At 39.0% G+C, this 72,089-nt stretch overlaps 1 protein-coding gene across 3 annotated transcripts; it reads right to left on the bottom strand.

Moving 5' to 3' along the window:
• Positions 1–13,426: 13,426 nt before the first annotated feature.
• LOC107771362 (villin-4) lies at positions 13,427–53,372 on the bottom strand. 3 transcript variants are annotated; one of them, XM_016590712.2, is made up of 24 exons: positions 53,027–53,372; positions 48,142–48,189; positions 47,884–47,969; positions 47,640–47,739; positions 46,515–46,583; positions 46,202–46,438; positions 45,930–46,107; positions 45,715–45,847; positions 41,712–41,874; positions 41,474–41,621; positions 41,247–41,347; positions 40,911–41,066; positions 39,503–39,571; positions 39,342–39,410; positions 39,102–39,239; positions 36,813–36,941; positions 35,942–36,089; positions 35,767–35,777; positions 35,321–35,461; positions 15,418–15,543; positions 15,283–15,348; positions 14,472–14,799; positions 14,155–14,396; positions 13,427–14,064 (listed from the first exon to the last, which is right to left on the bottom strand). In XM_016590712.2, the coding sequence occupies exons 3-24, from the start codon at positions 47,937–47,939 to the stop codon at positions 13,951–13,953; spliced, it is 2,922 nt and encodes a 973-aa protein (XP_016446198.1). In that variant the 5' UTR covers positions 47,940–47,969; positions 48,142–48,189; positions 53,027–53,372; the 3' UTR covers positions 13,427–13,950. The 3 variants fall into 3 exon arrangements, with proteins under 3 accessions (XP_016446198.1, XP_016446197.1, XP_075103011.1); XM_016590711.2 differs by lacking the exon at positions 48,142–48,189 and having other exon boundaries at positions 53,027–53,367; XM_075246910.1 differs by lacking the exon at positions 48,142–48,189 and having other exon boundaries at positions 47,884–48,141; positions 53,027–53,268.
• Between the last annotated feature and the right edge of the window lie 18,717 nt (positions 53,373–72,089).

Below are 72,089 nucleotides of genomic sequence, written 5' to 3'. Positions count from 1 at the left end.
TAATTCCCAATGCATCCATGCTTGTAGCCATTGATCATTTTACTTGCTTTCTAGGTTAGGTTACATTTTCTCAATTAGTTATAAATATTTTCTCAATCATCTTTTAAGTGTTTGGCTTGGCATAATAAGTGATAATTCTCTTACACGCCTAATCGCCTAGATATTGTTCTCTGTGGGATTCGACCCCGACTCATAGTTGGGTAAATTATATTGCATGCGACCATGTCCATTTACATTCTAGTAGTGGATTTGGACGTCATCAAAATTGGCATTATTGCCGGGGAATAATTTGGCGTATTTACGTTGTTTGAGAAGTAAGCGTACGTACTTTTGTCCAAACTTGTGAATAAAATGTCGGGCTTCTACACAAGATTGGTAGAAAGCAGGTGGATTTGATTTCCCCTCAAGCAAATGATGCCAACTACACAGTGGTGTTAGAATTCCGTGCAAATGCCTTGTGGACCGACTTCCAAGGAGCCTTAGTTACTACTGTGCGGGGTGTGCAAATCAACTTCAACCTTGAGATAATCGACAAAATTTATGGCCTTCCCAATACCGATAATGAGGTTTACAGAGACAGAGCAAAAGAAGGAGGAAACCAATGGTTGGTGGACAAATTGCATGACGGGGTGACCCCTAAGTGGTTGAGATTACACAAGGGAGTTGATTCTCATGACTTCACTGTGGAGGCAAAGACTTGGCTCTCCATTATCTGTGTGAGGATCTTGCCTTCTACAAATGACATTGTTGTGACACCAGAGAGGGCACTGATAATTGCTACTATCATGGATGGACTACCCGTGAACGTGGGGGAACACATTGTCAGAGAAATCAAGGAAGTCACCCATGGGAGGTCCAAGAGCCTATTCTTCCCATCATTGATTACTCGGATATGCTATGATGTTGGGGTGTTAAAACGCCCAAATGATGAAGAGAAAAATCCGGGAAAGCCGATGATCCACCCATTGCTGAAAAGGGGACCCACTGACAAGCAGAAAAAGAGGAGGATTGATGTTTCATCCTCTCCATTTGGGCAGTTCTCTGAGGCCACCACTGATCCCGTCGGACCCTTTGCACCTGCACCAGGGTCATTTGACCTCATGGTACCACTCCAGTCAGGCCCTCACATTATGCGTCACCTATCCAGTCAGATACATGGAGTAGATGCACACATTAGGCAGCTTATAGTTGGCCTTCCTACTGGCCCATCTAAGGCTCGCACATCTACTGGCACTGCTGCCCCACCATCCTTGGATGATGTGGTCAAAGAGCAAAAGGCAATAACGGGCAAGATGGAGACCATGAACAACAGGTTGGAAAATATGAGCCGCCGGCAAGGGAAGATTGAAAAGTGGCAGAGAAAGTTCAGGGAGCACGAAAAGAAAAATAGCAAACGCCCGAACAAAATGATGGATAAGTTGAGGTCGTTCTGCAGTTCAAATGACTCTGATGATGATGAGGAGGAGCTCAAATTTCCTTCCACCTCCAGCTCTGACTGAGGCCGATTCAGGGAGCCCCTCTAACTATTATGCTTTTTGTTTTGATATTGTGCAGTGAGGACACTGCAATGATTTTAGCTGGGAGGTGGCACACTTTATTTATATATTTATGCTTCACTTATGCCCTTGTCCAGCTTATGAATTTGTATGGATATTGTGTGCCCTTGTCGGGCTTGTGTTGTGATTAATATAGTTGTGGATTAGTTGCTTTTATTATTTTATTTTATTTAGTAGTTTTTAGTTATTTTATTTTTATTCCTTTAGTAGTTTTTAGTTTATATTATATTTATCTCTTTAGTAGCAATATAATTTTCAATAGATCTCCTTGGGTTTTCTTTATGCTACGGTTCTTTCTCGAGGAATATTTTTATGTTGAACCGGGTGACTTTTCCCTATGATGGATGTCGTGACAACTTTCTTAAGGGATTAGTCTTATTTAGTTTTTCTTTTTTTTAGTTAAATTTTTTGTTAGTTAGTTTAGTAGCTAGTAGTGAATAAATTGGTTATTGGGTGTGATCTTTTTGTCCATAAACAAAGTTGTGGCTTGCTTGATACCAACATGATTTAAACTTTGGCATATGAATTTTTGATCTTTGAAAAAGAAAAATGATTGAAGTAAGGATCATTGTCATGACTTTTAGACTCAATTTTTAGCTCTTTGATTCATTAAATAGTCTCTTTAGGCTATGATTGATTTGTTTTGAGTTCATTTGTTTTAATTGGGTTTTGGATACATATTTCACTCGAATTCGCATGTGCCGTATGTGGTGAGGGTTGTTGTGAGTTATTTTGCATGATTTGTAGTCTAAAACTTGCCCGGAATGTGCTTCAAGGTAAAATCCTAGACTAACTTGGTTTGAAAAATGATGTTAGGCCTTCCTTGGACCGTTTTCTGCCTTAAATTTCCTACCCTTAAATACTTTCCCTAGTCAACCTCTTCTGAGCCTTTAACTTTTTTTTTGCAACCATGTTACAAGCTTTGACCTTTTGCTATTTATTGATCTATCTTTTGGAATCCCACCTCCCTAAGTGCTTTGAATATGTGAACATAGGCTAAAAGCCTAAGTTTGGGGGTGACGGTTGGAAAAGTTGTGATGTGGAAGTAGTTTATAAGGTGAAAGGATAAAATGAAATATATATATATATATATATATATATATATACACACACACACACACACATAGCCACTTCATTATCTTTTGAAGAAACAAAAGATACAAGAAAGAAGAAAAAGGAAGGGAAAATAAGGAATTATGAATAAATGGAAGACTAGGTGATGAAATGAAAAATGAAGTAAGGGTGGAAAAGTTATCGAAGGAAGTGTACTTTGATTGTTGAAAACTTATAGTGCTTAGGGAGGTTTTGAGTCACTCTAACCAAAAGTGTGCCCTACCTTAACCAAAAGCCTACACTACAACCCTTTAAGTCCTAATTGATTTTGAATTAAGTGTGTCTATATTAATGGAGAAATACATGATGGGAAAGCCTATGGTACTACTTGGGTGCATTTGAACATCTTTGTGAGAAAGAGTTAATTCTTTCCATTTGATATTCCATTTATGTTTTGATTATAATTTATGAGTGTGGGATTCTCTCTTGCTTGTGAGGGCACATTGAGATTTGAGTTGTTAATTTGTTCCATTTTCCAATTGAAAAGAATGAACAAAAGAAAATTTATTTTATGACGAAGAGACAAATTTTGAAGCTTTAGTGCCATGACTTGATTGCTACTTTGACTAACTTGGCGTTTGAGCACTTGAAATGAAATGATATTCTTAAGACGTTATTGGTGATTCATATGCATTGGATTAATTGTTGGTACCAATTAAAGTTATGTGTTTGTTCTTAAAGTAGACTTTTTGACTTGGTATGATATTGACGCACTATTGAGTTAAATACTTGGAAGGAGATTTTGTGCTTTTATTGCTTGAGGACAAGCAATATTTTAAGTTTGGGAGTTTGATAAGTGGGTATTTTACCAACTTATCTCGTCTTTAATCTTAGATTTATGCTATGTTTGGTTGATAAAATCATGTGTTTAATGTCATTTACTTCTATTTTACAGGTTTTATGTGATTTAGAAGTGATCATGAAGAAACCAAGTGAAAACGAGTCAAAAAGGAGCTAAAATGAACAATGGAAATCTGCCCAGTGAATTACCCTTGGCGAACGCGAAGGTGTAATGTGAACGCGAAGCAGCAGGAAGCCAACCCTTCGCGAACGCGAAGGAGAAATCGCAAACACGAGTTGCAGAAAACAAACCTTCGCGAACGCGAAGGTATGATCGCGAACGTGAAGAAGAAATGGGCGGAAATATTGGGCAGTTCTGGAATTTTACGTCTTTGACCCCCAAACCATTTAATACACGTGCTAACTTATTGGAAAGATATCTTTCGCATCTTTGGCAAGTCTCTGCACATCTTTAATATCTCTTGACTAGAGAAGACAAGTTTTGGAGCTAGGGTTCTTGCACACGCACTTAGTTCTTGAAGATTTGGAGCTTTTGGTTGAGAATTTCTTACCCATTTATGTTCATTTCTTCATTTCCTTGCTTTGTATTGTATATCTAAGTGTGTAGTATTTTTTTCAACACTTGAATCTTGTTTATGGGAATATTCATATTTAAAGTGTGGATTAAATATCTTGTTGTGCTTATGTATTGAACGATTTTTATTTATTATGAAGTGAGTTATTATTTCTTTAATTATTCTTGTTCTTTAATATTTCCAAAGGGATTAGATAACCCTAGGACTCGCCCATTAACTTCGAATTGATTTTGGAAAGATTATTTGCGGCTGGAAAAGATTAATTAACAAGAACTTGAGGCGTTAACCCTCACTTTGTAGATTCTACCTAAGGATAGGATTGAACTATTTGTAGCCATATTCGGGTGTGCTTAATCTCTTAATTGTTTTAGGAATAATTCAATAAGGAAGTCTTGTTAGTCTTCGGAAGAAGCTAATATATAATTATTACCCGAGGCTAATTAACATAAACTCGCTCATATTTGTAAACTCGTGAAATCCATTGGATTGTTACTTGAGTGTAATTCCAAATGCACCCATGCTTGTAGCCATTGATCATTACTTGCTTTCTAGGTTAGTTTACATTTTCGCAATTAGTTATAAATATTTTCTCAATCACCTTCTAAGTGTTTGGCTTGGCATAATAAGTGATAATTCTCTTATACGCCTAATTGCGTACATATTATTCTCTGTAGGATTCGACCCCGACTCATAGTTGGGTAAATTATATTGCATGCGACCGTGTCCATTTACTTTTTAGTAGTGGATTTGGACGTCATCAATTTGTGATCTATGTATTAGAGAGTAAGATTTGGGGATTTGAGATTCGATTTGTGTTCGGAATTATATGATTTTGGTATGGTTAGACTCGTTATTGAATGGGTGTTCAGAATTCGTAAATTTTGTCGGGTTTCGAGGCGTGGGCCCGGGTTGACTTTTTGAATTCGGTTAAAGAACTTAGCTTTAATGTATGTAATTGATTCCTATAGCTTGTATTGATTTTATTAAGTTGTGTGTGACTAGATTTGAGTCATTCGAAGGCCGATTTGCGAGGCAAGGGTTTGTTGGAGCATTGAGTTGCACCCTTTGAGGTAAGTAACACTTCTAAACTTGGTGCTGAGGGCATGAATTCCCAAACTACGTGTTATGTGGTTGGTGTTGAGATGACGCACATGCTAGGTGATGGGCGTGTGGGCGTGCACCATAGTAATTGTGACTCAGTTGATTATGTGGATCTGTGTAGTTATCTAATCTTGTTAATATTCATGTATTCTCCATGTATTAGATGCTCTGGTAATATTACTTAATGTTTTAGATTTCAAAATTAAACGTGTGTTGGTTGATCCAGGTAGTTCAGCATATATCATCCAACTGAGAGTTTTGTAACAAGCAAAGTTAACTAAAAACATAGTTCCGTCAACAAAGCTTTTGGTCGGGTTCAACCTAACGAGTGTAATAACTCGAGGGGAGATTTTATTGCCCACATATGTCAAAGGCGTAATGAAGACTACTTTGTTCGAGGTAGTGTATGGCGATATGGGCTACAACATGATCCTTAGTAGGCCATGGATTCATCAAATGAAGGTTGTTCCATCGACTTATCATCAATTGCTGAAGTTCCCTGTGCCGGATGGGATCAAGAAGATTAGAGGTGATCAACCTGCTGTGAGAGAAATGAATGTAGTCACCTTATCCAGCAGCAAGGCGGGAGGAACGAGAAAATAGCAACTACAGGAACCGATGTTTATTGTCCTTCCAGATTCGGTCGCAAGTGTTGGAGAGGAGGAGACATCGGATTATTATGCGGTGCCTAGATCCTTTTAGGTATCAAAAGAAACTGATGCCACAAAGTCGACTACAGAGGAACTAGAACAAATTGCTTTATTCACAAAGTTCCAAAATAAAAAGGTTTACCTGGGAATGGGGTTGAGTCCCGAACTCAGGCTTAAAATTATTGAGCTTTTAAAAGTTAACTTTGATCGCTCCGCATGGTCTCATTATGATATGACAGGTATTCCACTAGATGTGGCTATCCACAAGTTAAGTTTGGACCCGAATTTCCTGCGGATGAAGCAAAAGAAACGGCCAATAGCGGAAGTCATGAACAGGTTTGCTAAATAAGTAAATTATCCTGATTGGTTAGCTAAGGTAGTGGTTTTTCCTAAAAATAATAATAAGTTTATAATGTGTATAGATTATAAAGATTTAAATAAGGCATGTCCTAAAGATTCTTTCCCATTGAGAACATTGATCAAATGATCGATGCTACGGCCGGGCATGAATTGATGAGTTTTCTTGATGCAAATTCTGGGTATAATAAAATTAGGATGCACCCCGAAGATCAATAAAAAACCTCATTTATCACAAATTTTGGCACTTAATGCTATAATGTGATGCATTTTGGGCTTAAGAATGTCGGGGCCACTTATCAGAGGCTCGTTAATAAGATATTTGAATGTCAAATTGGTAAAACCATTATATTGATGACATGTTGGTTAAGTCTCTTAGTGCAAAAAATCATTAGACTCATCTACAAGAGACATCTGATGTTTTGAGAAAATACAACATGAAGCTCAACACAGAAAAATGAGCTTTTGGAGTTGGGTTAGGAAAGTTTCTTGGATTCTCGGTTTGTCAAAGAGGAATTGAAGTGAATCTCGACAAGATTAAGGCCATTGAAGATATCCCCAACCAACTGAAAAGGGTGAAAGAAGTGGCAAGGTTTACCGGCAGGCTAGCGGCCCTTAGCTGATTCATATAAAGGTCATCGGAAAAATGTCATTATTTTAATTCACTTTTGTAAAAGAAGAATGATTTTTCGTGGAAACTGAAATGTAAGTAAGCATTGAGAGACCTGAAAAAGTACTTGTCTAGTCCTCCATTAATATCTAAACCGAAGGAGGGGGAACAATTATTAATTTATTTAGCGGTCTCAAAAGTTGGGGTGAGTGCAGTCCTGGTCCGGGAGGAAGGAGGTATGTAGTTTCCTATTTATTATGTTAGTAAAATACTATCGGGAGTGGAGACACGTTATCCGCACCTGGGAAAGGTTGGCTCTAGCTCTCGTAGTTGCCTCTTGAAAGCTTAGACCCTACTTTCAATGTCACCCAATAGTCGTTGTGATGACTTTTCCCTTGAGGAATGTCCTTCATAAGCCTGAATAATCGGGTCGATTGGCTAAATGGGAAGTTGAAATTAGTGAATTTGTTATAGAATATAAAACTCGGACTGTGATTAAGTCTCAAGTTTTGGCCGACTTTGTGGCTGATTTTAGTCTGGGAAAGATGCCTTTAGTTGCTAAATAAGTAGTTCTAGTATTAGGAACCATCTCTGATTTGTGGACCTTGTTTACGGACGGAGCTTCCAATTTAAAAGGGTTTAGTCTTGGGATAGTACTAATCACTCCATCGGGAGAGACCCTAAGACAGGCAATTAGAACTATTCCTTTTACTAACAATGAAGCCGAGTATGAGGCTTTGGTTGCAGGACTTGAATTAGCCTGGGGACTAGGCTCTAAGGTGATTGAATAAAGTGTGACTCCCAGATGGTAGTGAATTAGATAAATGGAGTCTTTGACACAAAAGAAGAGTGCATGTAGCAGTACTTGAATAAAGTTTAAGTTTTACTTTTTCGGTTCAGGGAGTGGTTGGTAATTCACATCCCAACGGAAGAGAACGTGGAGGCGGACGCGTTGGCCAATTTAGGGTCGTCCACGGAAATAAAAGGAGTTGATTCCGCTACAGTTGTTCAGCTGTTGCATTCAATCCTGGACGTGGATGGGTATTGCGAAGTTTACTCAACTAATATAATCTAGGATTGGAGAAACAAGTTTATAGAATATTTAAGGCATTGAAAATTTCCTGAAGATTCTAAAGTCAGAGATATAGTTTTGCAGAAAATGACTCAAAGTACCCCGAGAAGTTAATTCTTGAAAGCTAGGACCAACATGGGAAGGACCTTACCAAATTTTAGCTGTAACCGGTAAAGGTTCATATCAGTTGAAAAATCAAGATGGAGTAAAATTGCCAAGCAATTAGAATGTGACTCGCCTTAAAAGGTATTACTGTTGAAGATCCATGATGATACTGAAATAATGTTCCGCACTCTTTTTTCCTTCATCCAATTTTTGTCCCAATTGGATTTTTCTGGCAAGGTTTGTAATGAGACAGCAACGTGAAGCATACTACGAAGAAGGATCATCGACAACATCAAGAACTCCAGTGTTCGAATTCTCATACTTAGCATCTGAACACTGGGGAAACTATTATATATCAGAGCACTAAAAGTTTCATTAAGACTGGGGACTATTAGAACTGGAAGCTATATCTTATCAGGATCGGGGACTGCATGATCTACCCCGTAGAAATAAGTAGTACAAGTTAGCCATAGGTATTGCCAAATTTATTTGCTTAAGCGAATTTTTGCTCATGTAAATGTACTTTTAGAAATGGAAGGAATAAATTAACTTTCAAATGCTTGTGCCAGAATGAACATGAGACGTCCTCTTTAAGAGCACCATAAACATAAGGGCCCTCTCTTATGTAACCCTCATAGTTAAAGGGTAGAAAACGGAAGTATGAATGCCTGAAATTAAAGTTATCGGATGTAAAAATATTTTCGAACTTTATCCAACGGAAAACTATATTTTTGCACAGAAATTAAGCAAAAAATCTCTTTTATTTCTTAAAATGCCAAACTCAATAGAAGTTTCGGCATAGTCACAACAACAAAAAATTACATCAGTTGGTTTTATCAGCAAAGTCTGAAGGATGATAAGTCTATGTTGCATCTTTTGAAGATAAAGGATGGTCCACATCCAGTTCAATACCTTCATCCTTATCTTTATCCTCTTCTTCAGCTTGCTCCTCGGTTTTCGAGGATCAGAACAAGTGCTCGAGGAGCTTGAAGCAGTGGGCCGAGCAGGAATATTCTCGAAGGCAGTTGTCTCCAATTCAAGAGCCTTAACAATGCAGTCGTCCATATTTGAAATGCCTTCCTTGGCTTCCTTCAAAGTTTTCCTCCTCATGTGATAAATCGCATGAGTTTTGTTAAGGAGGAAATAATCTTCTTGGTCCAGGAGTTTAGCTTTGATATTTTTGATTTTGGACTGCATCTAGTCATTTTCAGATCTCACGATGTCATAGGTCCGGCAAAGGTCAGTATTTGTCATCGCGTGTTCGCTATTTTGCTCCATGGCCCTTTTGAACCTTTCCTCCATCCTAGATCTCTTCTCCTCGGCCACAAAAGCCTCGTCAGTTTTGGAATGTATGTTTGCTTACAGGTTATTGATTTGTTTCATGGAAGCAGATTCACGTTCGGCTGCCGCAGTTACAGCATCCTGCAGCTCAACCCACTTGACTTTCAACTCAGCAAGTTGTGTATGCAACTGAGTTGCCTCTTGGCTATGAATCGCTTTTTGTTACTAAGATTGCTCCAATTGGGCTTCGAGTTTACCCATTTGAGCAAGTCTAGCTTCTACAACCAGTAGGCGCTAAGCAAGTTAATCTCGTTCGGTAGCAATTTGATCCCGCTCGGCAACAAGTTCTTCTTTAACTTGGATCATCTTTTGCAAGCCCTCAGAGGCAATGAGGTTAGCCTGAAAAGTCAAAGATTAAAATTATTGAGGTTAATTTTTAGCAAAAGGAAAGGGAAGAAAGAAGAGTAATATGATACCTGAGCAGCAAAGTACATGTTGTTATTGATCAGACACTCCGCAGAAAGAGCCTCCATCTTCCTTCGGTCTTTGTTCGAAGCTAAAGACTTCAAGTAGTTTTCAACTCCCATTGTCTTGGAGAGTAAGTGGCACTCATTCAAAAATGAAAGAGTGACACTACGTTTACCATTGGGTTTCGGATGGATGCCGAGAAAGTGTTCTTAATGTTCCCATGATCAAATGATTGAGGGGAACGAACATCTTCCATTTGTTCAATTGGGGTCGGTGGTGATGCAGGAGTTGATGGTGTTGAAGTTGTAGTTGAAGTAGGAGGTGGAGGAATATCAGAGGTGGAACTCCTCTCATCAGAAGCAACAACTGGAGCCTGGAAATGAGATTCTGCATTTTCAACTATTTCCATTTCAGTAAAGAGTCCTCGAATTTCTTCTAGTTGAGCAAGGAAAGTTTTTCTTCTTCTTTTTTTAGAGAAATCATTTCATCATCATCCTCGGTTTCGTGTTTATCAAGGACCACTGTGGTTGGTCCAGTTGGGTTTCTTTTGTTGGAGGCTTCTCCTGAGTCTCAACATTCGAGGTACGTCTTATTTTTTATTTTTTCTCCTTGGGCTGGGGACTGGGCAAAGATGGGCCTTCACCTGAAGCAAGAGTAGCATCGCAAGCCCTCTTCCGGTCAATGGCTGCTCGAATTTGTTGATGAGCCACTATTGGGTCATGGGAAACCTCAAAAGCAGGGCAGACAGAAGATTACCCTTCGGAATGAAAGGGAGTCAATAAATTTGTACTATGTCATGATGGAGATTGAAAAGGAAAAAGAGATGTTTTACTTACCATGGTTCTTGGCCTTCCAACTGAATTTGGGTGAAATTTCTTTCTATTTACTGGAGTCCGTTGTGGAAACATCCAAGATTTGTTGTACCCATTGGGTTAGGCTGTGAACCGTTAGAGGAACCCAACGTATAGCTGAAATGGAAGAATGGAAAATTAGCAAAGGAGAGAATTTTCTTTAATGCATTAGAAGAAGGATATTTGAAAAAACTTAGGAGTAAAGTTTGAGGATTCATGGATAGGATGTGTTGTTGCCGATAGAATATCCCCGGTAGCAATGATAACGAACCTCTTCATCCAACCACAGTCATTATTATCATCTACACTGGTGACGATGGCATGGTGACCGCATTTACTAAGTTTGATCATACCTTCTCGGAAAATATTTGGGGAGTAGAGGTTGATCAGATGAGCAAGAGTGAGGGTTTCACCGTCCCGGGAGCACAGTACCCGAAGGCAAGCTACAGTTTGCCATATTGACGTACCTACCTGAGCCAAATAGACTTGGTAGTTATGGCAAAACTCTAAAATAAGAGGATCAATTTCTCGGCACATTCTTAAAGTGAAAAGGTATGTGTAAATGTACATGAACCCTGGTTTGCTGAAGGTGACCCTTTCCACTTCATTAGGGGCTAAAACTTTAATATTTTTCTAGTCGTACTCTTCCTTCACAAAAGGGATACTAACAGGACGAATAGAAGAAAGATATCTACTGATTGGCCAATTTCTGCCATTTTTAGGGTTAGGTGGTTCTTTTTGTACTTGAAGATCCGTCTTAGAATTTAATTGAGAGGGGATGATTATGTTGGTAGTAGGAAGACCAGCATCGGCTTCCTTGGTTTTGTTCTTCTTATAAGGGCCACCACCGATGTAAATACCTGAGTTACCGGGGGAAGAGGTAGTAGAAGACATGACGATGGAAAATCTAAGTAAGAAAATTTTACTGAGAAAGATAGGTCTGCAGAAAAGCTTTAAGAAAATTCGAAGAAGAAGAGTTTGTAAAAGTGAAAGGTAAAAATGTTGAGAAGTGAAGAAGTTTATAGGCGGTAGAATTCATGGTCATCATTACCTAGGAAACTGGCAAAATTATTTACCGAATTACGGGATAACACGTGTTCGGCTCATTAAATGTAACGAGACATGCGTCCTTTCAGGTGTCAGAAACGTTCAGGAATTTTCCCACCAAGAAAAGAGGTCTTATCTACTTCCCAGTAACATAAAGTTTAGTCACCGGAAAGTAGGGGGACTATGTGTATGGGTAAAATTGATAAATGACAAGTTAGATGCTCGTCAAGTTGACACGTGACAGTGAAGACAAATAAGATATGAGTTAGCAAATAGCTGGCACCGGTTACGAACATGTGACCGGTGCTGAGTGAGTTCCGAAGACGTTGGAACCGGGGGTGAAAGTCTGAAAGGAAGATATCGGTTAGAAAGGGCAGCATTCAATGAGCAGCCGTTACCAAGAATCGTTGTATTTATACTCAACCGTTATGCAGTCATCAAGAGGGGTTTTATTCATATTAAAGAAGAGCTTGATTTGGGGATCTTATCTCGTTGAATTGAGCTATAAATAGAAGAACTTGTATTCATTATAGGACACGAAACATCTGTACGCAAAAAAACTAAAATTGCTCTTATTTTATTAACAATATTCTCTCTTTTTTGTTCTACATATTGTCTTTATTCTTGCTTCTGGGGAAGCTCGTCTCACAGTCAGGCTTGTATTTTCTTCAAGTTCCTTTATTCAATTTATTTCTGTTCTTAGTTATTTTATATTCTTGGATCAAATTAATTCACGTGTCTATAAACGACGTTACAAATTCAATTGTACCGTTTTACGAGTAAACAACGCCATGGTCTATAGCTTCTACTGTGGAAGATATTCACATGAATATGCAACTATGTCAGCTGCAGCATATTCATTGTTATAGGGAAGGTAATGCATTGGCAGATTTCTTGGCTAATCATGCATTTGAAGTTGATGGACTGGTGCAATTCCATTCTTTTGCAGGACTTCCATCCCAAGCTCGCAAAATCTTGAACCTGGACAAGGCTCAGGTCCCAAACTTCATAATCAAAACAAGAAGGATTATTGCAGGATGAGCTCTATACTGTTTTATGTCATGACAGTTTACTATAGCACTTGTTACAATTCTATCGTCAGATACGGAAGGAAGCTTATTCATGAGTGGATTACTATGGATAGGTTGGGGACGTCCAGTGCAAATGGCAAAGGAGTACCAGTTTTGAGTTTCTGCAGATTTATGTTTTCAAAGTTAGTTAAGCTTAGATAGCTGTAATGTCAAGTTTGAGTTACGTAGTAGCTCGAAATTGATACTAGCCTTAGTTATTTTCGCAAGTTCTATTTATTTTTTATAAAGTGTAAGACATTATTTGGATTTTGATGTTATTAATAATATTAGCCACTAGGCAGTGTCTAGTGGTATATTTGATATATAAAAAAGAAAGACATTTTTTGTTCTTTTATAAGCACAAGAGGAATATTATCAGATACAAATAATGCAGGTGAATAGCCACGGAGAAAAACTTGGAGAAGCTGTTGTGCTCCTCACAAGCTGCTGTGAACCTAGCTGAGATTCTTATGATTGATTTAATGTAGCCTTTTGCCTTGTGTAAAATTTAAAAATGAATAGCAAGCGAAAAGATATGCTTTTGAAGAACTTAGTTTAACATTAAATTTTTCTGTTTCCTTCAGCTGGTTGTCCTTGTTTTTTCTCTGTCAATTTGAGACAGTTCGCATCTACCACTATTATATACTTATTGATGAAATTCACAAAATTTTAACAGAGTGAAGATTTGATTGTTATTAAATGGGAAAAAGAATCAACAGCCAGACTTGCAGAAATTAAAGAAGTCCAACACTGCAGAGAAACTAGGAAATAGGGAAAACCAATCAAGACTTCCATTTACTAAACAAATAACAAGTGGAGTGGTTACACACTGTACACAACCTCGCGTCACAGCCTAATGAGTTTTCATTTGCAAACCTCCAGGTTTTCTATTAAATCAATGATGGCTAAAACCAACACAAAAAAAAAATTGAAAAAGAAATAGGATGCGTGAAAAAATGTAAACTCACAACAAAAAAAAAAAGAATCAAGCAACTAACTTGTAATAAATTAGCAGGAAGAAACCCCCAAAAATATCACTGGAAGTAAAGAAGGGATCCTCAGTCCTGTTCATTTCCGAAACATAGGACCAGTAGCAGCTAAAAGTACACTGGCGCTGTCCCTCAACACTGTTGAAATTGGTCCCTTGTTGCTGTATGAGTCAATTATAGAAAACTGGAAGCAATTGGAATGGGCGAAAATTGATAGAGAAGGGTTGTAAAATTCTCTAAGTATGTTTTCTTCTATCCGCAGTCTATGCTGCAGCAACCTGGGAGAGAGTAGGCCTGGATGCACTCAGAACAACTGGAGTGCCATTTTTAGCTTATTCTGTTTCCACTTGGGTAACTTGTAGAAAGCATCCTTAGCCATCCCAAATTTCTCTCTGAACTCTTCTGAAGACAAGTAAGTCTGCAGGGAAGGAAAAAAAAAAGGGGATCATAGTAAAATCAAAAAAAGCATCATGTACTATCCTCCAAATGGAGCTTTCTGAAGACGCACCTCTCGCTTAGTTACATCAATTTCAGTAACAGGATCTGCTGCTGTTGTTTTAAGCCGGTCATAAGGATAGATCGGAAGTCCTTCCTCATCTTCAGTTTCACCCTCTTTCACATCTTCCTGAATTGTTTCTGGTTTAGGTTTAGGAGCCTCCTCTATTGTACTATTAACTGAGTTCTCCTTTGAGTTGGCCTGAGGACTTGATTTGAGGGTTTCAGTGTTCAATTTTGGTGCCTCAGGGATCCCTTCATCATTTGAAGAGTTTTAGTTTTCTCATATGGAGAACCGAAGCTGTTAGTTCCAAGATGAAGAGACTGTACCTTTGATGGAGCGAGGTATTATGACGTCCTTGGCGGGTAAAGGTTTATCAAAACTTGCTGTTAATGCTGCAATAGCTGCTGATCTGGGTGCCAATTTTGCTGAATCTGGAGTCACAGATTTTGGATAAAGCTTTCTCACCATTGGTGGAGGCGTAGATAGATTTCTAGCATTTGGGTTCTCAAAAGTAGCTGCCAGTGCGTTAAAAGCAGGAGACCTGCCCCTAACACGAACTCGGTCAGGGCTGAAAGATACGCTCCTCGATCGCTGTGACTTCTCAGGGGCAGCAGACCTTCCACCATATGACACAGGTGTTCTCCTTTTAGGTTTCTGATAAAGCAATGCATGCAAAGTTAGAAAAATCAGTACGAAGATAGAGGAGTCATTACATGAAGGGCAACAACAACTCAAAGAACTCACCCAAAAGCTAAAAGTTAGAAAGGGACAGCAGTCTATACAGGGAAGAAACAAGACACCAAAATCACATGGAAGCGCCTAAGAGCAAGATGATTCTATTTCCAGAAATATATGTATATAAAGGGAAAAGGCCATCTCTTCAAGTAGACTTTGAAATAAAGTTTGTATTCTATAAGTCGTATCTTATAAGAATGATAAAACAGCTTTGACTTTTGCAATCCCAACAACAAATTTGAAAGGATAAATCAACGAACAAAGTGTCATATTGAACGAACAAAGTGCCAGATGGTAAAAGAAGAAAATAAAACAAACATGGACAATCAAACGTATAGTAATCCATTACCTCTGTAGTTCCAGGAAATGAAAGACAGCAAGTACATATAGGAAGAAACTTACATCCATTGGTGGAGGGCCCCCATTCTTCACTAGTGTGAGCTTTCTTTGGAATGAGTTCCCATGCATCTGCCAAGTGTTCTCTATTAGTAAAAATTAGTGTCAGAAATCATATGCAAACATCATGAAGGCACTTACAGCAGATTTAATGGAGTCCCAACTGAAATGACGAGTGAAGAAAGACGGTTCACTCCCTTCCATAACAATATATATTGGAGCTTGGTGAGATAGTTTCTCCATAAGAAAATCATATTCCAGGAATTTCTGATGGAATTGATCAAAGATAATGTCATATTAGAAAAAAAAATTAACAAACCATGAGATCACAACTTCAATTTTGGTTTTGTTAAACTGTGCAGCTATAAACTTTATGCTTTAGCACTTCATAGTGTTTAGGTTTCTGAAGAATTGGTATCTTATACTTCCCAGGGAAACGGCATTATCCAGTTAATCTTGTATTCACAGAGGAATTCAAGAAAAAGAAGACTACATGTCTTGAAAGATTGGAACTTGGGTGCTGAGGCAAGAGGGAGTCCACAAAAGTAAGAGATAATTAACTCTTTTGGTGTAGAAAGAAAGCATAGATGAAGAATGCTGGCGATGATGGGGGTTTTGTGAGTTATTTAGTGAATCACTCTGCTGTTTAAATGTCAAGGAATTTCAGTAACAAGGGTTAGCTATCAAAACAAAAAAAAACCTATTCTTGAACATGGGTTACATGTTCTAAACGAAATAGCTAAGCATGTAACTTCACTTTACACATCTCTATCAAGGAGAATGGAAAGGGGTTCATCCTTAATATTTAAAAATATAAAATCTGACCCTATACATGAGAAAAATGCCTATAGCAACTACTGGAAAAATATGTTGAACAGGTGATGATGTCACAATTACATTGGAATATCAGTACATCCTTTGTTTTGTATACTAATAAGCTACTTACATAAGAAGAGTAAAGAACAACCTAGGATCCAGATTACCAAAATTTAAGATGGGCGTTTGGTTCTTACTAAAATCCTACACGAATGCTCGTGTGACACTACTTGGACACTCGAACATGTTTTAGACATCCACCTAGTTTTGGCCTTTCCGCAAAAGTCTTTTGAGCTTTGATATTTCTCTTACCCTTTTGGGACCATCATGTCACCCTGCTAGACACTAAGGGCTCACTTGATTGCACTATAAAAAGTAATCTACGTATAAAACTCAGCATTATGCATTGTTTGATTTCTGGTATAAACTTTGGATTACTAGCACACTGCATTAATAATTTAGTGCTTGATCTCCTGTATAACGTATACGGGAATCTATGTTTTACTTTATACTCGATAGACATGGAATAAGACGTGTATCAGCAATACTGTGACAGTTAATTCTTGACTTCGGTAGTACAACTGCACAACAGTCCTTGTAAATATTTCATCACATAACAATCTCAAAATTATCATTAACCAAACAACCAGTTCCGTATTTCAATCCCTAAATACCTAGTCCTTGAACCAAATGGTCCCAAACTAGAAACTATGTTCCAGTTCTCTATTTGGAAGTCCTCACGTCGGGGCTCCCTGCAATCATTCAAGGAAGTAGCTCTTGACACGACTCTCTTTCCTGCTCTTTTCTTAATCAATGTTTAAATTGTAAAGCACACATTTAAAGGAACAGATAACACTTAGTTATCACACATGAAATTTCTTTGACAAGTTTTATTTAAACGATACATGAGACTGAACAGCCAGTCTTCTTTCTTTTCTTTCCACGATGTACTTTTTTGGCAATAAGTACCCAAGGGTATGCTAAAAGATTAGTGTGGACTTGACCTGTCTTATAGATTGAAAGAATCTAAGGAGTCCATAATATGTGCTATATCATTTACCTCATTCATCCTAAAGCAAAAGCCTAAAATTTCAAAGACATCTAAACTGCACAAAAGAAATGTAGTCCTTTTTCCCCTCAAAACACTTGCTATTTCTTTTCTATCCAAATTTTCCAAATGATACATAACAAAATCATTTCCAGATTTGTCTCTAAATCATAGCTAATTCTTCTCCCAACCACTTGTTGAGTACATCAAGTCTTCTGACATCACCAACTGAACTCCAAACATATGAAAAATGTTATTCAAATTTACCAATTCTGCATGCAATATAATAGGAGGTGGCCGATTGATCCAGTGGAATCTTCACAAAGAAAACATCAACTGCAGATTTTGAGGCCTAATCTTTTTCTTTTCTCTTTTTTCTTCTCTTTTTGGCTTTTTTTCCACATACTATCTTGTTTCAGACAAGCAGCATGTGCTGCAGTCCAACCAAAACAAGCTACTTTGGAAGCGCTCGGTCCTCCGGATCATTTAACCATTCAGAGTGTGGGTAGCAGTCTGCCATAGTGTATTTTTTATAAAAGACAAGGCTGAACAAATCTGGGAAGAGCTCTTTCAATGTCACATTCTCCAGCTATTTCTCAATTCACATTCTATCTTCTTCAAGATGCCCAACTTTATACTTGTAAAGGCCTTATTTCTTCCACTCAATCAAATTGAAGCTTCAAGGTGGGCGAAAAGGAACATGCTAAAAGTCAGCAAGCAACTTGGGATAAAATAAGTTGATGTTGAAGAAAAGCTAATGGAGCTCCTTTTACGAGTTGAAAATGCTAGTATGGAGTCGCTATCATTCACAGGGCATTCTTTACACCAAAAAAGAAAAAGTACTAAACAGTTCATTTTGATTTTCTGAATGGAGTTGCTAACATCCTCAAAACATCTGGAGTTCCTCTCGTTCCAGACTGACCACCAAATGCAGGCTGGGATCTTCTGCCACCATTTCTTCTGTCTGACTCCACCAGTCACACCAGCCCAACATCTCAAGAGGTCGGATGTATCTTTTGGCATGACCCAGTTCATTCTGACAATACTTAGAAACATGTGCCACAGTTGAGAGGTAACAACACAGTGAAGAAACAGGTGGGAGTTGTCTTTTGCTTCCCTTCCACAGAGATAGCATCTGGAGGTCAGTTGATATCCCCTTCTCTCAAGTTTTTCATCAGTCAAGCAAGCTTTTCTGGCCACCAACCATACAAAGCATAGCACCTTTGTGGGTGCATTTACCTTCCAAATTTGTTTCCAAGGCCAACTCCTATGAGAATGAGCATTGCCCATTAGGCTTTTGTAAGCATAATTCACCGAGAAATATCTGGTGCTTGACCCCTTCCATACCAAAGAGTCCTCACAATCTGAGAGACCTTGCAGTTGGTCAATTTGGTTTATCAATGTAGCAACTCTATCCACTTCCCAATCATTCAACAGTCTTCGAAAGTTCAAATTACAGCCCTGTTGTCCCCTTATTTCTTCCACCTTGGCATGAGGATTTGAAGCTAACAAATATAGATCATGATATTGGTCTTTTAGAGGACCATGTCCTATCCAGTTGTCATCCCAAAAAGCAGCCTTCCTACCATTTCCTAGCTTGACTTCAGTGTTCTGGAAGAAACTAGGCCACAGATTCCTAATTGCCTTCCAGTTACTAACCCCATAGGAGGAAGTAACTCTCTTCGTGTACCATTGGGAGTCTTGACCATATTTGGCTTCTATTACTTTTCTCCACAAAGCCTGCTGCTCATGGTTGTATCTCCAGAGCCACTTAAATAGTAAGCTTCTATTATGTAGTCTCAGATTTCTGATGCCCAAGCCACCATTAACTTTGCTTGAGATGACATTCTTCCACTTCACTAGGTGAAAAGCTTTTGTTTCCTTGTTACCTTGCCAGATAAAATTTCTTCTGATAGTATCCATTCTCTTTTCCACCTTAGCTAGTAAAGGGAACAGAGACATCACATATGTTGGTATAGAGTCTAACACACTGTTACTAGCACCACTCTGCCACCAAGCGAAAGATATTGAGTTTTCCACTTGGCCAATCTCTTTTCACTTCTTTCAATTACCCCATCCCATATCTCCAATGCTTTATGTTTAGCCCCCAAAGTCATACCTAGGTAGGTAGTTGGCAGGCTGTCAATTTCACAAGCCAGAGTTCCAACTAATATGTGCATATTAGGCACCACATTAATGGGGAAAAGCTGACTTTTCGTCCAATTGACATGGAGTCCAGAAGTTGCTTCAAACACAGTTAAGATCAGTCTGATGTGCCTCAGTTGATCAACCTCAGCGTCACACAAAATCAAGAGTCATCTGCGTATAGCGAATGGGAAATATCCATCGCACAGTCAGGTTTGTTGGATACCTTGAATCCCTTAATCCAACCATTTGTCTTTGCCCTTTTTATCATACAATTTAGACCTTCCATGACTGAGATAAACAAAAAGGGAGAGAGAGGGTCACCTTGCCTAAGGCCTCTGTGCGAGGGAAAGAAATCTTCAGGTGAGCCATTAATCAAAATAGAAAACCTGACAGAGCTAATGCAGAACAATATCCATTTTAGCCATTTGCTCCCGAATGCCATGTCCTTCATTATTTTGATTAGAAAGTTCCAATTGACATGATCAAAAGCCTTCTCTAAATCAAGTTTACATAGGATTCCAGGTTTTTGCCCCTTCTGTCTAGAATCCACACATTCATTTGCTATTAGAGCTACATCTACAATCTATCTTCCCATGATAAATGCCATTTGTTGATAGGTCTGAAGTCTTTCAGTTCCTTGGCTCCTTCTTTGGAATAAGTGCAATGTAAGTTGCATTAATGCTTTTTTGAAAGAATTCCTTTGAAAAGAATTCCTTTGAATGAAAATTCTCAATAGCTTTCATGATGTCTTCCTTCACTATTGCCCAGAAATTCTGAAAGAATCCCATAGAGTAGCCATCATGCCCTGGTGCCTTGTCAGAGGCACAAATTCTAATAGGCACAAATTCTAATAGCAGCCAGAACTTCCTCTTCCTCAAAAGGTCTTTGTAAACATATAGCCTCCTCATCAGTCAATTTTGGGCAGTCAAGATAGTTGAAACCTGGTCTCCATGTCTCAGTTTCAGTATAGAGGTTGGTGTAATACTGCAGAATTTCATCTTTGATGACCTCAGGGTCAGAAACCTGCTCTCCATTGATCTCAAGTTCGTCCAAGTTGTTGGCTCTCTTATGTGAATTTTCCATTCTGTGAAAGAATCTTGTGTTCCTATCTCCCTCTTTTAGCTATAGTATTCTGGACCTTTGCCTCCAAGCAATCTCCTCAAACTTTGACATCTCCTCAAACTCCATCTCTAAGCTTGTCTTGAGAACAAGTTCATCTTTAGTCAAGTTCCTCTGCTCCTGTGACCTATCTAGGTTTTGAACTTCATTCAAAATTTCTGTTTTCCGGTTCTCCAAACTGCCATAGTTGTTAAGATTCCACTCTTTTAGTTTCCCTTTCAACATTTTTAGCTTAACAGCTAAAATGTAGTCTGGTGCACCTGTGACATCAAAAGAGCTCCACCACCCATTAACCATCTCATAGAAACCTTCTACTTCCAGCCACCAGTTTTCGAATTTGAAGTAAGATTTTTTCTTCTCCCGTTCTCCACATTGCAGCAGGACAGGTAGATGATCAGAGTCTAGCCTAGGCAATAAGGACTGCTTGATGTTGCTAAATTCTTCATCTCATTCAATTGATACCAAGAATCTGTCTATTTTCTTGACGCTGCAATATGATCATTTCCTTTGTACCATGTATAAATACCTCCTGCCAGTGGAAGATCAATCAGTTCCAGTTCCCCTATTAAGTCCGAGAACTCCTACATAGCACTATTATATCTCCCCCTACTTCTCCTTTCTTGTGTGTATCCGGTGGTGTTAAATCGCCACAAACCACCCATGGACCCTCGCATAACCCCCTGAAAGCTACTAATTCCCACCAAAGATCTTGCCTTTCTTTTCTGCTATTTGATCCGTACACCCCTGTGATAAACCATGTAAAGTTTTGAGAAACAGAGGATAGTTTGCAAGATATGCTCTGTGTCCCGTAACCTTCTACTGACCCTTCCCAAACCCTCTTGTCCCACAGTAGTAAAATCCCCCCACTTCTCTCGTTAGACTCTAGACAAACCCAATCGATCCATCTTCTCCCCCATAATTGTTTAACTTCCCTCGTCATGTCCCTTTCCAGCTTTGTTTCTTGTAAGCAATAGACATCAGCATTCCATTTATGAACAAGTGCTTTCACAACCCTTTTTTTTCTCCTCTTATTCAATCCCCTAACATTCCACGATATAATTTTGACCTTCATTGGATAACAGTGATGTTGTCCCCCCACCCCCCCACCCCCAACCCCTCCTCGATCCACTCTCCTTGAACTTCATCTCAATTTCCAGGTTCTTAACTTCTCTATTGATTTTTGGCTTTGGTGTATCACAGATTGTAAGTGTCTCCTCTACTCTGTTCTCCAGTTTTCTTTTGTCAATTTCATGATATTGTTTGCTCATCTTGATAACATTCTTATGTACCCATAAGGATCCATCTTCTTCCGCCATCTAATTTTGTATGTCTAAAGGTATGACCTCTTCTCTCTCCCAACAATGTGTGCCATCATACAGTAGAGGCTGGTATTGATTATGTACTTGTACCAGTTGATTCTCCAAACATAATTCCTCTTCCCGGTTAGTAACATAATCATCGAGTTGTGTCCCATGAATAGAGCTCTGAATTTGGACAGGTTGTGATGAGCTTTCCCCCTTAGATACGTATTCAGCGGGCGTTAACTTTGAAGTCATCGAACAGATTGATAAGAGCGATGAGTTCGCTTCAATTTCAAGACCTAGTGGATCAGGTCTTGGTCCAGCTGGAGATGGGCCTTCATCAGATGCATATAAAATGTTATCAAAATATTTTGGGTCTTCCACAAAAGCAAGTGGAATAATATCAAGAGTTACTGGACTATCAACTCTTTTAATATTTGGGCCCCTTGAGGGAGGCCCAATAGTTTGCTCTCCTTTTACTTATTTCCTCCAAGCCCAGAAGTTTGCCCCGCTTCAACAGATGGAGTGATACAGCTGTCCTTTTTTTGAATTATAGGAGACTTTTTGGCCTGCATGTGCTCTGCCCTGTCAGTCCCAGCTACAGGCCTACAGCAGACCTAGAGTGACCTTTTAAGGTCTTTGTGCCATCAACATCATTCATCGATATCCGCTGGGTTTTAACTGCCACCGGATGTTCGCTCCACAACGGCAATTGGAAGATTAAGCCATCGTTCTCCACCTCGACTTCCTTCGGAATAATTGCTGGTGGCCCTTTGACTTTGATACGAGCCCAACGGAGGTGGTTTTTTAGTTCTGTTTCCTCTTCTGTCTCGATCCAACCTCCGCATTTGTTACCAATGGCTTTCATGGTGTCAGCAGACCAGAGATGTAGAGGAAGGCCAAGTATCCTGACCCAAACCCAAGCAGGCTTAATTTCTGCAGGAACATAAGCCGTCGTTGGAGTCCACCATTTTAGATTCAATATTGTTTTCCCCCATCTCCATGTGCCTTCTAATACTTGTTCTGCCATTCATCTGGTTGGAAACTCGAACAGGAACTGACATCCATTCAACTCGTATACCCCAATAGCATTGATCCACTTGTTGCTGATCCATTTTCGGACTTCGTTTCTAGTGGGAATTTCGTCAAGCTCCTTGGAGAATCTACCAACCACACACCTGCTCAAGAGATTATCATCCGAGATTTTTGTCTCGTGTATTTTAATAATGCCCTGCTTAGTTTGATTGATCATCTAGGCCCCATTCATTTTGGACCATTTGCATTCACGAGTTGTATGAGCATAGGTGTTTTGTAATAAAGGCAACTGTGGATCTGTAATAACTGCTCTTCTATTCATGAAATTCTTTATTTTAATAGCTAGCTCTCCCCATCCCACATTAAAGGCCTTTTTCTGGGATAATAATGACTGATCGGTTAGTTCCATGCACTGCTATAAGGCTGATAAATCTGCCATATACGTTGTATTTTTGTGTGCAATAAAAGGTGGTGATATTGTCTCTGATGTTCCATCTGTTGTACGTGTTTCCCCTTCTCCTTGACGCTTTCTGCAGCACTTCACTAACTCATGAAAGTGCCTTCCCACTTAAGGTCATTCTTCTAAGCAGCTGGTTTCTTCTCTCCACCCATTCAAACCAAGTTTCTGATGCTGTTTGATTCTCTGTGATGTCGTATGTTGTGTCCCCCGCCCTGAAATAAATTATGTTCTCTATAATGCTATTGTAAACTAGTTTGTACTCGATCACAGGAGATGATCGGGAAAAAACTCAGTTTCTCCGGTGGCAAAAGTCGTCGGAAAGACCAAGGACAGATTCGAAGATGGCTAAGAAAAAAAAGAAAAATTTCTTCTATTAATCATTCTTTTGAGTACAAAAACTTTGAAATACCTAAAAACAAAGTACTCATGACTCGTCTCTCTCAGCTCTGAGACTCTCTGTGGATTCAAAGCAGCAAAATCACCTGTCACGGATTTGGAGTTGGTCAATCATAGAAGCCATTTTAAGCTTGTCTGCTTCAAGAAGATTATCCAAATCACCTAACATGCTTTTGTCCATTTTTTGTCTTCTTGATTTACCACCACAAATATGCAACTCTGATTTCTGCTAGGGCTGAACTATAACCAGAAGCAGCAGTTGTTTACCTTAACATGAAAAAACTGAAAGGGAATAAACCCTAATCCTGGCCCAGATGGTTTTAATCTATAACTTCTTTCAGAAATGTTGGAATATTGTGAAGAATGATGTTTGGAAGACCGGAACCATTTCATCATAGAGGTACCTTTGTTAAAAGCCTAAATGCTATTTTTATTGCATTAACTCCAAAAAAGAAGGGAGCAGTCGAGATGAAAGATTTCATGCCCATTAGCTTGTTGGGAAATGTTTATAAAATTATTGCTAAGCTGTTAGCTGAGAGGCTCAAGCTAGTAATTTATAAACTAATTTCAGCCAACCAGAATGCATTTATTAGAGGAAGACAAATAGTAGATGCATCCCTGACTGCAAATGGAAGTGTTGAGCGGCTGGTAAAGTTGAAGAAAAGAGTTGTCCGCAAGCTTGACCTTGAGAAGGCATATTACCATGTCAAGTGGTCATGCTTGTTAAACATCCTGAAACATATGAATTTTGGGGACAAGTGGATTGACTGGAACAAATATTGTTTGTCCACAGTCAGATTTTCTGTTTTTGATTAATGGTTAGTCCACAAGGTTTCTTTAAGTCTCAAAGAGGATTGAGACAAGGTGATCCTCTATCTCCTTATCTGTTTACTTTGGTAAAATAATGGAAGCTCTTAGCTTGATGATAAGGAAGCAGAGAGTCTGGGGTGGATAAAGGCAATGAAATTTGGAAGAAATGAAGATGAAAGTGTGACAATATCTCATATTCTATATGCAGATGACACTCTTCTTTTATGTGAGGCAGAAAAGCAGCAACTGCTTTATCTTAGAACGGTTCTTTTGTCTTTTGAAGCAGTCACAGGCAGGGGTGGATCCAGGATTCCATGAAGATGGGTGCACTATTACAAAAGGTGAATCTAGAATATATTTGACGGGTTCAACCTTTAGAATCTTACCGTGAATTCGTTATTATTCAGAAATTATAGGTTAAGATTAAATTTTTTCTTGCAATTTTAGTGATTTTTAACATATATACCTATACTTCATACAAAAAATGATGGAAAATGATGGAATCATTTAACCATGCTACATCATCCACTGGTATTAATTTTAATTATATAAAATTTTGCGACGATAAAGGAAGATTTAAGGATTTCAATGTATTAGATTTGAGGATTTTGAATGAATAAACCAAATATAAAAAAGAAAGAAAAAAAATACCTAATTAAAACACAAGAAGGGGCACTAGACGTGCCTACAAATTGAGATTTGAACCTCTAACTTCACTTGAAAAGGTGCACCAAATAATCATTAAACCATATGACTCTTTGAGCTTGGGTGCACACATGTATGTTTAAGAAATTTTTAAGAAATATAACATTATTATATCTAGTATAGAGAAAGGAGCATGGGTTCACGTGCCCCATGCTACAAGTCATAAATACGCCCCTGGTCACAGGCCTCAAATTCAATTTGGCAAAGAGCAGTATCTTCAGTATTAATGTAGATGAATGCATTGAGGAGTTAGCTGATATTCTGGGATGTAAGGTGGAGAAATTTCCTACTGTATACCCTGGGCTTCCACTTGGGGCAAGAAGAAATGATCAAAAAACCTGGCAAGGGGTACTGGATAGGTGTGCTAAGAAACTTGTTTCATGGAAGAAGCAGTTCTTTCTTTTGGAGGAAGACTTACTCTTATAAATAGTGTGCTAGATGGAATGCCTATGTATTTGATGTCCTTGTTTGTTATGCCTGCAGCAGTGGAGAAGAAAATGAACTCTTTGAGAAATCAGTTTTTATGGGAGGGTAATGAAAGCAAAAAGGAAAATACATCTGGTTAACTGGCAGGTGGTTCTAAAGGAAAAGAAGGATGGTGGACTGGGAGTGAGAAATCTGAAGCTTCACAACAAGGGCATGCTTTTCAAATGGATTTGGAGATATAACTTAGATGGAACTGAAGCTTAGAAGATACTTATCAATGCTATTTATGGCAAGAATGATGGTTTAAGAATACCTTTAGTCCGGAGGAATTCAAGAGGGGAAGTTTGGAAGGGCTAACCGCAGGAAGGGCATTATTAGATTATGGGAAGAATTTAATCAATACATTAAACTGGAGCTGGAAAATGGAGAAATATCAGATTGTGGACAGAGGTATGGGTTGGGGAAGAGTGTCTGAAGACTAGATTACCTAGTCTGTTTAACTGCTCAATCAATAAGGATGGTAATGTTGTTGGTTCCCGTTCAGATTCAGGTTGGCAAATTGAGTTCAGAAGGAACTTGAATGATCGGGAGGTAGAGGAGTTCAGTCAACTACTTCAGCAACTGGGATCAGCTAACATTGATCAAAGTAAGAGGGACTCTCTGGTTTGGACAGCTAGTAAATATAAAATATAATCAGTAAGTAATTGCTACAGTGTATTGACTAAGCAAACAGGTCAAAGGGATGATAATTGGCCATGGAAGATGATTTGGAGGACAAAAGCTCCTTTCAAGGTAGCTTGCTTTGGATGGATTGCAACCTGGGAGGCATGTTTAACTCAAAACAATTTACAAAAGAGAGGATGCAGCTCTAATAGCAAACGAATGTGTTGATTCCAGGGTTAAAAGTAAGATCCCTGGTCATTATCCAAAAAAAAAAAAAAGGGTAAGATCCCTGGAATCCTTGGCAAATTGGATATTGAGAAGGCATATGACCATACTAATTGGAACTATCTGCTGAAAACTCTGAAGAATATGGGCTTTGGAAGCAAGTGGATAGGTTTTTGCATCAGCATTGTAAAGTTTTCTATTCTAGTTAATGGTTCTCCAGAGGGTTTCTTTTCTCCACATAGAGAGCTAAGGCAAGGAGACCCTTTGTCTCCTTTCCTTTTTATAATTGTAATGGAAGGTCTGAATAGTATGATTAAGAAGGCAAACAAGGAGGGGTGGATAAGGAGTTTCAAAGTAGTGAATAATGTCGGTAGCAATCTGGAGATTACTCATCTGCTTTATGCTTATGATTCTTTGGTGTTCTGTGAACTTATCTGTCTTTGAAGCTGTCTCAGGGTTACATGTCAGCTGGAGTAAGTCACTGGTGTACAAAGTTAATGAGGTCACCAACCTTCAAAGATTGGCGGGGGTTCTAGGTTGTCAAGTGGGAAATCTCCCAACTACATATCTGGGGATGCCATTGGGAGCAAAAAATAGATCTCAGGAGTTATGGAATGAGGTGCTGGAGAGGTGTGAAAAGAAACTTGCTACATGGAAAGGAAATTATATTTCTTTGGGAGGGAGGATTACTTTAGTCAATAGTGTGCTAGATGCTCTTCCTACTTACATGATGTCTCTTTTCCCACTTCCTGTAAAAATTGAGAAAAGGGTGGATGCTTTAAGGAGGAAATTCATATGGCAAGGGAACAAGGAGAAGAAGGCCTACAATTTGGTAAAATGGAGCACTTTGCTTAAAAGCAAGAGGGATGGAGGTTTGGGCATCAGAAATTTGAGACAACATAACAAGAGTTTACTTATGAAGTGGCTATGGAGATTTTCTCTGGAGGATCAAGCTTTATGGAGGAAGGTTATCAGTAAAAAATATGGGACAGATGGGAGGTGGCGTACAGCAGGAGCTTCTGGATCCTATGGTGCAAGTGTATGGAAGTCAATTAGAAATTTATGGTCAGGATTTATCAGCAATGTCAGTATCAAAGTGGGCAATGGCAATAAAACTTCTTTCTGGAACGATGATTGGATTGGAAATGGATCTCTTAAAGAGGTTTTTCCAGATTTGTTCACTTAAGTACAGCAACCCCAAGCTACTGTGGCTGAGGTATGGAGTATGCAGGGGTGGAAAGAATGTTACTTTCAGAAGGTTCTTCAATGACTGGGAGGTTACCAGAGTGATTGAATTCTACAAATTGTTGGATGGTTTTAAGGGCATCACAGAAGAATAGGACAGACTTATATGGTAAAGAAACAGCGGAGGAGTATATGTTGTAAAGTCAGCATATGGAATCTTGAATAGTTCTGGTCACATGAACAATGGGACATGACACTGGAAGCACAGCTGGAAGGTGAAAATCCCTTTTAAAGTGGCTTGCTTTTGTTGGCTTGTCGTCAAAGAGGTTGTCCTAACTCATGACTGTTTAATGAGTAGAGGAATGCCTATGTGTTCCAAATGTTTCTTGTGTGGAAAAGAGATTGAAACAAACAGTCACCTCTTTTTACATTGCAAAGTAACCAGCAGGCTGTGGTATCTATTCATGAATATGAAAGGTGTGAAATGCGCAATACCTAGGACAACTGCAGATATGTTAGCTTGCTGGAATGACTCGGGTATTCTACTGAGGCAGAAGCAATGGTGGAGGTTGATCCCAGCATGTATTTGGTGGACAATTTGGTTGGAGAGAAATTCAAGGTGCTTTGAAGATAGAGCTAACACTGAACAGAAGATCAAGACGAATTGTATATTTTTGTTTCACTTTTGGTGTAAAGAAGCTCTGGTAGAGGATGTAGAGTCTATAGTGGATATTATTGGGTCTTTGTAACTACCACAAGTCTGGGTTTGCGTTTTGCTTTTTTTTTGGGGGTCTCGTAACTATCTTTTACCCTTAAAATAATCTTTATGCTAAGGGTTTTTAGATTTTCAAGACAATGTTGGAATTTGTTTTCAAACATTTTTGGTGTCTCATGGGTGATGCCAAAGTCTGTTAAGGATCTAATGCTAAGTCCGCAGTATCAAGTGATACCTAGAGAGATCAAGCTGATACAGAAGACTATTCCTCTTTGTATCTTTCGGACTATTTGGCTAGAGAGGAACACGGCATGCTTTGAGGGGAAAAGGAACATATTTCTAGATCTAAAAATAGATGTTTACGTAATCTTTACTTTTGGTGTAAAAGCAGCCTGCTAGTGTATCTTGGTCAGTATATGAATTTTCTGGAATTATTAGGAAGAAGGATGTAGTAGTTTGCTTCTTTTTGGCTTCTGTATGAGTGATGTACTAGTTTGTACCATCTTGGTACTACTTTATCAATAAAATCTTACCTTATCAAAAAAGAGTAGTTTGTCTCAATTCTGCACTTTCAGTTGCTATTTACTACCACGATTCAATCACTAAAATATTTTCCTTGAGGCTCCCTTTTTTCTCTTTTGTTTACTCAAAGAAGCAGTGTCGAGTGATGAAAGTTTGTTTTCTTACTACGCTCATCCTCTCTTGTTAGATCAAACGATTATAGGTTACTTTTGCTATTGAACCATTTTCTTGACTTCCATATATCCTGTCACAAATCCCTTAGCCAATTTGCTTTTATTATTTTGAATTAAAAAAAATCATTTGAATTGCAAATTTATCTTGCTACGATGCATTGCGAAATTACAACTCATGGACTCTTCAACAGCAGAGAGTTTCATCATCTAAGCTCCCTCGACATTCTTCTTAAATTGCAACAAAGAACAAAACTTAATTTTGGTACTCCATCAGAACTAACTGAGGTTTTTTTTTTACAATGTAACATGTATATTTGTATTAATCAATCTTCAGCACAAAGGAAATGTTGGAAGCCAAAAGAGAGAGTTTACAAAAGCCTACAAAGCTCCCTATTACAATCCTTGCTCTTCTTACAAGGAATCTAGGACCTGTAGAATTGACTCTAAGTCGTCACTATATTCTGCTTTACACCAAAAACAAAAAAGAAGAATACAATTCATTTTAATTTTCTGAATAGAACTAGTTGAATCCTCAAAACATCTTGCGTTCCTCTCCTTCCATATTGTCCACCAAATAGTTGCAGGGACAATTTTCCATCTGTCTTTGTTGGAAACAGTGCACTTCCCCCCTTCATTCCAGCTTGACAATAGTTCAGATGTTCTTCCTGGCATTGACCATCAAATGCCTCTGAGGTTGATGAATAAGTCCCACAACTGACTAGTCACTCTACAATGTAGAAACAGGTGGCTGATTGTCTCTACCTCTTGGCCACATAAGTAACACCTCGAGCAGATTGACATTCCCCTTCTCCTCAGGTTATCATGTGTTAAAACTGCTTCTCTAACTACCAGCCAAGAAAAACATGCCACTTTGTATGGTATCTTTACCCTCCATATGTGTTTCCAAGGCCATAGATTGACTTGTCCACCATCTTGGTTTAGGTACTTATAGGCTGAACTGACTGTGTACACCCCACTGCTGTTTTGGCTCCAACTAAGTGTATCATCTCCCTCCTGCAGTCCATTACATAGCTCCAGAGTGTTAAAGAAATCTGTAATTCTGGGCAACTCCCAATCATGTAAAGGTCTTCTGAAGGTGAGATTCCATGTCTGTGTACCCCGGAGTTCATGTACTGTAGCTCTATGTTGTTGATTCGGGGCATAAATGTCTGGAAAAAGATTCATAAGACAACCAATTCCTAACCAGTTATCTTCCCAAAAAAGAGTTTTCCTTCCATCTCTTACTTTGAATTGAAGCTTGACAGCAAAATTTGTCCACAAGTTCCTTATAGTTCTCCACAAGCTGGTACCATAAGCATTGTTTACCTGCTTAGTCATCCAGAATCGTTCCTTTTCATATTTAGCCTTTATTACCTTGCTCCACAAAGCTTGATCCTCCCTGGTAAACCTCCAAAGCCACTTCATCAAAAGGCTTTTATTCTGCAATCTCAAGTTCCTGACCCCCAAGTTCCTGACCCCCAGACCTCCCTTCTTTTTGTTGAGGGTCAATGTTTTCCATTTGACTAGGTGAAAGCCCTTCTTCTCTTTGTTTCCATGCCAGAGGAAGTTTCTTCTCAAGGTGTCCGGTCTTTTCTCTACATTGGCAGGTATAGGAAAAAGGGACAGCATATGTGGGAAGGGCATCTAGCACAGAGTTAATGAGGACCAATCTATCACTCTAAGAAATGTAGTTAGATTTCCATCTTGCTAGCTTTTTCTCACATTTTTCCAGGACTCCATTCCACATATCCTTGAATTTGCTTTTAGCACCCAAAGGCATCCCCAAATAAATGGTTGGGATAAAACCAATTTCACCTCCCAGAATTCCTGTCAGCAGCTGAATATTAGATCTCATTGACTGGAAAAATATGGCTTTTCCTCCAGTTGATATGGAGCCCAGAGATGGCTTCGAAAATTATGAGGATCACTCTTAGATACTTTACTTGGGTCGCATCAGCATCACAAAAAATGAGGGTATCATCTGCATATTGAAGGTGAGTAACCTCCAGTCTGTCAATTTGGTTTCTTGCCACATTGAAGCCCTTAATCCATCCATTGCCCTGTGCTGTTCTTAACATATTGTTTAGCCCTTCCATAGGAAGAATGAACAAGAAAGGGGATAAGGGATCTCCCTGTCTCAATCCCCTTTCCGAAGGAAAAAAGCCTTCAGGGGCTCCATTGATCAGGATGGAGAACTTGACAGTGCTTATACAGAATCTGATCCAGTTGACCCATTTCCTACCAAAACCCATCTTCTGGAGAGTTCCTAGCAAAAATTCCCAGTTGACATGGTCAAATACCTTTTCAATATCTAACTTGCACATAATTCCTGGCCTCTTCTCCTTGAGTCTGGAATCTACACATTCATTTGCGATCAAAACTGCATCTGTGATTTGTCTCCCTTTTATAAATGCCATTTGCTGTGAGTCTACCAACTTGTGCATCACCCTTTTCAATCTTTCAGTGAGTAACCTGGAGATCAGTTTATAAATGCTGCCTATGAGGCTGATAGGCCTAAAGTCCCTTAGCTCATTGGCACCACACTTCTTAGGTATCAATGCCACATAAGTGACATTGAAGCTCTTTTCAAAGAACTCCTGGGAAAGTTTTGAATAGTAGCCATTATGTCTGATTTCACCACGTCCCAGCATTTGATGAAAAAACCCATAGTGTACCCATCCGGTCCCGGAGCTTTGTCTATTGCACAAGTCTTTAAGCATTCTAAAACTTCATTCTCCTCGAAAACATTTTGCAATGTCTGTACTTCAGCTTCAGAAATAGATGGGCAATTGTTCATATTACAGGTAGGTCTCCATACTTCTGTTTCAGAGTACAGTTTCTGATAGAAGTCGATAATCTCCCTTTTTATCTCAGCTCGTTCTTCAATACTCTCCCCATTTACCTTTAATTTGCTGATGTTGTTGAATCTTTTATGTGCATTGGCAGTTCTTTGGAAGAACTTGGTGTTCCTGTCTCCTTGTTTGAGCCATAAAACCCTTGATCTTTGCCTCCAAGCAATTTCCTCCTTTGTAGCAAATTCTTCAAATTCGATGGAGAGATTTGTTCTCCTGGCCATCACCTCCTCATTAAGGTTCCTCTGTTGTTGGATAGCATCCAACTCAGCTATTTGGGTCAGTATGAGATTTTTCCCCCTCTCCAGGTTGCCATAGCTATTCAAGCTCCATTCTCTCAATTTACTTTTTAAGGCTTTTAGTTTGCAAGCAAGGATGTAATCCGGTCTTCCTTCAAAGATGAAGGATGTCCACCAATTCTGGACTCTGTCAGAAAAACCTTCAGTCTCCAACCACCAGTTTTCGAACTTGAAGTAGGATTTACTGTGATCCCAGATGCCACACTGTAACATTAAGGGTGTGTGATCAGAACAAACTCTAGGAAGAGTTTCTTGTTTGATGTTTTTAAAATACTCATTCCACTCCATCGATACCAGGATCCTGTCAATTTTTGAGATGGTCTCCACTGTTCCCTCTAGCCCATGTATAGATGCCCCCTTCTAATGGAAGATCAACCAAGTCCATGTCTTCAATGAAATTAAAAAACTCAGTCATAGCTTTGGTTATTCTGCTGCAATTCCTCTTTTCAGAGGGAAATCTGACTGTGTTAAAATCACCGGCAACTACCCAAGGCCCTGTGAACAGACCTCTAGTACCCCCTATTTCCCACCACACTTCCCTTCTTTCTCTGATGCAATTAAGAGCATAAACTCCTGTCATGTGCCAATTAAAGTCTTGAGAATGCGACTCAAATTCGCAAGTCAATGAATGAGCACCCATGGTTACTACCTCCCCTTTCCAAACTTTACTATCCCATAACATTAGAATACCACCTCTAGTGCCACTAGCCTCCAATTGCCCGTATTTACTACCCCTGACCCCCCAAATTTCTTTGACAATCCCTTTTATATCCCCTTCTATATTCGTTTCTTGAAAACAGAATACATCAGCTTTTCAGTTAAGGATCAAGCTTCTGATCACCCTTCTCTTATTCCTGTGATTCAGTCCCTTCACGTTCCATGAAATGATTTTCACATTCATTGATCAATGATTGAGATTTCTTTCCCCCTATTCCTTGTCCCAGAACTTTTGAACTTCATGTCAAATACCAGGCCCTTTAACTCCTGGCTGCCTTTCTTTTTAGGAGTCACCGTATTTACTGGTTCTGGTTCTTGCCTCTTCGCTTGCCTGCATCTGTCAATCTTCTTGAATAAAGCAAAGGCATCCTCTTCGCATCCCTGGAAATCAACCCCAAATTGTTTGCTGAGCTTAATTACATTCTGATGAACCCATAAGGTTGCGTCCATCTCCCCTTCTAAATCGTCACTTTGCAATTGCATCTTGAGAGGTTCAGCTTCCTCGATTGCCCAGTTTTCAGGTTCAATTTGCACTGTCACTTGCATGTCGTTGCTGCCTCCCACCCCATCAATTAGAATACCCTCGCCGTCAATATTAGTCATGGCATCCTCATAATTATCACCATCTTCGTGATGTGCCTGTTGCTCAGCCTCCTGTGTGAGTGAGAGGGATTTCTCTTTCTTCGTTCTTTTTTACTTCAGAAGATAGAGCACTGTTAAGAGGGGAGAGAGAGATTGCCTCTATTTCATCGACTAATGGGTCTGCTATTTTCCAGTGAGGTGTAGTAATCTGGGCCGAAAAAAGAAATTGGGCCTCATTTAAAAAAGAGCGCAGAGTCCTCTTCTGAAAAGTAGGTTTTGGGCCTCTACACTTGGCCCTTCCACTTTATCATATTTTGAAATTGGCACATTATTTGATGTACCCACGTGACCGACCCTGTCATTAAAACCCCTGCACGCCTTTTCATGATAGGGTTTTAATGACCGCTGCTTTCTTCTCACATCATCGTCTTATCCAGTAGCCACCCTCGTCGGAGATTCACACCAGATCGGAATAGTGAAGCTTATTCCTTTGTCAACTATTACCACTTCCTTCGGTGCCTTCTCCCCATCACCTCTAATTTTAATCCTTGCCCATTTGAGATGATTCTTTAAGGAAGTTTCTTCCTCAGTTTCTAGCCAACCTCCACAAAGATCTCCAATGGCTTTGAAGATTTTCTCAGTCCAGAAATGCATTGGGAGACCCATAGCTTTAATCCATGTCCAATCCCTTTTTGGGTTGGTTGAGCAGCAGCCGGCCATCGGCGACCACCATTCCAGCTGAATTTTTGCTCGCTTCCACCTCCATTCCCTTTAAGGATGTGTTCTGCCATGTATTTGTTGGGAAATTGAAAGAGAAAATTGTGTCCGGCCATTTCGTATACATCGACACCAAAAGCTTTCTTCCAAGTGTTCACTGACCATCGCCGGATGTCGGCAAGCGTTGGTTTTTCATCCAAGCCCTCGTCAAAACTTCCAACAATGCACCTGCTCAGCAACCCCTCATCTGTGTTGACCTCACCATCGGAGATTAATATTCTATTGTTGGGACCATGTGTAGCGTGGACATCATCGCACTCCCTTGACTGCCATTTGCTGACTTTAACAGAGGAAGCATAGGGAATTTTTGGGTCTGCCTTCTTGGGACCATTTGTAATAAATGACCTTTTATTAGCATTAATGAAGTTCTTGATCTTGAATGCGATTTCATTCCATCCCGCATTAAATGTAGCTTCTGGAATAATGGTTACTACTCTGTTGTCACCTTGAACAGTAACAATGCTAATAAATCTTCCGAACTTGTTGTATTTCCTGGAGCTGTAAAACGTTGAGTATTGCTCCTTTAGCTGCCATTTCCTTACAAACGTGCCAGCATCTTTTGAGGCTTCTTGATAGACAAAGCACAACCATTCCATAGTTTTCCAGCTGAAGGTTGATCTACGCATGAGATTACGGCTCCTTTCCACCCATTCGAACCAAGTTTCTGCTCTTGATTCAAGCCTTGTAATGTCATACGATTTGAGCCCGGCTGTAAAATAAATCCTATTATCACCCATAATGAACTAGAAAAGTTTTTAAGATTAATCACTGGAGGATGATTAAAATTAAAGACTCTAAAAAGGACGTCGGAAAAACTAGATTACGCCGGAAAAGTGTTGTTCTTTATCCCTTAAAGATTCCAGTCATTCAAGGAATTCAAACAAGGCCTGCCCTATCTGCATAGCACATACCAGGATAATCCTATAATATGCTCAATCCAATTTTCTGAAGACTCAGATTAACAACCTAAAGTAAACCTCGCCAACAAATAAATGCGGAAGTTAATATTTAGTAGTTCATAATCACCTTACTAATGAAAGAACTTCCTTGATAAAATGTTGAAGGCATACCTCACCAATGGATAAAGCCTGCATTTTATTCTTGTACTCTACCAGCTGGCCAACCCAAACATAAATATCCGAATGACAATCAAGGATAAAAATATCTTCTGTCATCAAATCATCTTGGTTGAAATTGTAGATCTCTGTCACCTGTAATACAGAGGTAAGTTGTCACATTGGACAAGTTATAAGAGAATCAAGTCAAAATGAAGTCTAGAATTTTTCCGTTAGTGTTGACTTGATGATAAGTGGGCATCCACACTTCGTCACTTCAGGTGTCTAATAACTATCTACTATATACACAAGCTACTTGTTATAGGATACAGTGTGTATCTTGTGACCTTTGTATTTTATCACTTCCCCTCCTCTCTCAAGAGGTAATTAGGCAAAACAACAAACTGCAAAAGTCTAAGAAGATTTGAGGGATAAAAAGAACAGTCCATCCGAACACTCACCTTTAGATCCCCTGGAGATCAAGTCAAATTCCAGTAGCCAAGAAATGGAGAAGTGAAGAAAATTAAATTAGTTGAACTATTAAAAGCAAAGAACCATATTAGTGCAAAAATGTTGATCTATTCTTTAAGTAAAAGATTCCGAAAATAAAAACAAAAAGAAAGTGAGAATCCTTACCTTTTGAGAAGGTGCACGAGAACAAATGAGGATCGCTTTCAGCATCCCGTCCAATCTTCTCACTAGGATATTCAGATTTTCCACTCAATATCTCCCAAAATTGCTCAGATTCTGCCCCTTCTTTTTGCAATTTCGACTGCATATCAGGCTGCACATTGCGTGTGACAAATAAGACAAGGATATAGCATAATTAATAGAACCAAGATGCTTCAGTTTTTTTTTTTTTTTTGACGAAGAGAACCAAGATGCTTCAGTGAGAGCACAAAACTGGTTCAATGCTCAGACCCTTCACAATCCCTGTGGCATTTGTGTCGACCTGACATGATTTGGGTGTGGGTGTGGGATCCACACTGGATTGGTCAAGTTACTTTGGGTGCTTTGACTACATCTATGACCAAGAAGTATAGATTGATTGGGTATTTGGTTTGAGTTTGGTTCATGTCATATATATAAAGTTATATGAAGTATCTGAACGCTTTGCTATATTACACGAGATATCTTATGAATAGAATATCAAGTGTTTATAAAGAACTAAATTTTATTATTTTAGTTAAATAACTTTAATTAATCGCATTATACTTATATATGTCGTAATTTACATTTATTGGTCGTATCCCAGCACCTATATCCGCACTCGGACCCATATCCCTGATCCTAAATTCATGTGATGAAGTATCCGACCTCTATATATGCACTCGTATCAAGTACCCACAACCGAGTCCAGAAAACATAGTCGCAAGTTAACGAGTTACGCAGGTTTCAACAAATAAACAGTAAATGTAAAGACTACCAAGCATTATTCCTTAGTAGCTTGCAGATAAAGGTCAAGTAATACATGTTCACTATGGGAAAGCATTCCATGACAACTTGCCTTGATAAGATCCAGCTGCCTCTCAACAAGTTCCTGGTCCTCAGAGGTGGTAAGATTTCCGGTCCATGTGAAGACAGAAGAGCCACTGTGTAATATGTAGCAATATGAGGAGTTCAAAGATGAAGCCACCTGATCCCGTTAAAATGGTAAAAAGAAAATTGTGATTTGTTAGCCAAACACTACGTAGGCAGAGTGCAGAATAACATAAGTGTATACATGTAGCTCTCAACAAGCCAGGTAACAAGCACAACAGACACAAATTCAGGTAAAATAAATTTTCCGAAAACCAATGACCACTCAATTTTTAGTAATTGGACTGCCTATCTAATATTAGTTTCGTTTCTATTAAGATCTACGAAAAAGAAAAGTGCAACAACTTGCAAAACCTACTTCAAAATCCAAAAATCATTTTGCTGAAGAACTACGTAGGAAGATGTTTAAAATCAGGATTTGCCATACACAAGCATGACGTTTTCAGGAATAATATATGGTGTACCTCATCCACTCAATGATTTATTAATTATTCCAATTATTTCATGTTAAAAACTTTCCAAATTGGGACATCTTACAGTAATTGAAAAACATCTCAATTATAAGAACAGCTCCTTTTTCCTATAGCTGTGATGTTCCACTGAATACATACTACCTCCACCAACACAGGTATTGGGTAATTCTGCCTGTTAAAGCATTAAGTAGATAAGGAAGAATTCACCTAATGTTGCCACATCTAGGATTCGAAGCTTGGTTTCCAACGTTGTTACTTCAGCTCTTCAAAGAGCTTTCAAGCATTCCAACTCAAGTAGTCGATGTTTTTTTAATAAAGTAATCCTTCTTTTGTGAAAACAAAAAACCAAGTAAAATGCATTATTTTACTTCTGCAAGTACATTACATTAGTCAAACTATCTTTTAATCTCTGCAACAAGTTAAACACGGATAAAATGGGACTGAGGGCAACAAAAGAATTTGGACCACAACAAGCTCTTTAAGGAAAGATTTGTCAAGCTACTATGTCATCTGCAGGATGACATTTCTGTGAGGGTCGCTTAGTTGGACACTAAGGTCCAGATACAGATACGGTTGTGGTGTAACAAGATTAAAACTTTCATCTGGAAGCATTTTCCTTTCCAAAAGAAATCTCAGAATCAGAGAAGACTGCAGTCCTCTCAGTAGCATTTGAAGAGTAGTAGGCTGGGCTAGCTAGATAGAATCTAGAGTGAGCAACTTCTTAATTGATGATCTATGCCTGTTTGTTCCCTGACACACCCTGGTGACGGGGAAGCAACAAATAAGAAAATGTGATAATTGACATCATAAAAACCAAGAGAAACTAGTAATAAAACTAAAACAGTATTAATTTATCAAAAATAAATAAAACTACTTTCAATGTCCATATAAAATAATGAGAAAAGTGTTTAAATAATGGAAAAACTGGAATCCTAAACTAGAATTCTTAATCACCAGTGACGAAGAACAGCTAAAATGGAAAGAAAACAAAGCAAGAGAACAGAGATCCTAAAATAACTAGGGAAAAAATATAGTAGAGATCCTAATCTACGCACGATACCAAGATATTAAAAAAGAATACTCCCTCCCCAATTTATGTGGCACCATTTGACTAAGTTACGGAGTTTAAGAAAGAAAGGAAGACTTTTGAAACTTGTGGTCTAAAACAAACCTCAGATATTTGTGTGACTGTAAATCATGTCATTAAGGATTAAATGAGAATTTTAAAATCAAATCGTTTCTAAATATAGAAAGGTGACACTTTTTGGGACAGACTAAAAAGTAAAGTGTTTACTTCCTTACCTCGGGTAGGTTGAAAAAGTGTGCCATAAATTGGGATAGAGGGAGTAATATGTACTGCAATCTGAGCAGTATATGATAAATGGTAATTCCCCAACCCCAGCCCCCTTTTCATCCCCAGTCAGTTAGACAGAGTGGAGAAGATTCCTAATTATCAAATGCTGAAGATTCAGCTGTCATGAGTTACGCCATTCACTTTTGAATCTGAATTTCTAATCTCACTTAAACAGGAACCAGCACAAATAAAACCGTTTTAAGGAGGATTTGAGGCCAGAGATATTAGGAAGAATGAGAGGACTTTTAAGTCAACCATGCCGAATAAACCACCCCACTCGCACCCTTCTCCCCCTTGTAGCATCCTTTTGTATATCATTTGGAAATGGGAAAACATTCTACATCGATTCACATTCCAACTAGACACATTTATGACACCTCCAGTACCAATATGTGTGCATGTATATAATGAACTGGCAGGATGGACTTACAGGTTCTACTTGAATTGATTGCATATTATCAGGTCCAGTACCCTGAATTCGGAATAATGCAATTCCATCCTCTTTATATGTATCATCAGCAAGCTCCTTCTCTACTAGGTGTTTTTTGTATCCTTCACTAAGACCACCCTGGTAATTTTAGTATAAATAAGTTTACAATAAATGTTCAAAATGATTTTAGAAAGGACGAAACAATAGCCTCAGTCAGACACTTTCTGCACTTCCACAAACCTTAAATACAATAAAGCTCTGAAAGATGACAAAGAACTGGACTGGTTCATATCCTTCATAAATGCGAGCCTGGAAGTTTTCCATATTAACCAAAATTCAGCAGCAACTCTAGGTTAATGATCAATATTCAATTTTGAACTATTATCATGCCAGTGAATTACCTGAGTAGCTGAGAACTTCAGTGACTCACTTATCTTGCCTGCTTGAGAAATTGCTGAAACTCTATCTCCCTATGTTCCATAACAAGAAAGCAGCATAAGTAATGCTATCTTCTCTTCTTTTTTTTTTTTGATGAAGTAAAGATTTTTATTAGCATAAGTAATGCTATCTCTAAATGTTTAATAGCCGTTTAGAATTTGTTTTGACACAAGCACAAGGGAACCTTTCAAAACTACACATCCCCACTCTACTTCCTGAAACCAAACCATGTTTCTTATACTATGACTCTGATTTATATGCTTTCTTAGCTTTACATACTCAGTACATTTTCCGTACTGACGCCCCTTTCTTTTGGGCGCCGTGTTCATGCCCACAGGTGCAGATAGACCCGGTGACGTCCCTCCCCAGTAGGGTGTTGTTCATGTTGATAGGTTGTTGCTCTCCACTCCTTCGGAGTAGCTGTTCAGAAGTCAATAGGTACTAAAGCAGATGTCATAAACGTTTTGGGTATGGTGGGGCCCTGTCTCGACCAAGTTGTGTAATATATATATCTATCTTTTTTGGTACTCTTAGAGGCTTGCAGACTAGTGTTAGTGTTTGATTGCATGTAATGGTCGGGTATGGCTATGCTAGTGACAATGATGATGATGTATAAAATGCCAATGTTTCTTTTGCTAATCAGTTATTCACATGTTAATTCTGGTGCTAATACTTGGAGGCCTCAATGGCCCGATTTTGTGAATAAAAAGAAGGTAAGAACAGATGTTGGTTCGCACGGGCCTTCGAGCATCGTGTGCCGGTCGCACCTCCCAAGGTTGGGGTGTGACAGCACCTCACCAATGGGTTATGTCGTTAAGGGCACAGCATCATATATAGAGCTTAAATATAGTTTTTCCATTCTTTTGTCCAAATAATTATATTTGTGTTTAAAGTTACATTTTCTTGCAATGCATTTATGTTTTTATATTTTTCCCCTTGGCTCTTTTCTTTGCCAAGGCCCACGCTTTAATTGCGCTTTGCCTTAACGCTTCAACAGACTTTAGAGCTCTTTTGCAATTTTCACTTTTGACTACTCTGCTTTGAAGTCACTTTCCTCTTTTGTTACTGTTTCTTTGTATCAAACAGTGATGTATTATCCAGGGTTATGTATTTATGATACTCTTTACAGTCATGACACCAGTTACTAAAGGTATTTTGGTTATTTCCGCATTGTTTCAGACTTATTACATATCTTATTTATGATAATACAGTGAAGACTTTATTTATATTGTCTTGTTATGGTTGAATATGAGTGTTGGTTCGCCTAGCGGGTTGGGTTAGGTGCCATTACGATCCTAGTGGCATTCACGTCGTGACACACATAAAATTTTCCGGGAACAGAACAGAGAATGATAATGCTGACGATTTTACCTCAACACTTTGCTTCCCAAACCAGGTGCCAATGAGATGTTCCTCCTTATCTTCTCCAGGGTAAGAATATTGGAATATATAGCAGTCTCCACTATAAAATTTTGATTGATCTGATGCTTGAAGAAGAGTCTTCTGCTGGCCATTCACACGCCACACCTGAACATTGAAACGATGAATCAAATACTTACAGCAATGTAATGTTCCATAGAAGATATTTGTCCAATATATTACTTCACACGCTTCTCGTACTTTGCTTCACAAATAACTTCTACTTTAAAATGGAAATCACCAGAAAATCTTTGTAGATCAATATGGAAATAGACAGAAGTTAGACACCTGTAAATTGCCTGTGCAGTCAATATATGGTTGAGGTTCTTCCTTTGGAGGAGCTGCTTTCATTAGGCCCCTCACATTAAGCCCTTGACGCTTTAGAAGCGCTGGAGAACCACGAGGAAAGGAGAACATCAGTACTATCATCAATAGGAGAAATTGAATGAAGAAACAAAAATATGTTGCTTTTTAGTTCTAGGAATTAGCAGAAATCCACCAGTAAAGTGACTAACCAGCAACTTTGCCTCTACCATCCTCCGTCACTGCCACATTAGTTGATTGAGGCCAAGAGTCGAACTTTGAGCGAAACATGACAGTCTCGAACCCTTCAATTACACGAATTACATGGCACTTTGGTCTATCAAGGCCACAGAGTAATTCCTATAAGGTGATAGTGAAATGAGATAAGGATAGGGTAAATAGAAGTTGAGATACAGATTTAATAATCCAAACCGACAAGTGAAATATTACATCTGCAGCCCCACTTGCAGTTTTCCTATCATCAAGAGAAGTGTTTCTTCCCATCCACACAAAAACTTCTATCCCACAATCAACTATATAGCAACCATTTGTATCTAGCAACTCCCTTGTCAAAGACTCAATCTCAAGAGGTTCTGCTTGCCCTTTCTGAACTCTGTAAAAATAAACAAATACCACCAGAATTGAGATGTAGAGGCTATAAAGGTGATCATAAGAAAAAGGAAAAAAAATTACACTTCTAACATCTTGAAACGTATCTGAACAAGAAATCCTTCTTTAGTGGCAAATGCTTATCAAGTATAAACATTGCACATTTACCTATAATTGTGCAACTTTTGGATAAACATCATTTTGCTTTTTATTTACTCTGGTCTGTTATTAAAGTCTGAAACACTCCAAAAGTACCTGAGCATAGCAGAAATAAACTGGAAAACATGAACTTTATACCTCCAAAATATGAAGGTAATAGAAGATCACTAAACATAAACTTTTAATGCTTGAGTCTTATTTTAGTCCCAAAGGCGAACTTCTGTATGCCTCCTAGGACTAATGTCAGTATTTCTAACAGGGAGTCTCCCTCTCTAGGATTCCAGCAAACAGATTTCAATTCTTTTCTGTTAAAGTAAACATTGTTCATAAGCATCCAGAGGATGCAAGCAAACTATAATGTAAGATTAGCTCCAGTACATATACTTTGAGCATTCAAGTTTCAAATAAGATTCATGGAGCTAACAAAATCAATGATCTGTACGATGCTATTTACATTGTGCAAATTGCACCAGCAAAAAAGGGAAAGTCAAACACCTAGCTTTCAGAGAGTGAATGGGAGTTAAAACTTCATTAAAGCATCTGCAATCTCTTTCTGTCCATACACACCAAAAAAATGCAGGCAGAAACCATTAGCCAGATCTTTTTAATAGGCTTTCTAACTCTCCAAAGTCCCCAGCTTGCGTAAGCATCTCTGGCACTATAGGGCATCATCAAGTGTACCCCAAAAACTCTTAGGAACATGCTCCAAATGTCTTTAGCTTACTTCACAATGGAGGAGGGAGGAGAAGTCCAGTATCTTCAACTTCTTTTTCGACAAACAGATTTGAACTCTTAACCCAAAATTATCAACATTCCAGTGATCATAATGGATTTAGTTTACTGGGTAATGTAGGCCTAGGTTACAGAAAAGAGAAAGGTAAGGCCAAATTCGCTGAGAGAGAGAGAGAGAGAGAGAGAGAGAGAGAGAGAGAGAGAGAGAACAAATACGCTCCTTGTGGCTGGAAAAAAAAAGCCGTTTGAAGTCAGGAGATTGGAACTACCATCACAAATGGTACACATGATTACTGAAAGGAGAGGAAACTAATAGAATTGGTAGAGTCAACTTTCTTAGAGTTTGCAAGCTGCTGAGACTACTTTAGGATAGACATCATTTTGCTGGCGATTCTGCAAAAAAAAAAATGTTGCACTAGAGGTGCTAGTTCCGGGGTAAGAATGTACAATTTTGGACTATTCCTTACACTGCTTGGAACTTAATTTTAGAAGGAATAATTTTAATTTAAAAAAATGGAAGAGTCAATCTCTGGTTAGAGAAATTGACGACAGTAGAGTTAAAAGAAGACTTGAATTATTCCTAACTGTGGAATCTCAGTTAGGCAAATTAGGGACAATAGAATGGCAAGAAAACTTGAATGATTCCATACAGTGGACTGTAGGAACGACGGCAAATTCTCTGTTAAGTCATGCTATTAGTATTGCTGAAGCATGAGAGCAGTGCAGAAGAACACCGGCCATCCAGAATGATTGGAAAACTAAGGCCCCTCCTAATGTGGCCTATTTTGAATGGAGCACAGTGCTCAAAGTTTGATAACATTCGATAATATACAAAGAAGAGGCTTTACTCTTTACAGCAGGGGCTATCTTTGTGAAGAATACACTCAATCAGGCAAACATCTTCCACACTGCAGACAAACATGGAAAACATGGACAATATTTCGGAATTTATATGGAGTCCAGTGGGTGATGCCAGGTGATCTAAAGCATGGCCTCACTAGTGGGCAGGGACAATGGGAAAGAAGTAGAGACAATGCTAGAAGACTATTCCATTATGTGTATCTTGGACGATTTAGATAGAAAAGAAATCATAGATGTTTGAGGGGGAAAAAGAATATAAAGCTTAGACGCCTTCAAAATCTATACTATTGGTGTAGGAAGAATGTGGTAAGTTGGTATAGGGTACAAGTGATAGCATCCTAGGAATCTCAAATCTATTCAAGGACAAGGATGAAGCTTTGGAATCTCAAAGAGGACCTTTAACAAGATCTCAAGCTAAAAAGTTGCAAAACAAGGTCATTGGATTTCAGGAGCGAACAAAGAAGTTGTTAGTTGGGAGGAAGAGCTCAAGGATAAAGGATATGAGTTGTCTAGGTGTTATAATTATTTTATGGCCCAAATTCATGTCCAAGAAGAGGTGGATTAGATCCCAAGAGATATCATCTGAAGAAGGTCCAAATCAGGCCGATGTTGGACCTATTTGGCACCTAAAATGTGTCCAGACTTTCAGCCCAAGAAGTCTAACATAAAGCCACGTTTTTATAACATAAAAAGGACTTACTTGATGTCCAAGAAGGGTACAATAGGCGTGCTAGAAGTTGAGTGCAAGTTGGTGCCAAGTTGCTTGCAAATTGCCTTCAAGATTTCCAAGATCCTATCCAAGATTAGTTTGGGACTTTCAAGATCCTATCTCTGATTGGTTTTAACTTATTTCCATATATTTTGGTACTAGATTTATTGCTTTCCTAGGTAGTTAAGGTTATGTTGACTTGATTTTTGTTTCCTAGTGTTTTTCCTTTTCCTAAGGTAGTTGGACTTGTTGTCCAAAGTAATTAGGACTTTATTTCATTATTTTTTAGCTTTAATTTCGTGACCCCCTCCTACCTATATAAGGGGTGTTTCCTTTGTTTTTAGAAAGATTTTTCTAAAAAATCTCAATAAAAATTGTGAGATTTTTCTTGCACTTTGTGTGTGGCTACTCTTGGATTTATTCTTCAACCTTCAAGACTCAACTTAAGGTGGTAAGATTACACCCTTGTCGAAATCTTAGATCACTTCTAGGTATTCAAGAAAGGTGATAAGTTTAGGCATATTGTTGTTCACAATCTATCTCTTGTTTTTAATTCTCTACCAAAGGCGATTAGTTCTTCGTTAGCTAATTGTTGTTGTTAGGATTCAACTTCAAGAATAGACTTCTTGAATTCAAGAAACGCTTTCTTGGATTCAATCTATCTTTAATTTATGTCTTCTTTTTTGTTTCTCTACTTTCTTTTAGCTTACGCATGTTTCCTGATTTTCTTGTTTTTCTTTAGTCATTCTTGAACCCCTATCGTGTTGTTATCAGCAAGGTTGGACCTTATAATTCTGTACACATATAAAAGAAATCAGGTCCACCGACTTTCATATATTTCCAGGTACTGTATATTACTCCCTCTATTCCATAATAAGTGACTTTTTGGCCTTCTTATTTTTGGTCCAAAATAAGTGTCGTTTTACATAATCGCGAAGGAATTAACTTTATTTTTTCAAAATTTGCCCTTATTTACATATCCCAATATGTCAAGTTAACAATATTTTAATTAAGGGTAATTTAGTCAAAATATTTTTTTTTCTAGGAGCTAGTATTTTCTTAAGGGGTGTGCCGAACGCCAAAAAGTCACTTATTATGGACCGGAGGGAGTAATATTAGTTATTACTTTACTCTAAAAAATAAAAAATAAACTTAAAATTGCCAGGAAACAAGGCAATATGTAATAGACCTTCAGGTCATAGTCCTTATTTTATCTGCAATTTAAAATTGAAGTACTGGAAAATACAACAGATTTTAAAGGGAAAAGGGTATCAGCATATCAGTAAGGTGATGAATCAAGCAGCAACATATATAATAGCATTACCTAAATTGATGTGGAAAGGGGGATCTGAAGATGCAACATCAGATGTAGGAATAACTCACCTATACAATCTAGTAGGAACAGTATCAATGCTTTTAGCCCCATCCCTTGTAGTCTTCCTTGGAAGAGGAGCAAAGCCACCAAAAAAGCCCCAGAATTCTCCGGTCTCAGCGTCAGCCATCAATTTACCATCCTCTACATGTCAATCAGACCACAGTTTAATGCAACAGACACTTCAGCATAATTGCCTTAAGTAACTAAATTACTAACTACTTACCAATTGCAGCGACCTCACATTTGCCGTCGTGGTACGTATCTTTAATGTACTGAACAACTTCAAGTGCTTTCGCCCTTTCTTGAATAGAGGAATTGGAACCATTAAATTGGAAGATTTTTGACTTGGTATCAAGAATGAAGATGTCATCATGATTAAGTGAGGATCGAGCGAAAGGAACCTGTCCCAATAATGTAGAAATTGGTAATGAAAATTTAAGCTTAAAGGTTTTCTCATCATTCATTATCAGAAGCAAAGTAGTTGGGCAGACTTGCCTCCTTCACATGGACAACATGCTTCCCTTGGCATACGTACAAACAGGTCTTATACTCTTCTTCCTCGACATGCTTAAATCCAGATGCAATTCCACCTTTTAGAGGGATTATACATGGTTTGAAATAGGAAAGGAACTTCTCAGTTTCATGGCCCTGCACTTCACGATATTGAACCGCACGCCCACCAAGTGCTGCATCTAATTCAACAGTTTTTATGGCAGCAGCACCAGCTTCATCCTAAATAAAACAGATCCAACTATGAGATTTCATTTTAAAAAACACTGGCTGCATAATCTTCTAACTAGAAACAAACCTGACTAGTATCTTTACCAAGCCAATAATGAATATCATGTCGTAAGGCACCAGCTTTTGATGTGCTGGTCTGAAAAAGAGCAACAAAAAGCCTCAGATTAACAACTAAAGCAATATAAAAGAAAAAATTGTTGGTAAGTTACAGCAGTCTATAACATTTTTTGAAAAGGAAAACTTTCTCAAGGATATCAAGTCTACTGTTTTGCATCTTATTTAGTCCACTAAATGCTGCTTTAATGATTAGATCTAAATATGTCTCTACAAGCAAATGGCAACGGATACTCCCATAAATTCTCTGTTTCCAGACTACATTTGAGAATTTTCTCTAGGCCAAATTGATTTTTTTTTTCTTGTCTTCTTGATTCTTGAATTTTCAGCACTTTCAACCTATACACATAATCCAACTGAAATATAAGATATATGAGGCCTTTTCCAGTATCATCAAAGTTTACCAACAATCACAGTAAGCTCCTACAATCCAAACGAGAGGGAAAGACTAAAGCTCTTATAGCTGACAACTCTGACTTATTAAGCTGCAAAAGTCAGGTCATTACCGTCCCTTCAACCAGTTAAGACCCAAATGATTTCCAATTCATCAAGTGACTCTCATGCTGATCCAACATCATAAATGGCTCCATAATAGCACAATGACAGTTACCCTTTACCATGACATGGAAGCACAAAGCATTCTAGAAATAACGGCTAGATTCCAATTTGAAACTTCAATCAAGCAGTACAATACAACATGCCAGAAATGACTAGCATAAACTGTTTCTTCAAAGGAAGAAACAGATAGCCTAAATAGATTCATTTAGTTAGACTATTCCTCGTCCATAGGATGCAATAAGCATCTTCTATGGATAGGCCAGACTATATTAAGAATGAAATATTCAAAAAAATCTTGCAGGCCAAAGGAATAATTCATTTTGTTTTAACAGTTTAATAACTGCTAGTTTGAGGTATGTTGTATGAGTTAAGATTATACCACGTATATAATAGTAAAACACTATGCAATGACAACCAACGTTTTCCTGTCAGAGTCTAACAGTATGGAAGTAAAACAAATGACATCAGTAAGATCTATAAACAGATGATGAAAGCTAATAGATCAACAAAAATAACATACCTTCAAAACAATATACGAGTCTCCTGTGTAAAATTTACCGTGTGATGACTTTGGAATAGGGACTGGACTTAGCTTTTCAATACGCCAGATCTCTATTCCGCTATTAATGGGGTCAAGGAATTTGAACTTGAACACTTCTTTAGCTAAAACGTTAGCTAATGAAATTAGAAGTTAAATTTGGAAATAAACATACACATCAATTCACGACAATGTTACACTTCTACATGACCTAAAATGAGGATACGCCTTTTGGCCTGCTCCTTGAAAAGCTGGATCCAAATCTCTCATTGAAACAGCCATAGTTGTTCCTTTCTGCTTTCAGTACTTCAACTGAAGAGAAGGGTATGAATAATCAGGGATAATATCAATAGAAAAGGAGAAGTTTCGAAACAAATCCTTCTACTAGGCTCATGGCACAAGAGCCTCATAAACTTCTCAGAAGATAATCCAAAACATAATTATCCAAAAGACGAAAAAAGATGGTAGAGGCAGGTTGCACTACCTAACAAAAGAAGACAAAGATGAAAGATAAGTAACAGCTGCCACAATCCTGTACATTAAGCAGAAAAAGGACAAATTATACAGAAACTCATAGAAGAACAGAAAAAATCCATCGAACATCGAATCAAATGAATGTATGCTTCACCAAGTGATGCAATATCAAGAAGGCCAAGAATCCAAGAAATTAAAGAAGAACCCATTCAAGATTAGGATTTCTTTTCCTTAACGATTAGGATTTCTTAATTCTTGTTTGAGTAGGATTATATTTATAGTTCTAGTCAAACTAGGATTGTTAGTTGGTAGTCTATTCCTACTACAATTTTTTTTCCCATTTTAGTTAGGATAAGTTTTCTCAGTCTTATTCTTATTCTAGTTTAATTAGGATTAGTTTTCCTTAACCTTATCAATCTTACTCATTGTAAGGCCTATTTAAAGGGCTCAATATGCTGAAAATAAACATTAATCACGTTTTTGAAGCAAGAGCTTAGAAAAACTAATCACCAATGTTTATTTTCAGCATATTGAGCCCTTTAAATAGGCCTTACAATGAGTAAGATTGATAAGGTTAAGGAAAACTAATCCTAATTAAACAGATTAAGAAGGAACTTTCTATGGAATGGCAACAGCATCAGTTCAAAAATCCACTTGGTGAAATGGTCCAAGGTCACACTTCCTAAATCACTTGGTGGACTTGGTGTAAAAGATCTAGCCTTGCATAGCAAGGCCATGTTGATGAAATGGCACTGGAGATTCAATCAAGATGATGCTGCTCTGGAAAGAGGTTATCACGGCTAAGTATGGGAGACTTAACCACTGGTGCACCAAACCTGTGAGATCACCCCATGGCACAGGGCTATGTGGAAACACATAAATAGCTTACGGGAAGATTTCTTCAGCAGCACATACTTCCAGGTTGGAGATGGGACCAACATAATGTTTTGGACAGACAAATGGCTAGGGGATACTACACTAAAGGAAGCATTCCCAAATCTGTTGCTTATTGAAGATAACCCAGACTCTCTCATTGCTCACAATAGAGAGGTCAACACATGGAATCCCATTCTTAGAAGGAACTTGCATGACTGGGAGGTAGATGAGTTCATTGACATGATGAAAACACTGGAGAAATGTTCAATCAACTCTCAGCTAAGGGACAAACTGAAATGGGGCAACTCTAAGGATGGCCTTTACACTGTTAAGGCAGGGTATGCTAATCTTTGCTCTAACAATTTGATGATTGATCTTTGGCCCTGGAAGCTAGTTTGGAAAACAAAACTTCCACCTAAAGTAAGCTGCTTCAGCTGGTTGGCTCTAAAGGGTGCCTGCCTCACCCAAGACAACCTAATCAGAAGAAATTTCCAACTAGCAAACAGATGTTTCATGTGTCTGTCAAATTCAGAATCCATTAACCACCTTCTCCTGCACTGTCCGGTGGCCACAGACATCTGGAATTTGTTTCTCAATATTTTTGGATTGAAATGGACTATGCCATCATCTGTCAGAGATGCCTGTGTAAGTTGGAGCTTAAGGAAAGTTGACAAGACCATCAAAAGAATATGGATTATGGTTCCTGCTAGCATTTTTTGGTGTATCTGGACCGAGAGGAATCGTAGATGCTTTGATGGTGTATCAACTTCAATTGGCTACCTGAAGGCTAGATGTTTGGTTAACCTTTTTAGTTGGGCTAATCTCTCTCCTGTAAATAACTCTAACTCTGACGTATTTTTGGATTTTGTCAGCTCTCTAGTTTTGTAGCACTTCAATTGTAAATGAGCTGATAAACTTTGCTTTGTAATCTTTTTGCATCTTCTTGATGCCTTTAATGATATCCTGCTTACTTCATCAAAAAAAAAGTGATTTACTTTTTATTTCATTGTTCTTCCTTTATTCAACACTTCTTGCAATCTTGCGGGATTGAAGAACGTGTGGGTGAGGTTTCTTTTCATCTTACATTCTTCTAACTTGAGTTTGAAGAATGCTTTCGCTAGTTTTGTGAAAAACTTTAGCGGGGTGCTTTTGTTTTCTCTCTTCTTCGTGCTTGAGAGGTGCAAAACCTTGAAAGTACATCAATTTGGTATCAGAGCACAGGTTCCAGGTTCGAATTCTTGACTTGCCATCTTGTTCATCGTGTCACCAAACAAGAATATAGCAAATTCGTGATCCTCTTCAATGGATCTTCAATTAAAAATTCAGATATTAAGAACTATAGCCCTTGAACGAGACAATGAAGAAATTAAAATGCAGCTAGATAGCTTGGCGGAATCAATGAGGCATCTTATTGAATTGGTTGAAGGTTTGGTGCTTCAAAATCAGCTACCAAATCCACCACAACGCCTACAACCTCCACCACCACATAACATACTAGTGCTACCACTTCTATATCCATCAATACAACCGTGTAGAGCAAGATATATTGAGCATGATGAAGAGGTTGAATCAGACCTAGGCATAAGAGTACCAAGGCACCACGCCGAATAGGATAAAATTTTGGATAATCAAGGGAGTAAAGAGGACGAAACTGATGAAGACCATTATCAAAGAGATGAAAAACATGCATTGGATCCAAAACTTGAGTTATTACCACCAAAGTTTTATGGCGATCCATTGGATTATTCAGCCATGCGTGTCGTTGACTTTTCGCCTTTCAGAGATGCTCAACACAATATTGACTTGATTGTTGACTCTATCATCCCAAACAAGTTTGCATATTGCATTAATCCTAAAGTCCATAAAAATATGCATGAACAAGAGGAAGGATTACCTATAAAGGAGTGGATAATGGAGAGTTGGAGTCCATTTATTGGAGAAACAAAATGTCTTAACGTCATAAATATATATATGGCTATCATCAAAGTGACTGTTGGTGTACAAGCGATGCAATTGATGCATTCCCAAGAAGAGCGTCGATCTCGATGCTTAACTCAAAGCTAGACATGGAGTTGGTTAAGTTTACACCAATAACTTCATATCGTAAGTTGAAGTTTGAGAGTCAACATAGAAAGAATACATGGAGAAGGCTTGGTAGAGAGTTGAAACTTAGAAAGTAGGATTTGGTTCGACCACATTCTAAGTTTGCTTACAACGTAAAAAATCTCTATGATAAGTTATCAAAATGTAACTTAAAACCTAGTGGTATTGGGTCCCCATTCTTTATTATAGCAAATCTTGCACCATCTATAGAAGTTGTTAGACTCGAGGACGAGTCTTTTTCAACCCGGGGAGAATGATGCAAGATCAAGAAGGCCAAGAATCCAAGAAATTAAAGAAGTCCAAGAATCCATTCAAGATTAGGATTTCTTTTCCTTAACGATTAGGATTTCTTAATTCTTGTTTTAATAGGATTATATTTATAGTTTAGTGAAACTAGGATTGTTAGTTGGTAGTCCATTCCTACTAGAATTCTTTTTCCCATTTTAGTTAGGATAGGTTTTCTTAGCTTTATTGTTATTCTAGTTTAATTAGGATTAGTTTTCCTTAACCTTATCAATTTTACTCATTGTAAGGCCTATTTAAAGGGCTCAATATGCTGAAAATAAACATTGGTGATTAGTTTTTCTAAGCTCTTGCTTCAAAACGTGATTTACTTTTTATTTCATTGTTCTTCCTTTATTCAACGCTTCTTGCAATCTTGCGGGATTGAAGAACGTGTGGGAGAGGTTTTTTCATCTTACATTCTTCTAAAGTGAGTTTAAGAACGCTTTCGCTAGTTTTGTGAAAAACTTTAGCAGGGTGCTTTTGTTTTTCTCTCTTCTTTGTGCTTGAGAGGTGCAAAACCTTGAAAGTACGTCATGTCTGCAAAACACATATCACCTGGTAGCCTCTCATGACTTCAGATACTGCTCGCATTCCAGATAACACTAAAACGAAAGGAAATGGTGACTCTTCCATGAAAGGAGCTGGTAAAGCAATCTTCGTGCAAGATATATAACACATCATCTAAGAAAGGGACGTGTGGTGGATTCAAATAATCACACTGTCATTTGAATACACCTTTGTAATTGAACACGTGCAAGATATTCTTACTTGAACCCTTTAAATCTTGAAGCCATTTGTTTCATAGTGATATATAAATGTTTTTATAACCTACCAGTTACTAACCAAACCCGATTTCATCGGTTTTAGCTTCATTCTCAAGTAGACTCATCCATTTGGATTTTCAAAAATCATCCTCCACCCTCTCTTCGTCGCCTACAATACTTGTCCCATTTCATGAATGCATTTTTTTTAATTCCATTTTGATCAATAAAGCTTATTAAGCAACTAAAAGAGAAATTAAAAAAGCAATTAAAAGAGAAGGCATCACAACTTACACCACCCCTGCCCCACTCCCCCAATTGCATCCAAAAGAAAACAGTGTTTTTCCTTCATTTCTATTATCGGAGTGGGGGCGGGGAGAGGAATCCAAGGAACAGACAAAAAGGAAGAGAGAATTCTGTGGAGGGGGCAATAAATTTTTGAAGTGGGAGAAAAGAAGCAAAAGGACTCGGAGAGAACAGCGGCAAACTTAAGAAAGGAGAAAATGAAAATAAAAGAAAAAAAGAGAGGGACCAATAATATCATATCAAATCCAAAATCACAACCCCAGGAAAGAGGTGTTGCGTTCCCAATGATCTGGGAATTCAAAATCTAACCAAAACAGAACAAAACAAAACAAAACAAAATAAGACATAATAAACCAAAAAAAACTCAGATTGCACAGTCCACAAAAAAAAAAAGGAGGGTCCGAAAATTGATGCTCCAACATTCGAGCATCAGTTACTAATGCAACTTCCATTCTCAGATCACACAAAAATATCTTCTCAGTTAATAATTCTAAAAGTATTTCGTGACCCAAAACAACGCATAAAAGCGAATTTCAGAAATAACAACAAAAAAAGTAAAATTACCTAGCTTTATCGAGTGAATTGACCCAAATCCACTGCCTTAAGATCAACAGATCCAATCCAACAGCACAATTAAGCAGAAATGCAAAATCTGACAGGAACAAGGGAAAGTGTTTTTGTTTTTCTTTGGAGAGAGAAAGGGAAAGGGGAGGAGAGAGAAAGAGTATTGTTATCACTAGGGGGGTAATATATGTTGGAGTGGGAGAGAGAGAAAGTCGGGGGGTTGGAGGGAATGATTTGTTGCCAGGCGTGCTTGTCACTAACGGCAGAGAAGAAAAGGGAGGTGAAAGGAAAGAGAGAGAAAAAAAGACAGTGAGATGAACTGTAAAGAATAATTAATCAATATTCCGTCCAATATATAACTACAAATTATATATTGTAGTTATTCCGTCCAATATTAATCATTTTCGTTTTCTTTTTTCTTTCTTTTTTCTTTTTTCTCTTTCCTCTCGACTAAGTAGAATTATACAACGTAAATAATGGAGCGAGGTCTTGATTAATGCGAATAAATAGGTAATTTTCCATGAGAACCAAGGTAGTTCCTTAAACATCGGATAGTGTCATAGGGTGTGTTTGGTGTAAAAAAAATATTCTTACTGAATATATTTTTTCTGAAAAATAAATTTCTCTTTTGCTTATTTTTTTATATTTAGTAAGTAAGCAAAAATATTATCCAATAGCATTTATATATAATTTAAATAAATAGTATGGGATAAGATCGGAATGGGGCTTGGGATGGCCGGATGGGGTGGGAGTGCCGCATATCGCTAGGCTCAATGCGGGATTTGTTATGAATCAGGCCCGGCCCAATGTCACACAAGTAGCTATTGGACTGAGAAAAACTATTGGGCCGAAAACAAGCAATAAGGCAAAGTTGATTTGGGATCCAGATTGAGTAGTTGCGCAAAGGTTTTGTTAAAAAGGGATATTGGTCGATTATTTTGGAGATTATGCGTATTGTGAAGAAAAATATTTGTTCCCCTCAACCCATTTCTTTGAGTCTAAGCTTATCATCAACTTCTTCTATCTATCCCTAATTACTTTACTTCCTGCAATTTCTATTGTAATTTTGTTACTAAGTTGTTGCATGTTGATATTTGAGTTGTAATCACATTTCAGTCTTATTAATAGAGTAGAGAGGTTCAGTTACTATTACTCTAGATTTGAGTTCATTACTTTGGTGCTTTCATCCATCGGACTCCAATGACAGCAGTGGTACTAGATCGATTTAACGGCATCGGCAACCTAGAGAGCTGGATTTTTCAAGCTGAGCGGTACTTCACCCACCTTGACTTCTCCGAGAAGGACTGGCTACCTCTTCCTTCCTTCTACTTTGATGATGAAGCTCTTGCTTGGTTCACTTGGTTGTTTCGGAACAATCAATTTTTCAATTGGACGCATTTCAAAGAGAAATTTGCTCAGCATTTTCGACAGTAAAACGACACATGTCCGGTGAGGCGTCTCGTTGATTCCTCACATGTTAGTTTTAACTCCATTAATACTGGCCCTATAGTTTCACAATCAGCTATGGTGTCTCCCTTTCCTGCTCCAAGCCTTTTTCCGAAGTCATTAGCATTTGAATCGGCCTATGATACAGGAAACTCGAATGCGGAACATATGTTTGATAAATTGCCAGTGAAGTATGAAACTGTAGATTCCTCGACATTGATTACCGACAGTAATACTTAGATTGAAAATCCTAAAGATATAGAAGCACCTCCAATAGGGAATGAAAAATCAGTAGAGGTAGTGGAATTGGTACAGGAACCTTCTATCATTATTGAAGATATGGTGTTTAACGAAATTTCACACGCCGCAGTGAGCTCCAGCTTATTCATGATCTTAATGTTATTGTCCATGAGGGAGACAACTCTGTTACTACAGTATCCAAGGTGTACGATGATAGCTTCTGTGCAAATGCCAGCTTGAAAACCAAGGTACCTAATGCGGTGTTAGATGATACAAATGACTCTGATGTTGAGGAGGAGGAAAATTCACAAGATACTACTGTACCTCGGGTGTTTGACAAAGCTCCTCAACGAGATACATCTGGTTTTATGGTTCCTCTTGCTAATCAAGGAATTGTGATGTCGAATGCGAGTATGCGATTTGCTGCAATAGACTTTTCACTTGATGGTACCCTATGGTTACACACAGTTCCATATTTGTGTACTTCCCTTGAAGAAATTGGTGGGGCTAATCAAAATATGGTGTCACTTTACCTTGACTTTTTCTTACACACTTGCAATTGGTTTGCTACTGGGCGGCGTGATCCGCATGAAGTTGTTTCACTATTATTGACAGCTAAACGAAACAAGGATTGTCATCTGTATTCAGAGCATAGCAAGGATGCAAGAGATAATAGAATATTGATTTCTAGTTATATGGTCAAGTGGTTCGACACAGGGCAGGAACTTAACATTGCTTCAGGTTGTGCATCTCTTCCTCATATTCCTTTAAGTGATGTATCAGGTACCCATACTCTGTTTGAAGAAACAAAAAAAGATGGGGTTGTTTATTTGCAAAGTTGTTTTATAGGGAGCAGTTATATGGAGTTGAATTTGGTGTTGAGGCCTTCAATGCCATGTATCTTCATGAATGTTTCTGGTATAAATTTTTTATGGAGTATGAGCATGACCTTCCAGTAAAAGTACTTCATTCTGATGATGACAAGGTGAAAATCTCGAATTTTCTCGTGTTAGCAAAGTTTATGCGTGATATTTTGGAGCATACACTGGGAAACCAATTGATGGATGTGTGAAGGCAACACAACTGGATGATTCTGAGTTCTCCTGCTTATTTTGTGTGCAATATACTCACAAAGACTCTAGTAAGCCTTTCGCCAAATAACAATTCTGCTTGGAGCATGAATCTGCAACCTTATTCTTGTTCCTCAGCAAGTTTCATTATTTATCTCACCTTTTCAACTCTTCTGTTTGATCCTGGTATACATGACATTCCTCTACCCTATGGCGCCAACGAGATTATGTTTACAGATAGTAGTTTTCCTTCTACTTATATTTTAATAGTTGCATTATGGGGTGAACAAGTTTGTGGCCTTGGGCTGAAATATGTAAGTACTGATGCATATGATCATTTTAGTAGTTCTCTATAGGTTCTCTTAGCACTTAATCTTGTTAGTCTAGTACGACATATAGGGATAGTGCAGTGGAATGCGCTACTTGAAGACATGGATCCAAATTGTGCTGACATTATTCAGCTTGAGAAAGCTAGGCAGTGGAGGGGTCTTGAGCTTATCCCTTCAACGAATTTTACATCAGTATTGGTGGTGGCAGTAGTTAGATCAATATTGACAATCACATACAGTGAGGGGCATCTCAATACAAGATACTATGAAGGAGACAAGTACATTGACATGGCAGAGAGATTAAGTCAAGCACGTGATTCAGAAGCTTTAAAAGTTGGTCTTGCCACATGGAGAGTCAATGCTCAGTTGTTAACTGGAACCCTAGCAAACTTTCAATTGTACGCTGATTTATTAAAGCCTCATGCGAATTGTACAGCAAATATTCGTGTTGCTAGGGGAAGTGCTTGTGCTCGCCTCTATAATTATGCATGTATCCGCAAGCTATGTAACAACCAAGAAATTGTTCTCTTGGGGGACATGGCACATATCAGTGGCTTGATATTGCTATTGGGGTCATATATTCTCCTTTCAAATACGCAACTATTTTTACATGTGCTACACCGTCTATGGGTGCTAACATTTACACTCCATTTGTGTCGGAAAAGATCTTATTTGTCTGGGAGGGGTTTGATAATAAGCAGAACATATTTATTGTTGTTTCCATATTGGTCATTGTTGCAAGAAGTATACTGGATCACATGCGATTCTTTGGCAACTTCGGACATTGTGGTTGGGTTGCAATTGGTGGGGGCATGCTTCTAACACTATTCTTGACTCGAACCTTGAGGACAAGGTTCTCGTTGAGGACCGGAGTATTTTTATGAATCAGGTCCGACCCAATGTCACACAAGTAGCTATTGGGCTGAGAGAAGCTATTGGGCCGAAAACAAGCAATAGGGCCAAGTTGATTTGGGATCGAGGTTGAGTAGTTGCGGAAAGGTTTTGTTAAAAAGGGATGGTGGTCGGTTATTTTGGAGATTATGCGTATTGTGAAGAAAAATGTTTGTTCCCCTCAACCCATTTCTCTGAGTCTAAGCTTCTCATCCCTTTATTCTATCTATTCCTAGTTACTTTACTTCCTGCAATTTCTGTTGTAATTCTGCAACTAAGTTGTTGCATGTTGATATTTGAGTTGTAATTACATTTCAGTCTTATTAATAAAGTAGAAAGGTTCAGTTACTATTACTCTATATTTGAGTTCATTATAGGATTTCTGTTGAATAGATCTTTTGGGAAGCTTTTGGACCTAGCGAAAAAGGTGGGGTGGGGTGAGGAGTGCTGGTGATAGTGGTGGTGGGGGTGGGATGAGGGGGTAAGAGCATGGATGGGATTGGCAGTGGGGTGGGATGGGCGTAAGGGTTTGGGGTTTGTTAGGAAGTAGGGTTTAGGGGTGGGTGGGAAGGAGACACTTATAAAACTTATTTTTCTTACTCCTACGAGGGAAGTCATTTTTCTAATTTTTAAGGAACTTGTTTTTTCTAGAGAAATATTTTCTAAAATATTTTGGCCAAGTAAACATGGACAATTGAAGAGTTCCTCCCCATACCAAACATACTTATAGTAACTATGCATATTATTATAATTTAAAAATATTTTGATAATAGATTGAACAAAATGACCAAATTTTCCCCTTTTAGCTAGAAAAATAAAATAAAGGCAAATTAAATTCTCTTTTTTCACATATTTTCTGATTTGATCACTCAAAACAAATTGTAAAGATGTTATGCTTGAAAAATAATAAAACTCATTTTATTGAATTTGAATCAAAATAAAATTAGCGAAAATAAGTTTATATGTTCATCGTTGCACTAGCCATCAGTTTCTCCATTACGAGGACAATTATTTCTTTTGCTTGGTTTCTCATCAGTATATTCCAGACGTACTATAAAGATGGAAGGGTGTAGATAATCAACTTTCAAAGATAATAGAATATCGTGTACTTCTTAAGGTTGAGGGATTGTACGTGTAATAACTCAATCATTCGTATTAAATATTTGTGTGTCGTTGTACGATTTGAGATTTTTTACAACTTCATATGATACTTTCATCCACTTATATATATATATATATATATATATATATATATATATATATATATATATATATATATATATATATATATATATTTGGTTGGGACCTGAGGGGCCGGGGGTATTCCGGCATCTTGAGATGCATAATTACAGTTGTAGATTTTCTAGTTTTGGTTTTGTCACGATCCAAAATCCAACTAGTCGTGATGGCACCTAACTCAACCCGTTAGGTAAGCCAATTTAACAATAATCCAATTTTAAATGAGATCTACTGAGAAAATAATTATAATATACTCGAACTCTTTTACAAAGAATCCCCAAGGACTGGTAGTACAAATCATGAGCTTCTAAGATTTAGAGTTTACAAAGCTAGTATGAAATAAACCAAACCAAGGAGTCGTGATGTAATGATCCGATAGGTCATTATGAGTACTAGCATTTATTTCCGTGTTTTGAGACTTTTATTAGCTTCATTTGATATTTCTTGATTTACGTGCTTGGTCTGTGTCATTTTTCGAAAAGTTTTTATGTAAAAATTTGAAGAAAATGGGACTTGAGTTGACCACGGTCAACATTCTTGGTAAACGATTTCGGATCGGTATTTTGACGATTCCGGTAGGTTCATATGATATATTTGGACTTGTACGCACGTTTGGTTGGGGTTCGGGGTGACCCGAGCGCGTTTCGGCGCATTATGTGAAAGATTGTGAAAAATGAGTTTTCAAGTTGAAATCTTGAGTTTTGATGATCGATTTTTGTGATTTGATGTTATTTTGATGATTTGAGGTAGCGAGCAAGTTTATATGATGTTATTATACTTGTGTGCATGTTCGGTTTGGAGCCCGAGGGGCTCGGCTGGGTTTCAGACCATTTTTGAACTTGTTGAAACTGCTGGTTTTGCTTCTGGTGTCAAGTGCTTCGCGATCGCGAAGGGGAAAATTTGGGCTGGGGCTGGTTGCTCTTCACGAACGCGAGAGGGAGGTCACGAAAGCGAAGCATTGGGGAGATTACCCTTCACGAATGTGACTGACCACACGCGAACGCGTTGCTTTGGGGAGTGGCTGGGGAAGGCAGGATGGTCTTCATCGCGAATGCGGACCAGGGGACGCGAACACGAAGGCTGGCTGGGGAATAAGCCTTCGCGAACGTGATGTGCACTTCACGAACCCGTAGGCCTTTGGGCCAGTGCTCATCGCGAACGCGCCAGGTGCTTCGTGAACGTGAAGAACACCTGACGCCCAGCTATTTAAAAGCTAAAAGTCGGAATTTATGCATTCAACACCATTTTTGAAAGCTAGAGCTCGGACTAGAGAGGATTTTGAGGAGATTTTCATCTCAGCTTCATTGCTTAGTAAAATTTAACTAGTTTTGATGTATTTCCATAATCACCCATTGATTTTTAACCTTAATCTATGAATTTCATAGTAGAAATTAGGGATTTTAGGTAGAAATTAGGGATTTTGAGATTTAGACCTCTAATTAAGGTCGAATTTCGAAATAAATCATATAACCGGGCTCGAAGGTGAATGGGTAATCAGGTTTTGGTCCAAATCTCGGGTTTTGACCAAGCGCGCCAGGGGTTGACTTTTGTTGACTTTTTCTAATTTCATTAAAGATTGAATCTTTTTCACTCATGGGTAGTTTTAAAACATGGTCATATTGAGTTTAAGTAATCAATTGCAACTTTAGGCTTTTTAGATTTTAACCCATTTTAAAATTAACTTAATTGGACTTAGTTAATCTTAATTAGATGATATAAATATAACCATCAAATATATTATTAATTACTGTAATTAATTAATTCTTTATTGTACCACTTCATTTATTGAGTTGTGAAACTAATTTTGGTTAATTAAGTAAATAAGGCAATATAATTAAAATTTAAAGACTAATTTATTAAATTAATTGTAAAGTTTGTTTATTAAAATATAAAAGTTATTTTAATAGTTCAAAATAATTAGAGTAATATAATTTATAAAGATTTAATACCGAATTGCTATTATTTATAAATAGTATATTATTTATATTTTAGAAAAATATGTGTTATTGATTTAAAAATATTTTACCACATTTATTGCTAATCAATAAGCATAAATAATTTAATTTTAAAAAGAGAGGGTCAAAATTGGTCGTCAACAGCTGCCCTCTTTGACCAAAAACGACGAAAGAGTTTGAGGGCAAAGAAATTGATTTAAAGATCAATTTTGTCCCGACTCTAGGCATGTATTGCAGAGATGGCATATGGGATTGGGAAAGATCATGAGTTGTGAGATTAGGGGCTGAATTCTAGCTTTAAATCGTCTACATACCTCGGGCTTAATGAGAATCAGGCCTCATGTAGTTATGGAGTGATGATTTGGAGAGAGTGGGGCTTGCAGGAATTTCTCTAGTATCGTATTATGACGATACTGCAAGATGGAAGGATTTTGTAACCCAAATGACTTCATGGATTGTAGCTTGATTATGAGATTTGAAAGACTTGACGATTTTGGAGTCCTTCTGATCGGATTGAGTTGGAGTTTGGATCCTTGGCTCGCTTATGAGTTTGTTGTCCCCCATTGCGGTGTAACTTGGTTTGCTGCTTAGAAGAAGTTCCACATTGTAGTGTTTGAACCTGCAAAAAGAAGATCTGCACATACCCATATATCGTAATGCAAATATGTTAAGATATGATGTAAATATACAAGAATGATGATTCCTGGTTGCCGGCTAGCTGTTATTTGGGATCTTGGGATGATAGGATGTCTGAATCTAAAGTCTCAGAGCTCTGGAACATTATTTGAGACGCCGGGGATGGGCCTTTGAATCTGACTTGATTGTTAGCCGGGCTATACCATTCCGCAACTGTCAGAGCATTTAAATCTCCACGCGATGGGAGTATCCCCATGCAATGGGAGTAGTTGACTTTTAATTTAAAATCTTCGCACGATGGGAGTATCTCCACGCGATGGGAGTAGTTGACTTTGAATCTAAAATCTCCGCACGATGGGAGTATCTCCACGCGATGGGAGTAGTTGACTTTGAATGTAAAATCTCCGCACGATGGGAGTATCTCCACGCGATGGGAGTAGTTGAATTTGAATGTTAAATGTTCGCAAGCTGCATAAATAAAATGTCAAAACATTCAAGATAAATCAAGAAAATAAATGAGCATGCCCAAGAGATACTCTTGACTACAGAACTAATTAGCGGCCGTCGATCGGCGGAACGTGCAACGAAATTGAACGGTCTGTCCTTAGATTGGCGAAGTTGGCGACGAGTTTTGTAACTATCTACTTGGAATCTCCGATGTGGCAGAGTGACGGTGCAATCTATACAAAGTGCTTCAATTGCTGGAGTGATGAGGCGATATTTACAAAGTTCTCCGATTGGCGAAGTGGGGGTTTGTGATAAGTGGAGATTCTGACTGCTTATTAGCGCCTTTTAGCTTCTGTTTTAGTCCAAAAGCATTGAATTGTGTTCCCGAAACTAATGAAATTGGGCAAAATTGCAGAAATGATGGAAATTGGTCTCCCGAGATAAAATTCGACTAAAAAAGGAGTAGTCTGAAACACAAGGCAATAAAGGGCACAGAAGCATAAATGTGCGGTCCGCAGAAGAAATTGCGGACCACAGAAGTCCATATGCGGCCGCAAGCAAGAGGAAGAATTTGGCAGAAATGTGCGCAAAGTGCGGACCGCACATAAATTGTGGGGCTGCAAAGCTAGGCTAAGAGTTGAAGATTAGAGAGTATGCAAAAGGACCAAGTCCAGGAGTCTCTGTGAATTGCGGACCGCACAAGAATTGTGCGGCCGCAGAAGAGTGGCCTTGCAACCGCAGTCCTAATTGTGCGGACAACAGAAGATTGCCTCACGGCCGCAAGTTCAGATTTGTGCGGCCGCAGAACTCTAGTTCCTGCCAGATGAAGAAATTTGTGGACCGCACATGGAATTGTGCGATCACAGAACCTCCCGAGGGGAAGTTTTGTCCGAGATTTCCAGCCTTGTATAAATAGACGAGTTTCATAAAATTAGGTCAAGTTTGAACATCTGAAATTGCTATAGCCATTTTTCTTTACTACTTTAGGAAGTTTTACATTGCTTTGGTGTATTTACATTAGATTTAATCATTTTAAGCTTCCATTATGAGTTTAATTAATTTTTCTTTCTTATTTTCTTCAAATCCCATTATGAGTAGCTAGACCTTTACTAGGGTTGTGACCCAACCCTAGTGTGTAAACCTTATGGGTATCTAATTTAGTGCTTGTTTATGATTGAGTGTTGATTATTTAGCTTAGTTCATGCTTTAATTATAGAATTAATGGTTGCAAACATTAGTTCATGCCTATTTGACTTAGTCTCTACTTGAGAAAGATGGACCTAGTCTAGGATAACTTGGCTAACAAGGAATTGGGTCAATTGACAGATTGATTAACCCAATTAAAGGGTTCAACCTAGAGATAGTAATAACCCGACTTGAGCTCTTATCAACTATTTTGGGTGATACTCATTTGGTCTTGAGAAAACCAAATTGGGCAAGACCACTCTCTGACCGAGAGGTATTGAGTGGGTAATGTAGAGTTGAGAGCTATAATACACCCCAATCAACAAAACAAGCATTAACGTTTTTATCCCATTAGGCAAACACCTAGGTTACGGTCACAGCCCTAGGCATTTTACCCATTTGGAAAAACCCTAAAAACAATTATCTCCAGTCTATTTTATTTATCTTGCAATCATTATATTAACAATAGAAATAGAAAACAAATCCTTGTTGTGGAAGTGCAATCTAGATAATCCAATTGTTCAACTGAAATATATACCCATAACTCCCATCCTAGCTCCCAGTGGATTCGACCCTGACTCCTAGTTGGGTAATTATTATTGCATACGACCATTTCATATCTCTATTGAGGTGTGCTTTGGACGTGATTAATTTTTGGCGTCGTTGCCGGGGAGTTAAAAACGGTGTTAGCTATATATTTGGGTGTGTTTTTGGAATATCTTCTTTTCCTTCCGTGTTACTAACTTATTTGAGAAATCGTAGGTACAACCCTGGCGAACAATGAGATCCGAAATTTGCCTTTAGGGGATGTAGATGTCGAGGAAGACCAAGTTGATGAGGTTCCTCTTGAACCTTAAGTCAATAGAAGAGGCCGAATGCCTCATGATAATGTCCCCCCTCCACCTCCACCTCCACCACGAGCGGCTCCACACCGGGTGTTTCCTAATGAAGGATATGCTAGTGCAATAGTCCCTCCCCGTATTAGGGCGGGCAACTTTCAAATCACCAATGTGATGCTCACTTTGCTAGAGCAACAAGGTTTCTGCACCGGTGCTCCAAGTCAAAATGTATACAAACATTTGAAGGGGTTTATGGACACTTGTTGGGGGAGCAAACAAACAAATGTCTCCGAGGATGCATTGAGGCTAAGGCTTTTCCCCTTATCTCTACGAGGAAAAGCTTTAGATTGATTGGAATGTTTGCTGAACCATTCCATTCACACTTGTGATGAGTTGGCGGAAAAGTTTATTTCTAAGTTCTTCTCTCCGGGGCACATGGCTACACTTCGGGATGAGATTTTGGCATTCAAGCAAGAGCCGAATGAACCACTACACGAGATATGAGAACGTTATAGAACAATGGTTAAGAAATATCCGAACAACGATATGACGGAGAATATGATTCAACAAACTTTCTATCGTGGGATTAACACAACCAACCAATGTGTAGTGAATCAAATTGCCGGTGGAAACTTCATGACTATGCTTTATGCGGAGGAGTGTGAGATTTTAGATGAAAGGGCAGAAACATCATCGGCGTGGCAATCCCGGGCTAATGTTCCACAAGGTGATCCGAACGTGATCCACCTTCACAAAGAGTTGCATGACCAGGGGCAAGCCATTGCTGAATTGACTACCACCATGAATCAATTAGCAAAGGCTCAACTTCAACAAGTGCAAAATCCTAAGCAAGTCAATGCCATGGAAGGAGTGAACATGATGGTGAACAAAAGGACCAAGGGTCCATAAGTGCAACATCGAGTGGAGAATTATGTGCAAGAAGATAGTGGTTTTGATCAAGGTGATTCTTACAATGAACAAGAAGAGGAGGTGCAATATGTGAAAAACTTTCAAGGGCAATGAAACAACTTCCAAGGCCCAAACCAACAACAATGGCGACCTCAAAACAATCAAGGCAATTGGAATTCTAACAACCAAGGAAATTGGAGTGGTGGCAACAATCAAGGGAATTGGCATAACAACAACAATCAAGGGAATTGGAGTGGCAATAATCAAGGAAATTGGGGGGGGGGGGGTAACAATCAAGGTAGATGGAACAATAATCAAGGAAATCGGGGGTCGGGTTTTCAAAGGCCCCCGATGTATCAATAAACGAGCAACCCGCCTCCTTATCCTTCTCATGGTCCAAGTTCTTCAAACAATGAGATGGGGTGTATTGAGAACATGTTCAAACAAATGATGGAAAAGAATGCCAATTCGGATGCCCCACTTGCCTCACACAACCCATCGATCCACAATTTAGAAGTTCAAATGGGACAAATCTCTCAAGCTCTAAATTCTTGTCCTAAGGGGGCACTACCAAGTGACACGGTAGTAAACCCAAAGGGTGGAAACAACACGGGGCATGCCATGGCCGTTACTACAAGAAGTGGAAGATATAGGAATGCACCCACCTCAAGTCAAAAGCAACTTGTGGATGATGAGCAAGTGGTACAAGAAGAAGAGGTCCTGAACACCGTGGTGCAATCAAATGATGAAGTTCAGATTGATATTTATGAAAGTGTGGAAGAGACTCAAGAGGAGGTGAAGCCGTCTAGGGATCACATTATTGACATACCGGAGCTGATAGTGCAAAAGGCTAAGGCACCATTGCCTAAGCCTCCACCTCCATACCCTCAAAGACTTGCCAAGCAAAATGGCGAGAATCAATTTAAGAAGTTCATTTAAATGATGAAGAGTCTCTCAATCAATGTGCCATTAGGTGAAGCTTTGGAGCCAATGCCCAGTTATGCAAAGTTTATGAAGGATCTCGTGACAAAGAAGCGATCAATGAATTTTGAAACTATCAAAGGCACTCATCAAGTGAGTGTAATTGTGCATTCAATGGCTCCTAAGTTGGAACATCCCGGTGCTTTCACGATTCCTTATACAATTGGAAGTGCCGAGTTTGCAAAAGTTAATTTGTGATCTTGGGGCAAGTATCAATTTGATGCCCTATTCAGTTTTTAAGACCTTGAGAATTAGGCAACCAAGACTCACCTCTATGAGATTGCAAATGGCCGATCATACTATGAAGAGACCTTTGGGAGTGATTGAAGATGTCTTGGTTTGTGTTGATAAATTCATTCTTCCGGTGAATTTTGTCATTCTAGATTGTGAAGTTGATTATGAGGTGCCGATTATTCTTGGAATACCTTTCCTTGCTACGGGGAAGGCTCTTTGTGATGTTGAAGCTGGAGAACTCACTTTCCGGGTTGGTGATGAAAAAGTGGTGTTCCATGTGTGTAAGTCCATGCGGCAACTAAATAGCAATGAAGTGTGCTCTTTTGTGGACTTGGTGACCGATGTTATTGTGGATGACACAAGTGCTATGATCAATGTTAGTGATATGTTGGAGGCCGTCTTGCTCAACTTTGATGATGAAGAGATGGATGGCTTCATGGAATGTGTGAACTCTTTGCAAGGAATGGGGTCGTACAATTATGCACCCCAAAAATTATCTTTGGATCTTGATAATAGGAAACTCCTCCTACAAAGCCTTCCATTGAAGAGCCTCCTACCTTGGAGTTGAAACCATTGCCTCCATATCTTCGGTATGAATTTCTTGGCCCTTGTTCTACTCTACCGGTTATTCTTTCCTCTTGTTTGACTAACGTGAAGGTAGATTCTACATTGGCGGTGCTACAAAAGAGGGAGAAGGCTATTGGGTTAACATTGGCGCATATTTGGGGAATAAGACCCACCTTTTGCATGCATAAGATCAACTTGGAGGAAGGCGCCAAACCATCTTTTGAACATCAAAGGAGACTCAATGAGGCTATGCAAGAAGTTGTCAAGAAGGAGATTATCAAGTGGTTGGATGTCGGGGTTGTCTACCCCATCTCCAATAGTTCGTGGACTTCTCCGGTTCAATGAGTCCCGAAGAAGGGGGCATGATTGTGGTCACCAATGACATGAATGAGCTGATTACTATAAGAACGGTGACCGGATGGAGGGTGTGTATGGACTATCGCAAGCTCAACAAAGTCACAAGGAAGGATCATTTTTCACTTCCTTTCTTAGATCAAATGCTTGATAGATTGGCCGGTCGTGCTTTCTATTACTTTCTTGATGGGTATTTGGGCTATAACCAAATTCTTATTTTTTCGGAGGATCAAGAGAAAACAACCTTTACATGTCCCTATGGTACTTTCTCCTTCAAGCGGATGCTATTTGGTTTGTACAATGCACCGGCGACTTTTCAAAGGTGTATGATGGATATCTTCACGGACATGGTGGAGGACTACCTTGAAGTTTTCATGGATGACTTCTCGGTGGTTGGAGATTCTTTTGATGATTGTCTTGCAAATTTAGATAAAGTGTCGGCAAGATGTGAAGAAACAAATTTGGTGCTCAATTGGAAAAAATGTCATTTCATGGTCGAGGAAGGCATTGTCCTTGGCCACAAAATATCAAAGAATGGAATTGAAGTTGAAAAGGCAAAGATTGAGGTGATTTCTAAACTTTCACCTCCAACTTCGGTAAAGGGTGTGCGGAGTTTCTTAGGCCACGCGGGGTTTTACCGGTATTTCATCAAAGATTTCTCTAAAGTGGTGAACCCGTTGTGCAAGTTTCTTGAGAAGGATGTTGAGTTCAACTTCGATGATGATTGCATGAGAGCTTTTGAATTGTTAAAGTTCAAGTTGACAACTACTCCCATCATCACCGCTCCAAATTGGAGTGTCCCTTTTGAACTCATATGTGATGCAAGTGACGTAGTGGTTGGGGCTGTTTTGGGGCAACGTATTAACAAGATTTTTCACCCGGTCTACTATGCTATTAAGACCATGAATAGTTCCCAAGTCAACTACACCATTACAAAGAAAGAGTTCCTTGCCATTGTGTTTGTAATTGAGAAGTTACGCCCATATTTGATGGGTGCAAAGGTCATTGTCCACACGGATCATGAGGGACTACGTTATCTTATGAGCAAGAAAGATTCCAAAGCTCGGTTGATGAGATGGGTGATTTTATTGCAATAGTTTGATATTGACATCCAAGATAGAAAATGGAGTGAAAACTAAGTAGCAGACCACTTGTCTTATTTGGAGGAGGAGGGGAGGCCGCATGATGGCCTTGAAATCAATGACTCCTTCCTTGATGAGCAACTCTTAGCTATTTCAATAAAATAGGTGCCATGGTTTGCGGATCTAGGAAATTTCCTTGTGTGTGGAATCATCCCGGATGAGTTCTCTTCAAACCAAAGGAAGAAACTCAAACGGGATTTTCAAGGTTGTTATTGGGATGAACCATACTTTTTCCAGATTTGTACGGATGAGGTGATTAGAAGATGTGTACCGGAAGAAGAGCAAGGTGAAATTCTTGGGGCTTGTCATTCTTCGCCATATAGTGGTCATCATGGTGGAGCAAGAACGGCGGCCAAAGTGCTAAGTTGTGGTTTCTATTGGCCCAATCTTTACAAGGATGCTAGTAAGCTAGTGAAAAGATGTGATGAATGTCAATGGGCCGGTGGAATCTCAAAGAAAAATGAAATGCCTCTCACTACCATTTTAGAGATTGATATTTTTGATGTGTGGAGTATTGACTTCATGGGTCCTTTTGTGAGTTCTTGTGGAAACACCTACATCTTGGTCGCGGTTGATTATGTGTCCAAATGGGTTGCGGTCGTTTCTCTATCCAACAATGAGGCGAGAAGTGTGGTGGCGTTCTTGAAGAAGAATATTTTCACAAAGTTTGGTACTCCGCAGATTATTATAAGCGATGAGGGGTTCACATTTTTGCAACAAGACTTTCGACACTTTACTTAGCAAGTATGGTGTTACTCATAAAGTCACGACTCCCTATCATCCACAAGCTAGTGGTCAAGTGAAAGTCTCCAACCGAGAGATAAAGAGCATTTTGTCTAAAACAGTGAATGCTAACCGAACGGTTTGGTCCAAGAAGCTTGATGATGCATTATGGGCTTATCGGATGGCTTACAAAACACCTATCGGAATGTCGCCATACCGGTTGGTGTTCAGAAAAGCTTGTCATCTTCCGGTGGAACTTGAGCACAAAGCCATGTGGGCTCTAAAGAAGTTGAATCTTGATTGGGATGTAGCCGCTAACTTGAGAGTTGCACATTTGAATGAATTGGATAAGTCCCGGTACCATACTTATTCAAGTTCGTCCTTGTACCAAGAAAAGATGAAATATCTTCATGACAAATACATTTGGAACAAAGAGTTCAAGGTGGGCGATCTGGTATTATTATTTAACTCAAGGTTTAGGATGTTTCCCGGGAAGCTAAAGTCTAAATGGAGCGGTCCTTTTGAAATTGTGGGTGTGACACCTTTTGGTGCATTGGACTTGAATAACAAAAACAATAAAGTATTCCGAGTCAATGGTCACCAGGTGAAACACTATTGAAGAAAAGTTGGAGATAGCCATATCAAGGCGGTCATTCATTTTAATTGATGGTATTCTGCGTCGTGCCGCGACGTTAAAATCAGGTGCTTATTGGGAGGCAACCCATATTTCATTTTCTTTTGTAGTTAGGTGTTATTTTTATGCTCACTTGATTTGAAGTGTGCTACAGGGATGAGTGTGACTTACAGGAATTGTGGACAGAAATCTGGCTAAGTGTTGCAAGAATTGCGGACCGCACATTTATAGTTGATGCAACAAAAGTGCACTGCAGCCACACAATTATCTTGCGGACCGCACAAATGGGAGGTAGAAAATGTCAACTCTCTAAAGTTTGGTTTGTCAGAGAAAAGGTCAATCTGCAGCCGCAAAAGGAAATCTACGGCCGCAACATGGAATCTGCAGCCGCACATAAAATTTTGCGGACCGTAGACAAGATGCCGACTTAAGCTCACCAGGTAACATAGTGCGCACCGCACATGAAATTATGCAGCCGCACTCGCCCCTCCTTCCCTTAGAAAACCAAGTGGTATAAATAGAAGGAAAAGGGCAACTGTTACGTTTTTCCCCTTTCTGAGCAGAAACACAGTAATCTTTTGAAATTTCTTGGTGAATTTATCTGTCCTCACATACAACATCTTTAATCAATCATTCCTCACACTCATTCATCTGGTATGCTTAAATTTCTTGTTAATACTTTTCTTTTAATTTGTAGAGTTTTAGTCATTTTTAGGCCATTTGTCAATAGAATTCAGTTGTGCATTCATATGGGAGTAAATCTATAGTGGGTTAACTCGTACAATCTCTATGGGGATTGGGTCAATGCATATTCATGCCTTTATGCTATTACCATGTCAAAATTTGCACAAAAAATTGCAAAACCTAGATAGACATACTAGACCGTTCATAGTTCTTTTGAATTCTGCGGCCGCACCTGAAATTGTGCGGTCCGCAGAAGTTGATATAGGGCAACATTAGTGAGGAAGGGGTCTGCAGCCGCAAGGTAAAATGTGCGGACTGCCGAATTCCCATTGCGGCCGTAGAACAACCCTTTTACTATCATTAGAGAGTCTACAAAATTGTGACTCAAATATGCGGTCGTAGGTCTAATTGTGCGGACCGCAGAAATCATGTTGTGGCTGCACAACAGCCAATTCTCTGTCATCAGAGAGTTGGCATATTTTGGACTTCTGAGTTGCAGCCGCAAGTGAAATTGTGCGGACCACACTTCACTTTTTGCGTCCGCAAGACAAAATTATGCGGTCCGCAAGGCCTCATATGCGGCCGCAAGAAAATTATGCGGATTGCAGATCCTTATCCTACAAGCATAATTAAACCGTGACCCCCATTGTGTTCTTGGTGTATACTTACATATCTCCTTGTTTGACTGAACATTGAATTGCAACTAACAATCGCTTCTGCTTGATACAGAAAATGGTTCGATTCTAGAGGCAGAGGCGACACTTCTAAAGGGAGGGGTGAACCTTCGAGGGGTCGAGGCAAGAGTGCCTTACCCCTCGGCCAACAAAGCATAATAACAAAGAAAGGTACAACCGACAGAGGGAGAGGTGCAGATCTCTCCGAGATGAGCTGTTATGTCCCGTCTAGGGAAGCATCAGAGGGCAACTCAACCTCTGTTCAAAAGCAGCCGGCTGTACAGTCAAGGCCATCAGGGAGATATCAACTAAGGGATGAGTCGTCATCATCTCATTGAACTTCCGAGGGTTCGCAAAGTTTTAGTCAGGCTTTTGAGCTAGCCACTACACATGTTCCTGAGGCACAAGATACACCAGTTCAAGATATCCCTGATGATGGCAGAGGGGGTAATGCTACATCTGCCGACTTTGAAAGGTCGAAGAAGAAAGAAGTCTGTGAGGACCATTTATCAGCTTGGACGCCTTCACCAGCTTTCGTACATGGTGGCCAGTGAGGTCGCTTACTCTTGAGCGACAGTTTTAGCTGAAAGATTTGGAGAGGTACAACCCAGAAGTGTTGAGACAGTTTAAGGAATTCAAGGGGTGGATGTAGTTCACCCAGAGTGTCGTGGATGCCAAAGAGTACCTTGTCCTTGAATTCTATACCAATGTGGTGCATATCAAAAAAGGGACAAAGGTCACCAAAGTGCGTAACCTCAAAGTGAGATTTGATCAGCATACACTCAACACATACTTGGGGTTTGAAGATGTTGAGCCAAAGGATTACTTGGAGAAGTTTGAGATGGGAGATGAAGCCCTACCTTGGTTAGCAGAGATTCTAGCAGCACCAGGACCACCACCACCACGGATTACCATTGGGGTTCCTATCAATAGGAGCACGTTGAGTTTTGAGGCGAAGGGGTGGCAAACCTTTGTCTGCAGCAGACTGGACCCGTACCAAAATGAGACTTACCTTCCGATTCCTCGGGCAGTCTTGGTTGCCTCTATTATAATCGGGTACCCTATCAATGTGGGGACCGTGATGTCGGCCAACATCTCAGTGATTGCTCGGCAAGATGACTAGTCCTATCCATATCCCAACACTATCACAGAATACCTCACAGACGCAAGGGTAGAGCCGAGGGATTATGACACAAAGGTGAGGCCAAAGAAGCCTTTTACTTGGTATTCACTGATGGATGTGAACAACCTAAAGAAGAAAGTTCAGCCTCCTACCACTGTGGGCCAGTCTGATGATCCAACTATGGTAGATGTTGATGCAGTGGTTGTTCCATCCACTTCGGCCAAGCCGTCCTCCAGTGCCGCAACTATGCCTCTGCCATCATCCACATCCCATTCTGTAGTTCCTGCTACTGCTTCCACTTCGGCTTTGAAGCCGGTGCCCTTTCCTACTGCCCCGCTTTCTATGCTACGAGTCTTCCAGATATTGGCGAGCCTTAACAACTGGATGCAGACAACAACTGCAAAGCTGTCTGACTTATCCAGTACTGTTGCAACACAATCTACTGCTCAGGCACCTCAGTTTCCCCCGACAGGTGAGGAAACATCGAAGAAGATCCTAGAGAACTAGAACACCATTATGGCGATCTTGGTGCAGCATGGGTCAGTGATCGAAGATCTGGGAAAAGAAGTAAAGAAGATGAGAAAGTCCCAGGCTAGCAAGAAGTCAGTGACAAGCTCCAAAGACTGATGACCAGGCTTGCTACAATCGGAGATCTTTCATTTGACATGCTGATTGACCCACACCATTCAGGCCCAGATCCTACAGCACCAACAGCACCGGTGGCACCAGTTGGCCAGTCTGAGGAGCCAAACCTTGCTGCC

The sequence above is a fragment of the Nicotiana tabacum genome, chromosome 23, assembly GCF_000715075.1.
Source record: "Nicotiana tabacum cultivar K326 chromosome 23, ASM71507v2, whole genome shotgun sequence".
In the NCBI taxonomy this organism is placed as follows: domain Eukaryota; kingdom Viridiplantae; phylum Streptophyta; class Magnoliopsida; order Solanales; family Solanaceae; genus Nicotiana; species Nicotiana tabacum.
This window is presented reverse-complemented; position numbering and strand designations above follow the sequence as displayed.

What these genes read in the sequence shown, in the direction of transcription:
- LOC107771362 (XM_016590712.2), bottom strand. Translation starts at nt 47,939, where the DNA reads ATGGCTGTTTCAATGAGAGATTTGGATCCAGCTTTTCAAGGAGCAGGC. An exon ending in TGGTAGAGGCAAAGTTGCTG is followed by an intron (nt 41,348 to 41,473) that starts GTTAGTCACTTT and finishes GTGGTTCTCCAG; the next exon opens with CGCTTCTAAAGCGTCAAGGG. An exon ending in ACTGCACAGGCAATTTACAG is followed by an intron (nt 41,067 to 41,246) that starts GTGTCTAACTTC and finishes TTCAATGTTCAG; the next exon opens with GTGTGGCGTGTGAATGGCCA.